At 47.6% G+C, this 60,964-nt stretch overlaps 3 protein-coding genes and 1 long non-coding RNA gene across 4 annotated transcripts; 2 read left to right on the top strand and 2 right to left on the bottom strand.

Annotated features, from left to right (window-relative positions):
* Positions 1 to 22,944: 22,944 nt before the first annotated feature.
* On the bottom strand, positions 22,945 to 25,431 carry LOC102095068 (Golgi-associated RAB2 interactor protein 5A-like). The gene is made up of 3 exons (XM_065038573.1): positions 25,130 to 25,431; positions 24,575 to 24,720; positions 22,945 to 24,483 (listed from the first exon to the last, which is right to left on the bottom strand). Exons 1-3 carry the CDS (start codon positions 25,211 to 25,213, stop codon positions 24,246 to 24,248), a joined length of 468 nt encoding a protein of 155 aa, XP_064894645.1. The 5' UTR covers positions 25,214 to 25,431; the 3' UTR covers positions 22,945 to 24,245.
* Positions 25,432 to 25,752: 321 nt separating this feature from the next.
* On the top strand, positions 25,753 to 31,119 carry LOC135576024 (uncharacterized). Its single transcript, XR_010467555.1, has 2 exons — positions 25,753 to 26,283; positions 30,095 to 31,119. It is a non-coding gene; the product is annotated as an uncharacterized LOC135576024 (long non-coding RNA).
* Positions 31,120 to 47,835: 16,716 nt separating this feature from the next.
* Positions 47,836 to 48,821, bottom strand: LOC102094892 (olfactory receptor 10A2). Its single transcript, XM_021284019.2, has one exon. The coding sequence runs from the start codon at positions 48,799 to 48,801 to the stop codon at positions 47,836 to 47,838; it is 966 nt and encodes a 321-aa protein (XP_021139694.1). The 5' UTR covers positions 48,802 to 48,821.
* Positions 48,822 to 57,273: 8,452 nt separating this feature from the next.
* Positions 57,274 to 58,337, top strand: LOC135576022 (olfactory receptor 10A2-like). The gene has a single exon (XM_065038572.1). It carries the CDS (start codon positions 57,294 to 57,296, stop codon positions 58,257 to 58,259), a length of 966 nt encoding a protein of 321 aa, XP_064894644.1. The 5' UTR covers positions 57,274 to 57,293; the 3' UTR covers positions 58,260 to 58,337.
* Positions 58,338 to 60,964: the final 2,627 nt, after the last annotated feature.

Below are 60,964 nucleotides of genomic sequence, written 5' to 3'. Positions count from 1 at the left end.
CTCTGCTGGTTTTGACACTTTTCAGGCACACTCCTGAAAGCCGCGCACACTGCTGTTCATTCGCTAAATGCCATCTTCGACAACATTTCTCCGGTCGATCTACCGCTCAGCTTTCTTCTCATGTAACTGAGAAATGTCAGCGCAGGGAATCCGTCTCTGTCGAGCGCACGTCAATCCCTCTTCGGTTTTCCTTCGTTGCCTCTGCCTAGATGATTTCCCTTTTTTCAGCCACGTATGCGTGATGCAGGATGCCACCATCAACGGACGAGTTTACCCTCTAGCATGTCAGTACGTTTCATGTACGTCTTTCTGTCCGTAGATGTGAGTGGGGGTGCTTGTGGATGTGTGCATGTGTGTGGCCAGGCGTTTGCTTAAGCATCAGTGTGTGAAAAGGTAGGTGCTTTTCTCTAGGCTAAAGGGCAAGGCAAGGCAAGGCAAAAGGGCAAAGAAACGGAAGGCAAAAGGACAAAGCATGGCAAAAGGGGAAGGCAAGGCAAGACAAGGAAAAAGAGCAAAGCAAGGCAAGGCAAAGCAAACAGGCAAGACAAGACAAAAGGGCAATAGAAGACAAGGCAATGCAAAAGGTCAAGGCAAAGTAAGGCAAGGTAAATGCGAAAGGCAAGGCAAGACAAGGAAAAGGGCAAGGCAAAGCAAGGCAAAAGGGAAAAGCAAGGCAAGGCAAAAAGGAAAAGCAAGGTGATTCAAAAGGGCAAGGCAAGGCAAAAGTGGAAGGGAAGGAAAACAAGGGAAAAGAGCAAGGCAAGGCAAGGCAAGGTAAAAAGGCAAAGCAAGACAAGGGAAGAAAGAAAGCCAAGGTAAGGCAAGGCAGAGGGAAAAGTCCAAGTCAAGGAAAAAGGTCAAAGCAAGGGAAAAGGGCAAGGCAAGGCAAGGCAAAGGACAAGGCAAGGCAGGCAAAAGGGAAAAGCAAGTCAAGGCAAAAGGGCAAGGCAAAGCAGGACAAGGAAAAAGAGCAAGGGAAAAGGGCGAGGCAAGGCAAAGGACAAGGCAAGACAGGCAAAAGGGAAAAGCAAGTCAAGGCAAAAGGGCAAGGCAAAGCAGGACAAGAAAAAGAGCAAGGCAAAGCAAAAGGTCAAGACAAGATAGGAAGAGGAAAAAGGGGAAGGCAAGGCAATGCAAAACAGCACGAGAAGGCAAGGCAAAAGGGCAAGGTAAGACAAGACAAGGAAAAAGAGCAAAGCAAGGCAAGGCAAAGCAAAAGGGCAAGACAAGAAAGGGCAAGAAAATAGGGGAAGGGAAGGCAAGGCAAGGCAAAAGGGCAAGGCAAAAGGGCAAGGCAAGGGAAACAGCAATGTAAGACAAGGCAATGCAAAGGGAAAGGCTAAGCAAAACAAGGCAAAAGCAGAAGGCAAGGCAAGACAAAGGAAAAGGGCAAGGCAAGGGAAGGCAAAAGGGAAAGACAAGGCAAGGCAGAAGGGAAAAGCAAGGCAAGGCAGAAGGGAAAAGCAAGGCAAGGCAGAAGGGAAAAGAAAGGCAAGGCAAAAGCAGAAGGCAAGGCAAGACAAGGGAAAAGGGCAAGGCAAGGGAAGGCAAAAGCAGAAGGCAAGGAAAGACAAGGCAAAAGGGCAAAGCAAGACAAGGCAAGAAAAAAAGCCAAGGCAGGGCAGGGCAGGGGAAAGGGGCAGGGCAAGGGAAAAGGGCAATGCAAGGGAAGGCAAGACAAGGCAAAAGGGCAAGGCAAAGCAAGGCAAGGAAAAAGGGGAAGGCAAAAGGGCAAGGCAAGGCAAAAGGGCAAGGCAAAGCAAGGCAAGGAAAAAGGGGAAGGCAAAAGGGCAAGGCAAGGCAAAAGGGCAAAGCAAGGGAAGGCAAAAGGGCCAGGCAAGGCAAAAGGCCAAAGGAAATAGGCAAGGAAAGCAAGGCAAAAGGGCAAGGCAAGGCAAGGTAAAAGGGAAAGGCAAAGCAAGGCAGAAGGGGAAGGTAAGGCTAAACGGCCAGGCAAGGCAACGCAAAAGGGCAAGGCCAGGCAAGACAAAAGGGCAAGGTGTCATCGGGTGGGTGTTTTGGTGTAATACACTGAAAAACAGAGCAGAAATGGTGAAATATTCCCATCATATGCATGACCCCTGCACCAAACAACCATGACAGAGCCTAAGTAGATCTGCAGCTTATTTTTTTATACTGCCAGCACATTGTGGAAGTACAGTATCAAAACCATCCTTATGAAGAGATCTCTGCATTTCAGGCTTAGTCTAAGTGTCATCAAGTAGTTGGGGTTTTTGTGTGGACCTAATCTAAATGGTCTGATGGCTTTCGCCCTCGTCTGAAGATTAATGTGCTAGAGAATATAAATATCCTACAGCCTAGCCTACCTTGCCTTGCCTTGCCTTGCATATTTCCTTCTCATCCTGTTCTCTGTCCCATCCTCTCCCACTAACCCCTCGTCTGGCTGCATGTCTCTTCTTTCCTCTCTTCTTTCCTTTCCTCTCACTCTCATGCTTCCTGCCTCTTTTCTTTATATTCTTCAATTTCAGTCCTGCAGCCCGGCTCTAGCTTTTCCTCTTCCCTCCCTTTATCCTGCTCCGTTCTCTTTCTCCCTCTGTCCCATATCCTTCTTCCTGTCTTTTCTCTTGGAGACTTTGGGCCAGTTTGGACCAATCTGGGCATGTTTTGGCCAGTTTTCAGAGGCCTGGCTGGTGACAGGAGGGACAGCAGGCAGTGACAGGCCCGGGGCTGACAGGTTCCCCCTCCCCTAGGGGGCGCTCGGCTGCCACACCCAGCTGACATTGAACCTTTGTCACAATGCCCGCTACTGTGGTGGGGATGCAGTGACACTGCAGGTGACAGAGACACTGCAGGACTTGGTGTCAGCTCAGCAATTTCTCAGTTCCCCAAAGAAGCGGAATTCTGCAAATTGCTGCCTTTGCTGTTGAAATGATGTCATCAAGTGGGTGTTTTGGTGTAATACACTGAAAAACAGAGCAGAAAAGGTGAAGTATTCCCATGATATGCATGATCCCTGCTCTAAACCACCATGACTCAGCCTAACTAGATCTGCCGCTTTTTTTTTTGTACTGCCTGCAGATTGTGAAAGTACAGTAGAAAAACAATTCCTTAGTCACCTCTCTTTACAGAAAGAAGTACGTGAAACGCACTTTCCTGCCTGAGGCTAAAGACATCTGTTGATGGTTGGGATACTGCGCGGGACTGCATGAGAATACACATTTGCAGGGTACCTGCAGCTACCTACGTGTTCTTGGACGACCCTGTGCGTGGAAGCAGCTGTGCTTATAACTGCTTGTCTGTGCACATGGGCGTGCATTGATGTGGTCTCCATTCATGCTTAAGCTCAAGTGAGTGTAGGCAGCGTACTGTTTGTTGGAAAGGTTCCGCACATATCTAGTTGCACAGTCCTGCATTTCTCATGAGGACAGACACAAGGGAGCTCTGCTAGTAAAGAATCAGAGACAGACATAGGCAGAACTGAATGGTGTGCTACGGTACTATTCCTCTGCTTGCATGTGGACACGAAAGCGATATGAAGAGAAGCTGCTAACATAATGTACACTGTGATTAAGGTACAAAGGACTGTCAGTAACCAATGCCATGATAAATGCTTTCTAACCACTTGCAAAATGAAGGGATAGTTTTCAAAATTCAGATCCTCCTGCATGACAAGCTGGAGACAGAAGATGAAGTTGTATAGACGCAGGGTGCTTAGCTTAGGCTTGACTAGAAATGAATAGGTGCACGGTAAGTAAGAAACTAATCAATTACTTAAGTGTGTAGTGGTTGCGCTTCCGAGGAGAGCTGCAACGTGGAGAAACCCATCTGTGGACAAATGAATAAACCCTCAGAAGCCTCGCAGAAACAGGCTGCGTTATTGTGTAGAGAGGCTAGATGGCAGCAAAGACTGTAAGATCAATAACACCGGTCTAACCCTAATGTTTCATCCGCACTCATTCCATACTTGCAATCACAAATCACGCTGCACACAGTTCTTGAACACACATGCAGAGTTGTGATCACACAGCGTGATACACATACTATTTCCTACACATAAAGACAGAGCCACAAAATCCATTGGTTACACAGACCTGCCTGGGGTATGTATGCACACACAGAGAAGAAACCAATCCCTGTCCATACCAACTGCTATCCTCAGATCAAGAAGTGCAGGAAATAAAGCAGGCTAAGAGCCCCTGCTACGGCTCTCTTTCCTAGCCATCCTTACTCCCAGAAGAGAATGCACGGACAAGACATTCAAAGCATTCTCATCCTTTCCACACTTGAGCTGTGCTGGTCACATACGTGTGAGTACTGGAACTGCTCTACACTGGTGCGGTATTCTCTCCGATGGGACGAATAGGAGGACGCTGTGTGTGGAGTCCAAGACGTGTTGTGTGCGTGCAGAGCTCCCTCCATGCGTATCCCAGAAGTGCTGATGAGAGGGCCTGGAAGGGAGGGGAGCACTGGCACGTTGTAAGCAATTGTAAGGGAAAGGAAAATGAACAGAGTGTGGTCTAAAGCAGAAATCAAGAGGAAGTGCAGAGCATGGAAGCTTTTCCTTGCTGGCAGGAAGCGGCCCAAGTTCTTTCGGATATGATTTTTGCCTGATATCAGGCTCCGCTCTTCTTTGGCTAAATAACCCATTTGGAAACATTCTGCATCACTGTGTGAGCAGGTAGGTGCTTCTGTGTAGCTGCATGTGCATGCAGGTGGTAGTTTTTTGCGCATATTGGTGTGCTTGTGCAAACCCTTTTGCCTGTGTTTCAGTGAGGAATCCTATGTGTGCATGTGGACAAAGAAAAGGAAGAGCGGTAGGCTCCTACACTGATGAAGGCAGACGGCGAGTTTTCCTATGCAACCTCTTTCTTTTGGCATACCTGCTCCTACAAAGAAAACGGCTAAACGCTTGGTCTGCACAAGACATTTAACAAAACATGCCTTACACAGGAGAAACAGCGCAGTGTATGTTGACACGCTTACCCATGATATAGAGTGGAACGCAAACACATTCCTACTTCTGTCAGATAGAATCCGTCCATGTGAGTTCATGACGTGGCACACTGCTGCAAGTGGTTGTACATGTATACAATCCTGGAGTGCGCGGCTTTCGGAAGTGTGCCTGAATAGTTCCAAATCCAGTAGAGCTTGTCTTAAAAAGCTGGTGGTTATGTGACTGCATATATGCAAGTTCGTGTGCTTGTGAGTGTACAGACGCCTGTGTATGAATTTGTATGTTCACACAAAGGCAAAGCGGACCGCTTTTCTATGTGTGGGCACGTGCCATTTCGTTGTTGCTTATAAACAGTGACAACCTGTGTGCAATCCACCGAGTGTGGGTGTTCAGACAGCGGCATATATTCAGACGTGCCTACAGACACCCTTCTGAAAGCCTTGCACCCCAAGACCGAATGTATTTGCAGCCACTTGCACCAGTGTGCGCAATCACAAATTTAGACGGCAGTGTTAAATCTCACAGAAGCACCAACGTCTTGGTGTTCAGCCTTCGTCACAAACAAGGTTGTGAACGGCTCTGCCATTTTTTGGTCTGTGCTGCATGTCTTCTTGCCTTTCGCTTTCCGATCGCAGGCTTAGCGGTTTTCTTTGTACAACTTGGTATACCGAAAGAAAGAGATAGCGTAGGAAATGTTGCCATCTGCCTTCTTCAGTGTTGGAAACTAGTTGCTCTCCCTTCTCTCTCTCTATGTGCACACATAGGATTCCTCACCGAAAACACGCTGAAACGTTTCCACAAGTGTCCAGGTATGTGCACCCATCACCACGTGCATGCACACGCAGCTACAGAAAAGCACATAAATTTGCGCACACTGATATAGAAGCAAAGGCGTGGCCACGCACACACACACTTCTGCAAGCACGCCCTCCCACCTCTCTTTACAGAAAGATGTACGTGAAACGCACTTTCCTGCTTGAGGCTAAGGAAGTCTGTTGATGGGTGGGATACTGCGCCTGGCTTCAGACGAGGGGGAAAGCCATCAGACCTTTTAGATTAGGCCCAAACAAAAACCATCCCACCTGCATCCCTGCTGGGACGCCCACCCCCCTACAGCCACATTTAAAAGGAAACAACAAACTGCGCTCATTTGCTTTACACTGAAAAGGGGTGCAGGTGGTTACCTACAACAGAAAAAACCCTTATATCTTGCATTTCCCTTTGGCATTGCAATTGCATAGGTGTGAACTCGTAAAATTAAATCAGTGTGTCTGCCAGACACACTCTCAGAACTTGACTAGGCTGGGGTTTTGTTTATGTTACACAAACGGACTTGCACTTTTGTGAGGAAACAAATTCATTTTTAGGCATTTCCTCCTTGGGGAAAAAGACATCTTAGTGATAGAAAAAAAAATCGTGACTTGGAGCTCCCAAACATGAGGGAGTGGTGGAGAAATGAATGAAAGCGAAGACCTACAGCAGCGTGCCCATAAATTCACTGTGAACAAAGAGAAGACAAACAGCCCTAAGGAGCTTCAGCCGGCAGGTTTCTCTCCCCTGTGCCCAGGACCGAGGAGACGCCACTGCCTCCTGCTGCCACCTCACCCGTTCCCCCTCGCAGCGAGGCTGCCCTGGGAGAGCCGAGGCCCTCTTTTTTCCCGGCGGCTCGTCCGACCGCTGCCGCCCCCTCCCCCCCCCCCCCCCCCCTTTTCTGATGGGCACGACCCTGCCCGCAGCGGCAGCGCCCCTCTCGCCCCCCCAGCACGGGCAGGGGCTCTGCTTCCCAGCTGCAGTACCGGGCTGTGGCCACCAGATGGCAGCACAGAGCACGGTCACGCAGCGCCCCCCGGGTCCCGGCTCGAGAGCGCATTTTTTCTGACCCCCGGCCCTTTTTTTTGACCCGTGGGCAGCCTGGGCTGCCCTGAACGCGCTTTCCCAGAGCCGCGCAGATGGCAGTCACACAGATAAAAAATAAAAGCCTGACATTTCTAAAATTTTTTTTCCTAAAGATGCCTTCTGGCCTAATAAAATATATTGCCTCTCCCTAGGCCCCGTGTCTTGTCTGCAGCAATAACTCCACTCATCTGCACCTGTAGCAGCTCTGCTGCTCTTACAGGGTCAGTTCCAGCCCTTACCCACGGCTGAGCAGCAGCCGGGCAGGTGTTGCTGTTCTGGGCGCTTCGCATCCTTCAGGAATGGTTCTCAAACGATCCTGTGCAACGATGTCCAGAGCCAGGACAGCCCACTGCAGTGGGACAGGAGCACACGGCCAGGGGCATGTCCCGGTTCGGGGCTGTTTCCGCAGTCGCTGTGAGTTGCTCCGTGAGCTGGAACCAACCTCCTGATGCCCCGGCCCGGCCCTTTGTCCCCAGCTTTCCCAGGGCAGCTCAGCAGACTGGGTCACACAAACTGTTCTCTGCTGGCACCACCCAGCCGGGTCACCTGTGACTGTGGTTTTGAGGACACCCCATGGGCTCCCTGGAAAACGGACATCACAGCACTGAGAGGGGGCATTCAGGAGCCTCTGCGCTTTTGGGTTGGTTTGTTTGTTTTGGGTTTTTTTGCCTCTTTTGTTGTTTTGATCATTACCTTCTTGGTTTTGGTTGGTTTGTTTTTAAGCTGTCACTCTATATGGGTTTTGGTTGGTTTGTTTTTAAGCTGTTACTCTATATAGCTCATCTATGGTGCTTATAGAGTATGGATAAATCTACCCTGCTTCCTCACAGATGACAATCTTGCTTTACAACAAGTGATCGAATCTGCTGTAGAAAAGTTCAACCACCTGCTGTATAGCAAAGGATAAAAGAAAGTATGGATTTTTGTTGCATCTAATCCGTAACGCAAGTACCAATTAAAAATACATTAGCAGTGGGTTCCTTCAAATATTCACTGTAAAGGCAGTTCCTGGCACGATTATATTAGCGTTCTTACTATTTTACAGGAGAAACATAGGGCACAGCTGATTTTGCCCACGTGCAGCACAATAATCACACGAGTGTGGTGAACTGGGTAAAAGGCCCTAGAGAAGGAAAATCAGACTCCATGTGCAGAGCCAAAACGGAAATCCTTTTCAAACTATTGAATTTTTATACAATGGGTATAAAGTAGAAAAAAGAGAAATGAATGTGTATAATGACACAATTAGACGGTTTTTCAGTTCCATGATGTGCTCTTCTACTAACAGTGTCTGCTGGAGTGGATATCCTGGACACAAACAGGCAGGTTCCTGGTGTTGTGCCCATGGTGATTAATCCACTGTGGCCGTGGGTGTCAGGCCTTGATACAATACACACAAAACCTTGAGAGGGAGGTAATCACAGTAAAACACTTAAAGATAATGAGGTAGCAGATTTGATTTAATCTTTATTTAAGAATACACATGGCTGCTGTCTTTTTTCCAGTTTAGCTAGGATGGGCTTCAATATCTCTACTAATTCTAATTACAATACATGACAAAAATTAGAGGGGAAAGCTTTATTTTTACAATGGTAAATTCAGTGTAAATCGTAATTTGGGAAACAGATAAAGGGCTGTAGCAGATGAGGCACAGACTCTCTTTAAGATGTAGAGAGGCATTTAATACAAACTCAGGTTTGCATTTGAAACATCGGGTACCTCTGTCCTTGATGTACCGATCCTGTATCAATCCCTCTGTCCCTGATGATTCATGACCCACACAGTCTTTGCTGCTTGTGTTATTCCACCAGCACTTGTTCTCACACTGCGACTCTTGCAGTTTCTCACAGGCCTGATGTCACAATACTGCCACATCTCCCCCTTCTTTGTTTAACAATTGCAGCCATAGCAGCGTGTAACTGCACAGCCACTGCACCATTAAAGCTTTTTTCAATCATTCGTTGTACACAAGATAAGATACATGGTATACAAATCAATAAGAAAAAGACTTCACATATAAACATTCTAAGCAGCGGGTTAAAGAAGGGCCATGTTTCGCAATTTTTGTGGCACCCATAACTGTTACTGAATCACTACTTAATATTCCCTGCATAGTGTTTAATACAGAATAACGAGCTCCTAGTCAACCAAGAATTCTATTTCTCTGTTCTCCAAGTCAGGATCTATATTAATATATTTTTGAGCTGTCTGTTTAAGACGGTGTAAAAACTCAGTGGGAGATTGCTCACAATCCTGTTTAATCTCAAAAGGTTTTGGCATATTTACAGCTTTAGGCACAGCGTGTCTAATCCCGTATAAAATGCACTGGCGATACCAATTCAGCCTGTCCCCCGATATAAGGATATCAGGATCCCACCCTGGACTGACCGAGGGACAATTTGGATCTAATGTTCTCTGTGTATTCTACACCAATATCTGTTCTTCAACAAACCCTTTACTGGTTTCAATTTCTTTCCCTGATTATCCTTTTTCAAAACAAATGGATCTGTAGGAGATAAATACAATGCATATGTAACATTATGTACTGTGTAATATGTGTTATGTAATAGACAACATATGATTTAAAACATATATCTTATTATATATTGCGTGTAATGCATTCCTATACTACACACCTGCAAAGACGCAAATGAAGACCCAAGGCCCTGCTTTCACCACATGTCTTCTGTAGGCAGTATGCAAACCAAACCAAACAATAAAAGTGCCTTATCTCATTGATGGGGTTTTACCCACGTCCCGAGCTGGTCCGAGGATCTGTGGTCCTTTCCAGGAATTCTCCGGTGCCGGCATAAGGTCCCAGAGATCCTGGGGTCCACGGGAGGTCAGGCAGATCATCCCATCCTCGTCGCCAGAAAATGATACCAAAAAGTCGGCAAACAGACTCTTTAGCACTGTTTTGAAAGTGTTAAAGAGCAGGCACTTTTATTACAGTGCACTGGGCACTCGGGGGATCGCTCCTCTAATCGAGCGTGTGTTCCGCTTTCCTCTGGTTTTACATATCGTGGAACTCCTCAAACAGCAAAACATGTCAACCAATGTTTACAGATGTCACATGCTCTTTCACCAGCGTGTGCAGCAGCAACGAGAAATCTGGAATGAGCATCTACAGAAACAGGTACGTCTTTACCCAATTCAGAACAATGTGTTACATCAGTTGGCCGTATTTCATTGGCAGTAATCCCTCCTGGATTCACACCCTCTGTGGATGGCATGGGTGCCAACTGTTGGCAATCAGGGCAGGACATAAGAACGCTCCTGGCCTGATCCACTGTAATTTTAAATTGTTGTTTTAACGACTTTGCACTCTGGTGAAAGAATTTATATGATAATTTAGCTTGCTCCAGGGCTTTAGGCACAGTAAGCGACACAGCTTGTGCATCGGCCCTCCTATTGCCTTCCGCAAGAGGTCCTGGAAGGGCAGTGCGAGAGCGGGTGTGAATTGCATAATAACCATGATGTCTATGATTTGTTAGAAACCATAGCATTCTCAATTCAGCCATCAAAAGAGGATTATCCTCTTCCTTAAGAAAAGAAGCTTCCAGGTGGTTAAGTATGCCAGCTGCATAATATGAGTCAGTTACAACATTCAAAGGTTTGTTACAGAACACCTCAAAGCGATCCTAACAGCTGTCAGCTCAAGAACTTGTTTGACCCTTGGTCTCTTTTTTCTACCTTGTGTTTGCAGCACTGGGTATCCGAGTTTAGCCATGTCATTACAACTTTACGTGAGCGACCAGAGGCATCAGTAAATACAGCCTTGTCGCTTACTGGTCGTTGCTGACAGCAGCATTTGCTGTACAATAGTAAATTACCAATTTTAGCCCACAGTTTATGCTGAGGGTAATAAACTGATATGTTCCCTGCATATGTTGCCAATGCAAGATGGAAATTCACATCTTCAGTTAATAACCGTTGCGAATTCTCTTTTGTTGGGCAAATCCCACAAACCATCATTTGCCAAAAGCGTTCACCGTAGTGTACATGCAGAGGCTTTGTTAGCAGCCAACCCTTTCTCTGCTACTGCATCCGTGGTTAGTGCAGTTTTGTCTGATATATTCACAAGATCCCCCTCCTTCCCTGGCAAGGGAGGAGCAGAAGGTTCACAGTGCCTTCAGCTGTTGATTCTCTCATGGGCAGGAGGCTTTTCCGTTTCCTTGGTCAAGGTGTCTTTAATTCCACAACTCACATTCTGTGGCCCACAATTCATGAACCACTTCTTTTGTGACATCTCTCCCGTTCTGAGCCTTTCCTGCACTGACATGTCCCTTGCAGAGACAGTGGGTTTGTATTAGCCTTGGTGATCCTGCTGATACGTCTCTTGATCATTGTTTTCTCTTACTGCTGTATCTTGTTAACTATCTTGTGTATGCCTTCAGTCCAGGGAAGAAGAAAAGCCTTTTCCACTTGTACCTCCCATTTGGCTGTAGTCATTATCTTTTTCTCGGCCACTCTCTTCGTGTATGCCAGGCCCAGGAGGATCCATCTGTCCAAACTCAACAAAATAGTGTCTGTCTTTTATGCTGTATTCACTCCAGCACTGAACCCTCTAATCTATTGTCTGAGGAACAAGGAGGTGAAACAGATTCTGAGAAAGACCATAGGTACAAGCTGCTTTGCACACCAGTAAGTTCCTAGGTTAAGGATACGGAGGAACATGGACAGTAGTGACAAGTGTCCTTCTTGAAATGTAGTTGAGTAAACCACTACATCTTGATTCATTACTGACTCAGTCATCACTTTCTCATTGAACTGAAGTCTGGAAAGGAAGAAACTGTATAATTTCTATGTAGAAATGTCTCCTTCCCATTCATGAGTGCTTTGATGCCTGAATTACACTTGGCTTTAAAATATTCTGCTAAAATAGCAATAAAATAAGTCATACTAGGACCCTGGCTGATGGAAAATTTCCTTTTGAAAATCCTAAACCCTAGATTTATAATTTTCAAAACCATGTAGAAATGTTGGAAATCATTGAAAATCCATTGGTCCAGAGATACAGACACAGTTAAAGAGAGCTCAAACACCTGTCAAAAAATGGCTGACTTCTTTATTCTATCACAATCTTACTGTATACAGAAAATACTATTGTTACTGTATCTATACTGTTTGTATAGCCATACCTTCACACAGCTTCATGTTTGGCAAATGCTAGTGTGTAGTAAAGCTGACTTGAAGACCATTATACACTGAGGAATTAGTAATCCATGTTACATTTAACCTGAGTTAAAGGTGCTGGGACAGGAATTAGCAGGGCTCATTTGGAGAGCTTTAAACTAGATTTGAAGGGGGATGGGGTGGTACATGGGCTTGCATCAGTAGGGCATCACTCTAGAGTTCATGAGGGCTGGGAGGTCCCCCATACCCCTGAGGTGAAATCAAAGTGCTTAGCTCGCTCTCTGAAATGCCTGTACACCAATGCGTGCAGCATGGGGAATAAGCAGGAGGAGTTAGAAACCTGTGTTTAGGGCAGGAGATTATGATCTGGTGGCAATTACAGAGACACGGTGGGACAGGTCACATGGCTGGAATGTGGGCATGGATGGCTATGTCCTTTTCAGGAAAGACAGGCAAGCCAGGCGAGGTGGTGGAGTTGCTCTTTATGTGAGAGAGCAACTACAATGTATTGAGTATTGTCCAGACACAGATGAGGAGCGAGTTGAGAGTCTGTGGGTGAAAGTTAAGGGGCAGGCTGGCAAGGGTGATACTATTGTGGGCGTCTATTATAGGCCACCAGATCAGGGTGAGGAAGTTGATGAAGCCTCTACAGACAGCTGGGAGAAGCCTCACAATCACAGGCCCTGGTTGTCGTGGAGGATTTTAACGTGCCTGATGATTCTTGGAAGGACTACTCGGCTGGCCAGCCACAGTCTAGGAGGTTCCTCAAATGCCTTGGCAATAACTTTCAGATGCAAAGGGTGGAGGAGCCGACTAGGAGAGGTGCACTGCTGAACCTCATCCTCACTGACAAGGAGGGTCTGGTTGAAGTGGTAGAGGTTGAGGGCTGCCTTGGTTGCAGCGACCATGAGATGGTGGAGTTCAGGATCTCATGTGGCAGGAGCAGGATAGCAAGCAGAATTGCAACCCTGGATTTCAGCAAGGCAAACTTTGGCCTTTTCAGGCAATTGCTGGGGGAAATCTCATGGGCAAGGCTGCTTGAAGGTAAAGGGTCCCAAGATAGTTGGTTAGTGTTCAGGGACTGTTTCTACCGGGCACAAGATCAGAGCATCCCGACACATAGGAAGTCAAGGAAGAGAGCCAGGAGACCTGTGTGGTTAAACAGGGAACTGCTGGGTAAGCTCAAGTGGAATAGGAGAGTTTATAGATCATGGAAGGAGGGGCTGGCCACTTGGGGAGAATATAAGGCTGTTGTCAGAGGATGTAGGGAGGCAACTAGGAAAGCTAAGGCCTCCTTAGAATTACACCTGGCAAGAGGAGTCAAGGACAACAGAAAGAGCTTTTTCAAATGCATGGCAGATAAAACTAACACCAGAGGCAATGTAGGCCCACTGATGAACGAGGTAGGTGCCGTGGTGACAGAAGACACAGAGAAGGCAGAGTTACTGAATGCCTTCTTTGTCTCTATCTACTCTGCCAGAAGCTGTCCTGAGGAGCCCTGTACTGCTGAGGCCCCAGAGGAAGGCAGGACAATGGAGGAGTTTGCCTCGGTTGATGAGGACTGGGATAGGGAGCAGTTAGGCAATCTGGACATCCATAAATCCATGTGTCCAGATGGGATGCACCCGTGGGTGCTGAGGGAGCTGGCTGAGGTCATTGCTGGGCCGCTCTCCTTCATCCTTGCCAAGTCTTGGGAAATGGGAGAGGTGCCTGAGGACTGGAGGAAAGCAAATGTCACTCCAGTCTTCAAAAAGGGCAAGAGGGAGGACCCAGGTAACCATAGACTGGTCAGCCTCAGTTCCATTCCTGGGAAACTGATGGAACGACTTGGTGACATCTCAAGGCCTATTAGGGATAAGAGGGTCATTAGGGGCAGTCAACATGGCTTCACCAAGGGGAAGTCGTGTTTGACCAACCTCATTGACTTTTATGAGGACATAACAAGATGGATGGATAATGGCAGAGCGGTGGACGTGATCTACCTTGACTTGAGTAAGGCATTTGACACAGTCTCCCACAGCATCCTCACAGCTAAATTGAGGGAGTGCGGTCTGGATGATTGGGCAGTGAGGTGGACTGCGAACTGGCTGAAGGGAAGAAGCCAGAGAGTCGTGGTCAATGGGGCAGAGTCCAGTTGGAGGCCTGTATCTAGTGCAGTGCCTCAAGGGTCAGTACTGGGGCCTGTATTATTCAATATATTCATCAATGATTTGGACGAGGGAATTGAGTGACTATCAGCAAGTTTGCTGATGACACCAAGCTGGGAGGAGTGGTGACACTGGAAGCTGTGCTGCCATCAGAGACCTGGACAAGCTGGAGAGTTGGGCAGGGAAAAATGTAATGAAATATAACAAAGGCAAGTGTAGAGTCTTGAATCTGGGCAGGAACAACCCCAGGTTCCAACATAAGTTGGGTAATGACCTGTTAGATAGCAGCGTAGGGGAAAGGGACCTGGGGGTCCTGAGGACAGCAGGGTGACCATGAGCCAGCACTGGGCCCTTGTGGCCAGGAAGGCCAATGGCATCCTGGGGTGTATTAGAAGGGGGGTGGGTAGTAGGTTGAGAGAGGTTCTCCTGTCCCTCTACTCTGCCCTGGTGAGACCACATCTGGAATATTGTGTCCAGTTCTGGGCCCCTCAGTTCAAGAAGGACAGCGAACTGCTGGAGAGAGTCCAGTGTAAGGCAACAAAGATGATTAAAGGAGTGGAGCATCTGCCTTATGAGGAAAGCTGAGGGAGCTGGGGCTCTGGAGCGTGGAGAAGAGGAGGCTGAGGGGTGACCTCATTAATGTTTACAGATATACAAAGGGTGAGTGTCAGGAGGATGGAGCCAGGCTGTTCTCGGTGACAACCACTGATAGGACAAGGGGAAATGGGTACAAACTGGAACACAAGAGATTCCACTTAAATTTGAGAAGAAACTTCTTCTCAGTGAGGGTGACAGAACACTGGAACAGGCTGCCCAGGAGGTTGTGGAGTGTCCTACTCTGGAGGCATTCAAGACCTGCCTGGACACATTCCTGTGTAACCTCATCTGGGTGTTCCTGCTCTGGCAGGGGGATTGGACTAGATGATCTTTCGAGGTCCCTTCCAATCCCTAACATTCTGTGATTCTCTGAGTTGGCCCAGACATATGCTTTGCTGCATGTACAGCTTGGCCTTCAGGCCATTGTTGTGCTGTGCACATCCACTGGCTGCAGGATGAGCTTTGGCAGTTGAATCTAACAGTATAGCCTGCAATTAGCTACCACTTGGTACCTGTTATTACTCCCCTTGTGTGTCTTTACCTAAAAGTGCAGCATGAACTTCATATGTGAACATCCTTTCTGTTTGACAGTAAGAATCCTGGATGGAATTGTTCCCTTTTAAGAGAGCAATTGTTCCCTATAATAGCTTGAGTGACTAAAAGTGGGTAACATTTGCAGAGACAGATCTGCGCAGCATACTGATCCTTGACCAAAGATCTGTTTGATGCTGCACAACTCAGGGTTCCCAGCATCTGAAAGGATGTAAAATCATCCATACTATCCTGGTTTGTTGTTAGAGTGTTAGCTCCAATAAGTGGCATTTCAAGTGATACCTTATAGTGTGTGAGTGCCTTTCTTACTGGTATTGTGAAGAACCAGCACCTTCAGGTGCTAAACATAGGTGGCACAAGTATGATAAACAGAAATTAGCAACTCCTATCAAAAAAATGTATCAACTTCAACTTCTGGAATTTAGTTTCTGGATTAAAAAATTTTCTGGATATGTTTACCTCTCCCTGTTACACTGTGGTTCACAACACTGAATGGCAGGAAAATTCACTGTGGTCAAATTGACCCATAATTGATCAAACATGCAGTCCCTGAAAGCATATACATGCAGACCTTATCACTCATTAAGGCAAACAGATAGGACATATAATGCTGTGTATCACAACGTGAAAGGGATAAGGTGCAATTTGAGATACACTGGGATTTTCTAGTCCTCCATTTGCCACATCAAAAGAGTGTAAGTCTCCCATAGATACTGTGTTCTGTCTTCCAGACCTCTGAGACACACTAGAATATCTCAAATTATATGTAAAATATGTGTTTAAACACATGAGTGATGTTATAAGAGTAAGATTCAGCTTCAGATGTCTTAAATTTAAGTGTCTAAAATACAAAGTAAATATACTGATGAACAACTTAATTATCTAGAGATCAGTATCTAGTGCCATTTGAGATACTCCATGGTGTCTTCTCTAGCCTCCAGCTGTAACTACAGAAGGTTCTGGATACTTCTTAGGTGTTGAGTCGTATCTGTTGGCATGTGCAATGGCTTCAAATACTATAAGATACACTAGAGGACACTACCTGCTGATCTCTACCTACTGGGTCCTAAATGTCTAAACTGCCACATGGCAGATGATGGGGATCAAATCAGCGCAGTCAGCAGAGTACAATGAAATCCAGTGATCAGTAACCAGTGGTGTTCCCCAGGGGTCAATTCTAGTGAGAGTTCTGTTCAATGTATTTATCAGTGATCTAGTGCTGGAGTTGAATGCAGAGGTAGCAAATTTATTGATGATACTGAAATGGGAGCTTTAGTGTTGACTCGCTCAAGGGACAAGGCCTTGCAGAGGGATGTGGATAGATCAGAGCACTGGGGACTCGTCAGTGACATGAAATATAACAAGTCCAAGTGCTGTATTCTGCACCCAGGACGGAGTAACAAGAGGCACAAGTATAAAGTAGGAGTGTCTGGAAAGTAGCCCTGCAGAAAGGGATCTGGGGGTGCTGGTCTGCACCACTCTGCAGCCTGCAGAGGATCCCACACTAGAGCAGGTGGATGTGACCTGAAGGAAGCAATGATCCCATGGAAAGCCCACACTACAGGGTCTTCACCACAGGCTGCAGCAGAATCTCTGCTTTGGTGTCTGGAGCTCCTCCTCCCCTCCTTCTTCACTGTTGGTGTCTGCATAGTTGTTTCTCTCACATATACTCACTCCTCTCAGCTGCTGTTGCAGTTTTCACCCTTTCTTAAACACAGCAGCATAGAATCATAGAATGTCCTGAGTTGGAAGGGACCCACAAGGATTATTGATTCCAACTCCTGTCCCTGCATATGACAACCACAAAATTCACACTGTATGTCTGAGGACATTGTCCAGTCGCTTCTTGAACACTGTCAGGCTTGGGGCCATGACACCTCCCCGGGGAGCCTGTTCCAGTGCTCCACCAACCCCTGGGTGAAGAACCTTTTCCTAATGCCCAACCTAAACCTCCTCTGGCACATCTTCCTGCCATTCCCTGGGTTCTGCCATTGGTTGCCAGAGAGAAGAGTTCAGCACCTGCCCCTCCTGCTCTCCTGGTGGGGAAACTAGACTGCAATGAGGTCTCCTCCAGGCTGAACAGACCTAGTGACTTTAGCTACTCCTCACACAAATACTGCTCTAAAGCCTTCAGCTAGGTCATAGCCCTCCAGTAGTTTTATATCCTTTTTATAGCGTGGCACCCAGAACTGCACACAGTGCTCCAGGTGAGGCTGCACCAGTGCAGAGCAGAGTGGGACAATCACCTCCCTCGCCTGGCTGGAAATGCCCGGGACATGATTGGCCTTTTAGCTGCCAGGGACTCTGTTGGCTCATGTTCAACTTGCCATTGACCAGAACCCCCAGATCCCTCTCCACAGAGCTGCTCTCCAGCATCTCGTACCCCAGTCTGTCTGTACAGCCAGGGTTGCAGTGTCCCAGGTGCAAAATCCGGCACTTGCTCTGGTTAAACTTCGTGCAACTGGTGATTGCCCAGTTCTCCAGTTTGTTTAGATCCCTCTGCAGGGCCTCTCTGCCCTCAAGAGTTTCAACAGCTCCTCCCAATCTTGTATCATCAGCAAACTTATTAATTCCCTCAAGTCCTGAGTCTAAGTCATTTGTAAAGATATTGAAGAGCATTGGCTCTAAGATGGATCCCTGCAGAACCCGCAAGTGACTGGTTTCCAGCCCGACATAACCCCACTTACTAGAACCCTTTGAGTCCAGCCCATTAGCCAATTGCTCACCCACTGCACTGTATGTTTATCCGGCTGTATAGAACCATAGAATCACCACAGTTGGAAGAGACCCTCAGGATCATCAAGTCCAGCCATAACCTAACTCTAGCACTAAACCATGTCCCTAAGAACCTAATCTAACTGCCTTTTAAACACCTCCAGGGATGGTGACTCCACCACTTCCCTGGGCAGCCTATTTCTCTGCTTCACCACCATCTCCATGAAGAATTTTTTCCTAATATCCAATCTAAACCTCCCCTGACACAACTTGAGGCCATTTCCTCTTGTCATATCACTTGCTACCCGGGAGAAGAGACCAACACCCTCCATGTTATAACCTCCTTTCAGGCAGCTGTAGAGAGCAATAGGGTCTCCCCTAAGCCTCCTTTTCTCAAGGTTAAACAAACCCTGTTCCCTCAGCCGCTCCTCATAAGACTTGTGCTCCAGGCCCCTCACGAGCTTTGTTGCCTCCTCTGCACTCTCTCTAGTACCTCAATGTCTTTCTCATGATGACGGCCCCAAAACTGAACACAGTATAGTGGACATCTTACCAAGGAGGATATTGTGAGAGACAAAAGGCTTTACTGAAATCCAAAAAGATCACCTCAACAGGTTTCCCTTAGCTAGGTAGGTAACCTTGTCATAGAAAGAAATGAAGATAGTCAAGCAGGACTTTCCCCTCTGCACCTGTGCTGGTTGGGACCAATGACTGCATTGTTGTTCATATGTCTTTCAGTAACTCCCAGAACAATCTCCTCCATGATTCTGACAGGCATAGAAGTGGGGTTGACAGGTCTGTAGTTGTCAGGGTCATCCCCGTTGCCCTTCTTGAAGCTTGGAATGTTTGCCAGCTTCCGGTTAACTGAAACGTCTCTTGATTCCCAGAAGCACTGAAAAGTCACGGAGAGAAGTCTCATCACAACATCAGCCAGCTCTTTAATTACCCTTGGATGAATCCCATCAGGCCTCATGAACTTGTAAGGATCTAGCTGGAGTACCAAATGGCACACAAGAACTGGATTGATTTGGAGTTTATTGTTCATGCAGTCATGGTTCTCTAACCCAGGGCTATCAGGGCTCCCGGGTCCATTTTTGGTGTTGAAGACTGAGGTGAAGAAAACATTAAACGTCTTGGCTTTGTCTATGTCCCTCTTTGAGAGGTGACCATGTTCATCAAGTAAAGGACCAATGTTATTTCTGGCTTGCCTTTTGCTATTAACATATTTTTAAAAGCCCTTTTTATTGTCCCTCACAGTACCGGCCAGCTTCAACTATAATTGACCTTTGCCCGCATGGATTTCTTCCCTACAGTGGTGAGCAGCATCTCTGTAGTCCTCCCATGACTCCTGACTTTCTTTTCACTGACCATAAACATTCTTTTTTCGCTGTCATTTGCTGTCTTTTTGCCTTGCCTGCTTGACTTTTGACATTTTGGAATCTTCTGGTCCTGTGCTTTTAGGAAGGTGGTACTTAAAAAGTGACAAACAGTGATGGACCCCAGCACCTTCAAAAGCAGTTATCACAGCGACTCTGCCACCACTGCTGGTTGTGTCAGCTTTGGCCAGCAGTGGGTCTTGAAGCCAGCTGGAACTGCTCTGTCTGACATGGGCATAGCTTCTGGCATTTTCTCACAGAAGTCACCCTGCAGCTCGCCCCCACCACCCCACTACCAAAACCTTGCCATGTAAACCAAATATAATCATTAGCACATCCTGTATCCTTTATCCCAGGTCTTTTGTGGATCCCCATTTGGCATCTCATAGTCCTGAGATATATATCTTCCTTGTTACATTCTAAAAGCGCATGAAATATGGCAATAGTTTATTTACTTGAAGATTAACTTAATCACATCATTAAAACGTCTGTTTTCTCTGTTGAAGTGATCAGCCCAGGTGTACATTCACTGTGAAAACACGAGTGATATGAATTCCATGATTGTGTGGATGCATGCAAGGGAAAATATAATTAGATGCAGATATAAATATAGTTTAAAATATACAAGGGAGCAGAGAGATAGATTATGGATTGTACTAGTAAAATAAATTACCATGAGCACTCAGACCTTTATTTTTGTTTATTTTTCTGATTTCAGGAATGCTCCATGGAGAATCATGATGTGATGAAGACTGCGGTCAGCACAAATGAGAAGATGAAGAGGAAAGTGCAGAGAGACCTGCTCCCACGGTGAATGACCAAAACAAGAGTGTGGCCAAGGTGCCATGACCAGGGTCACTGGGAAGGGCGTGCTGCCACCATGGGGGTGGCCTGGGCATAAGGGGTGAGGGCTGCTGGACGTCAGAGTCCGGGAATCTGTCACCTTGGGGTCCCACTGCTTCCCTTCTTCCCTGCACTGGTCCCACTACTGCCTTCCTCCTTCTCCCTCCAGCAGAGGTGGATGGGGAGCTGTCAGCCCACTCTCCCCATTCAACCCTCCTCCAGCACAGCCCAGAGGAAGGGTCCCAGCATGAGCTGGGGCAGAGAATCTGGCACAGCCGTTTCCCAGACATCCTTGCCTGGGCTAGCAGGGCTCAGCAGCAGCCCGTGGCCACCCCACACCCGAGTCAGTACAGGCTTCCCAGCTGTCCCTGCAGGTGTGGGAGGCCAGGGCTGTGAGCCCCCATTGCTGTCCCCCAGGGCTGTGCCCAAGAGACCCCCAGGTGTTTGGGCCAGGGACTTCCCCAGCTCCCTGAGGGCAGGATGGCCTCTGGAACAAAGCCCTGCCCACCCAGCTGCCCCTGCATCGAGCCAGTTAACTCAGTCTGTGCAGAGGGTTGCTGCACTTACAAGGGGTGCAGAGCCAGCTTGTTCCCCAGGGAACAGAAACAGGGAGAGCGGTGGGAAGGGAGATGCTGCCAGTTTTGCTGCAGGCACTGTCGCCAGCACTGCCAGACATCTCTCACCAGGGCTGTCCAGCTAAGCAGCACTGTCAGGGCACTTGGTGTGACACAGCTTTGCTTCCTTCCTCCCTTCATCTCATAGTCCTGCGTGCCATACCTCAAACTTTCTGAGAGGACAGACATTGTCCTTGTGTTCATTGAAGTGATGAGAGACTTCTGCATCTTTGACAAGTTGGTGGCAAGAGTCTTGCTAGATGTGATCACGGAAAACCCTAAGCGCTGGTTGGTGGGTGTAAGTGACCTGTGGCTGGATTCCCCTGCCTTTTGGCCCAGTCAGGCCTTGTACCTCTCTCTGTCCCTCCTTTCCAATCCCCGGTGTCTTGGGCATCTGAAGCCAACTGAAGGCAGCAGAGAGGGCTGGAAAGGACAGCTGAGGAAATGGCTGCACTCCAGTGGCAGCACCATCCTCACCTGTGTCCCCTCCAGATGCCGAAGATCACAGCATCGTCTTAGGGAGCAAGACCCTCTGCTTTGGCTGCAGGGCTGTCCAGCCTTGTTTCTCATGCTGCCCTTACCTCCTCTCCAGCAGCTGCCTCCCAGCAGTTTCACCCTTTCCTGGAGACACTTTTCCAGTGGCACTGCCAGGCTGAGCCATGGCAGTGGCAGGTTCATAGAATCATAGAATAGTTGGGATGGGAAGGGATTTTCAAAGCTCATCTAGTCCAACCCCTGCCATGAGCAGGGACATCTTCACCAGCTCAGGTTGCTCAGAGCCCCATCCAGCCTGGCCTGGGATGTCTCCAGGGGTGGTTCATCCACCACCTCTCTGGCCAACCTGGGCCAGGCTCTCACCATGCTCAGGGGCAACGATTCCTTCCTCATGTCCAGCCTGAATCTCCCTCCTTTAATTTAAAAGCATCACCCCTTGTCCTGTCCTAACAGGCCCTGCTAAAAGATCTGCCCCATCTTTCTTATGGGCCCCTTTTAGATACTGAAAGGCCGCAATAAGGTCTCCCCAGAGCTTCTCTTCTCCAGGCTGAACATCCCAACTCTCTGCCTGTCCTCACAGCGGAGCTGTTCCAGCCTTGGATCATCTTGGGGGCCTCCTCTGGTCCCTGTCCAACAGGTGCTGTGCTGAAGGCTCCAATAGCTGGATGCAGCACTGCAGGGGGGACTGTCTGTACTTTCTGGGTGTCATGGTCACAGCATGGGGAGAGGGAAAACACACACCATCTCCCACCTTTACTTGGTTTCAGACACTCTCAGCCCCTCCCTGTCCCTGGGAGAATGCTGGTAGGGGGGCCCTGGGGGATGGGGGATTGCAGGGGACCCCCATGGGCCCCAGGAGGATGAAGTGCCAGACCCAGTGTTATCCCTAACCATAGTGCTGAAAACACGGAGGACGGCCGGGAGCTGCAGGTAGAAGGTGTGGCTAGTGACAAGACGCTGGTGATGCTGGAGGCTGTGCAGGGACAGAATGACCCAGGACAGCAGCAGCAGCCTTGGGGGGGATCTGTCCATTGTGGGGGTGATGGAGTGTTGGCGTGGAGCAGGTGCAGGGAGCTCTGGGTGCTGGGGTGCCGTGCATCTGGGGGGTCACTCCAGCAGCTGCAGCTCTTCCTCAGGTTGGGGGCTGATGGTGGCACCAGCTGTGCCAACAGCAGGAGGTTGGGGCATGGGAGGAGGGGGCTGGTGGCTGCACTGGCCACTGTCACCTGGCTGGTGGCCTCCCTGCTGCAGGTCACCTGAGGGAAAGTGAAGTGGTGAGAGGGGGGGATGGGGTGGCAGTGGCATGGGGATGGGGTGAAGAGGGGAAATGGGGGGCAGGAGTGGTCATATTTGAGAGGGTACAGGCTGAGAGGACACATGCTTGGAGGACATGGGGCTGTGTCTGAGAGGACACTGGTTGTGGGGGATGACAGGAGGATACAGGGACGTGGCTGAGGCGAGGCAGCTGGCAGCCACGGGGACGCCCCTCATCTGTGGAAGTCGCTCTCCAAGAGTGGGCAGTCCCGCAGCTGCCTGTACCCTCCTGGGGCAGGCAGCAGCACGGCCACCGGCACAGCCAGCCTGTAGCTGTGGCTGGAGATGGGACAGCAGCCCAGAAGGTGACATGGAACTGGCAGAACCAGACGCAGTGACCAGTGGTGAGGCAGGTTGGCAGGGGGGTAAGGGGGTGATTTAGGGAGCTTTGGAGGGGTTAATTGGGGAGTTAAGTTGGGATGTGTTTAACTGGGGGGCTGTGCTTTATTGGGGGGTGTATGTTTAATTTTGGGGTGTGTTTAAATCTGGGAATGTGTGTTTAGTTGTGGGGGCTGTGACTAATTTCAGGGTGGCGTTTAATTGGGGGCTGTGTTTAATTCAGGGCTTTAGGTCTAATTATGCAGTTGTATTTAACTGGGGGGGCTGTATTTAACTGAAGGTTGTATTTAATTTGCTGGGCTGTGTTAAATTGGGGAGTGTCTTTAATTGGGGTTGTGCTTTATTGGGGGGGATCAGTTGGAGTGGCTTCATTTTGGGGGTGCAGCACACCCTGTGATTTCCCCCCCCCACCCAGGGCTGGAGGAGGGGGGCAGAGGTGCCCCCTGCAATAAACAGAGCCCCCAGCTTCTGCTGCACCCACCTGCATCCATCTGTCCTTCCGGGGGGGGATCCAGGGCTGGAAGGGGGACACCCACTGGCTGTGCCCCCCTCCCTGTGTCCGTCTGTCCTTCCTGGGGGGCTACTGATGGACTGGGGGTCAGAGCAGGGCCCCTGGGCTGGGGGAGAGGGGTGACAATGGGGTGGCCCACTGACTGGGTGGGTGTTGCCAGATGGGCCAAGAGACCATGAGACCCATGAGAAAGTTCATATTAAACAAATAATAAATGAGATGTCCAGCAGCAATTAACTTTTAATTGTAGAACAAAGCCTGTCCCGGAACTGATACGTCAGCCAGGAGCAGTCAATTGACTCCTGAGCAATTAATGACACACTTGTGGATGTGCTTAACTGAAAGACAACTTTGCTCATTATAATATCATTTGAATACAAAGCCACAGCTCCTGGTCGAAGGCTGCTCCCCCAAGGAGAAGCCCCCTCCTCCCTGAACGTGCATAGGAAGAGCAGTGTGCTGTACAGTGTGCTGAGCAGTGTGACATATCTTGTGTGCAGATGTTGTCAACATCAGCCCTGCGGGGCAGCCCTGAGGGGGTGTGGAGTGATCACATTTGGTATAAATGAGCCTGACTTTGGGATCACTGGGCTGCTGCTTCAAGCCGACATCCAGACTGGGATAACTCTTGTCAGAAAATGAACATCTGGGCTCAATGGTCGGAATCTGGCTCTTTTGCAGCACAGTGGGTCAAGAGCCCTGTTTTTGGGACACTGCCGTGTCTGTCTGTCCTTCCTGGGGGTCAAGTCTTGTCCCAGCCCTGGGGGCGGGGGGCACACCATCTCCCTTTCACCTTTATTGGGGTTCAGGCTCCCCCAGCCCTGCCCCGTCCCCGGGAGGGTCTTGGGGGAGCCTCCCCCCGGCCTCCCGGAGTAGGAAGAGGAGCCGGAGCCAGCGGCTGAAGAGGCGCGGGAGGCGCGGGGGGGGCGCCAGGAGCTGCAGGTAGAAAGTCCGGCCGGTGACTAGACGCACGCGCAGCTGGTGACGCTGGAGGCTGCGCAGGGACAGACGGACCAAGGACAGCGGCAGCAGCCTGGGGGGGATGTGTCCATCGGGGGGGGATGGGGTTTTAGGGTACAGTGGGGTCCAGGATTTTGGGGTGCAGTGGGTCTACAGGGGCTCACCCCAGCAGCTGCAGCTCCTCCTCGGGGTCGGGGGGTGACGGCGGCACCGGCCGCGCCAGCAGCAGGAGGTCGGGGCGCGGGAGGAGGGGGCTGGTGGCTGCAATGGCCACTGTCACCTGGCTGGCGGCCTCCCCGCTGCGGGTCACCTGTGGCGATGGGGAAGTGGTGAGGGGGGATGGGGCGGGGGACAGAAATCAAGCGGGGGCCTCGGGGGAGTGTGGTTCAGGGGACAGGCTGGGGGCACAGGGCGGATATGAGGGCAGATGGAGGGAGGGGGCAGGCACACAGCTGAGAGGACACAGGTGCGGGAACAGGGCTGTGCGGGCCATGGCTGAGCAGCCACAAGGCTGGGGAGGGGACAGAGCCATGACTGAGAGCACACAGATCAAGGCAGGACAGGGCAGTGTTTGAGAGGACATGTAAGGACAGGGCCAGAACTGAGGGGACAGAGGCCTCGGGGAATAAGGCCATGGCTGAAGGGACAGGTGGGGGCTACAGGCCCATGGCTGAGGGGACACAGCTAGCGTCCGCGGGGCCACCCCTCACTGCCCTCACCTGCAGGAAGTCGCTCTCGAAGAGCGGGCAGTCCCGCAGCTGCCCGTACTCTCCCCGGGCCAGGTAGCGCGACAGGCGGCCCATCCGTGGCTGGAGGCGGGGGAACAGCCCGGGGAGGACACAGCAGTCCCAGCAGGTGACACAGGGACGCCGGATCGACTCGGGGTGGCCCTGGGAGAGGCGTTGCTGCCACCGCTCAAGATGGCGCCCGCAGCGCCACGCACTGCAGGGGGGGAGGCACCTGACAGCCCCGCCCCTCCTGCCGCCCCGTGGCCGGGCGGGGACAGCGTGGGAGCTGCCCGGACAGCCTCGGGCTGTGGGTGATGGGCGGGGCGGGATGGGAGTGGTGCAGGGGGCGTTTGTACTTGTGAGGGGGCCGGTTCCTCCCGGGATGGTGGCTGGGCCCTACCCGGAGGCCGGGAGTTAATATTAATGAGGGGGGGAATCCTCCTATTGTCATTCATTAATATTAATGAGGGGGTGGATCCCACCTGACACTTGTAACAAGCAGTTCCGATAAATGTTTGTTCATTAAAGCTCCTGGAGATGTTTGTTTGAGTTCTGAGAAGTGTTTGTATGCTTACTTGCTTTGTCCTGCTTGATGTATTTACCTAATAAGGAGATGTTTGTTTGAGGTCTGAGAAGCGTTTGTATGCTTACTTGCTTTGTTCTGCTTGAGGTATTTACCTAATAACTAACCAAAGTAAGGCGATCGAAACTGGCTCCACAGCAGTCAACGGCCACCACAATACGAGCCTTCAACATGAGTGGAAAGTTACACCCGGAAGCTGTGGACCAGAGATGGACTATAAAAACCCAGTAAACTGCATTAGCTGTGTGCGTGTGCCGCAAGGGAAACTGAGGTCTCTAGGCCGCACCCAGCGCTGTCTTTGCTTATTGCTTGATTAGAAATAAAACTTTTGTTACTTACAAGACTAAGTCAAAATTCATTACAATTTGGTGCCGTTACTCGGATGAAGGATATTCGGCGGCGATCCTTTCTGAGGGAGGCGCCCCGTTTCTTTTTCTAGCGGCTCTTGGAGGATTTTGCCGCCATCCTTCACCGACGAACCTTCTAAATTGCAATAAGCAAAGTAAACGTCGGCAGCCCCTTAAACTTTGTGCACGAAGACACGAGTGAAGACGCAGAACGCGTGAGTATAGGCCGGATTTCCACTCGGGTTGGGGCTGGGATTCCTGGGGTACGACGACTGAGATGTCCAATTGCGGGCGAAGCGAGTGCGGACCCTCCAGTAGTGCAGTTCTCGTAGCCCGCGAGGGAGCGAGTCACGAACGAGGGGAGCGCGTGTGAGTGTGTGTGAGTGCAGCCTGGAAGATGGGACAGAAGAAAAGCAGGCCTTCTGGTCCCATGGGTGGGGAGCAAGCGAAACTCCCAGGACAGTCCATTAGGATTAATGATTAAATATTGGGATGATTACCCCTCTAGACGAGGTAAGAGTAAAATCAAAATGATACACTATTGCATGGAGGTTTGGGGTGGTAAGGAAATTCGTAAGGATCATTTGTTTTGGCCAGTGTTTGGGTCCTTTGAGGATTGGATTTGCCAAGCCTTGAATCTTTATGTTAACTCGAAAGAACCATTTAGTCAAGAGGAGAGTGATTATGCTCGCTTATGGATAGGGTCAGAAACTAGGATCAACTTGTATCCGTTAAAAGAAAAGGGGGGTGAGAAGCATGATAAACAAAGAAATAAGCGGCATGAGGAAGAGATTCTCGTAACTCCCCCACCTTATGTGCCGCCCCCACTACCCCTGGTGCCGGCCCCTAGCCCAAATGCTCCACCACTAGTACCGAACCTGGAGGAAGCGGACCCTACTCAACCCACAGGACCCGTCACCCATAGTAAAACTAGACAGCAGCAGTATCAGGTGACGGGACATTTATATCCGTTGCGAGAAATTGCAATGGGATATGTGGCGGTGCCCCTCAATTCTGGAGACGTTAGAGATTTTAAAAAGGAAATGGGCAGTCTTTTAGAAGACCTGCAGAGCGGGTTGACCAATTTTTAGGGCCCAACGTATACACTTGGGACGAGTTACAATCGATAATAGGAATATTGTTCATTGCAGAAGAGAGGGGAATGATCCGTAGAGCCGGTATGCGAATCTGGGATGAACAGCATCAACAGGGTCCTGCAGCCGACACTAAATGGCCACTGCAAAGGCCCGACTGGAATAACCAGGACCCATTACACAGGGGTCACATGCAAGATCTGCGGACTATATTAGTCCAGGGTATTAGAGAATTTGTACCGAGGGGGCAGAATATTGGAAAGGTGTTTAGTGAACACCAGAAAAAAGATGAAACGCCCACAGAATGGCTAGAACGGCTTAGAAAGAATTTACAGTTATACTCAGGATTAGATCCCAGCACCCCTGTAGGGGAAGCATTGTTAAAAACGCAATTTGTAGCAAAATCCTGGACAGATATTCAGAAGAAACTGGAAAAACTTGAGGATTGTCAAAATCGTGGATTAGATGAACTACTAAGGGAAGCTCAGAAAGTGTATGTCAGGAGAGAGAATGAAAAAGAGCGGAGGACTGTACGAATGATGGTTGCAGCAGTCAGAGAAGGTACAGCTCAGAAATCCAAAGATCGAAGGGCAGAGTATAAGGGGCCTAATCCTAAGATAAGACCCCTTAATAGCGAGACTACAATGGAACGGGGTGAGCTGATAGAATGTTTTTACTGTGGAAAGAAAGGGCACATTAAGTGGAACTGTAGAAAGAAAATGGTGGATGAGAGAATGTTTAAAGCGGAATAGGGGTGTCAGGGGCTCTTTTTGCTGGGGACCCAAAAAGGAGCAGAGCCCTTGATAAAATTGAAAGTGGGCCCCCAGCAGCAAGAAATTGAATTTCTTGTCGATTCCGGGGCAGAGCGATCTACTATACAAGCCTTGCCCAGGGGATGCAAAATATCCTCAGACACCATGCAAGTAATTGGGGCAAAAGGGGAGCCTTTTGTGTTCCCATTATAAAGGGGGTAATTATCAAAACCGACTCCAAAATAGGAGTGGGAAATTTGCTTTTAGTTCCAGAAGCTGAATATAATCTCTTGGGGTGGGATTTAATAATCGAATTGGGTATCAATTTAGAAGTAATAGGGAAAGAAATTCGGATAAGATTATGTCCCCTCAAAGTGGAAGACTAGAATAAAATTAATCCTGAAGTGTGGTATACGGAGGATTCAGTAGGGAAACTGAGCATAAGGCCCTTTAAAGTTAGAATCTCTAGCCCAGAAATACCCATTCGGGTAAGACAATATCCAATATCTGAAGAAGGTCAAAGGGGGTTGAAACCAGAAATAGAGAGATTGTTAGAAAAAGGCTTGCTTGAACCTTGCATGTCTCCTTTTAACACCCCCATTTTACCTGTAAGAAAAAAAGATGGGAAATGGAGGCTGGTACATGACCTGGAGGAGATAAACAAAAGGACTGTGAGTCGATTTCCTGTAGTAGCTAACCCGTATACCCTCCTGAGTCATCTAAGCCCAGATTATAAGTGGTATAGTGTAATAGACTTAAAGGATGCCTTCTGGGCTTGCCCATTGGATGAGGAAAGTCGAAATTATTTTGCCTTTGAGTGGGAGGACCCAGATACTCATAGAAAACAACAGTTATGCTGGACTGTACTTCCCCAGGGGTTTACGGAGTCACCTAACTTGTTCGGGCAAGCTTTAGAACAAATTCTGCAGGAATATGAGCGCAGTCCAGGCATAAAGAAAGAGCTGATAAGTGCCCCTGTGTTGAGCTTGCCAGATGATACGGAAACCATTTTATTTATTCACTAATATAGATGCAGGGACTGCATACGGGGTCTTGGCACAAGAATGGGCTGGACATAAGAAAACCGGTAGTTTATTTATCTAAATTGCTAGACCCCGTTAGCAGGGGTTGGCCAACATGCCTACAAGCAATAGTATCAGCTGCATTACTAGTAGAAGAAGGACAGAAAATAACATTTGGAGGAGAATTGCATGTTTTGACACCACATAATATACGAGGGGTTTTGCAACAAAAATCTGATAAATGGATAACAGATTCTAGGTTGTTAAAATACAAAAGTATTTTAATTGAATCCCCTAAATTCACCTAGAAATTACTTCCTTGCAGAACCCTGCACAGTTCTTATATGGGGAATCTAGCAAACAATTAACACATGATTGTTTGCAAACAATTGAAGAGCAAAAATAAACAACAAATAAGGAAACGAGTTCCCGGCGGAAAGGAACTCACATACCAGCCATTCTCAAGAATACAGATTGATTTTACAGAGTTACCAAAGGTCGGGCGATACCTCTATTTATTGGTGCTTGTAGACCATCTCCCACACTTTGTGGAGGCATTTCCAACAACTAGGGCCACTGCTCGTACGGTAGCAAAAATATTGTTAGAAGAAATAATTTCCCGATATGGAATAACTGAAGCTATCGATTCCGACCGGGGCCCACATTTTTCATCAAGAATTAGTACAGAAATCTTTTAGGCACTAGGTACTGACTGGCAGTATCATACTCCATGGCATCCACAGAGCTCGGGAAGGGTCGAACGAATGAATAGAGAGATAAAAAAGCAGCTTACTAAATTAATGATAGAGACTAAGATGTCATGGGTAAAATGTTTGCCGCTAGCACTGTTATATATAAGGACCCAGCCAAGAACAGACCTCGGAATATCACCCTTTGAAATGTTATATGGAATGCCATTCGATTTAGAAACGCCACAAGATCACCCAAAAGTGAGTGATTTTCAGATGAAAAATTACTTAGTGAAGTTGTTGAAACAAAGGAAATACCTTTGGGAAAAAGGGTTGGTGGTACAGCATCCACCTCTGGACATAAAAATACATATCCTAGAACCTGGAGATAAGGCACTCATAAAAACATGGAAAGAAACATCATTAATCCCTCGATGGGAGGGACCTTTTGTTGTTTTACTCACTACAGAAACAGCCATCCGAACTGCCGAAAAGGGGTGGACACACGCCAGCCGAGTTAAAGGTCCAGTCAAGACTAACGCCTGGACTGCAGAGCCCATGGACGACCCTCTGAAAGTTAAACTCCAGAAACAATAAATGGACTTGGGCTTGTTGAATCATACCGTGCAAGTACAAAAAAACAATAAACTTGTCCCATTTGTAAAAATCATAGAGTTAGATGTATTAATATAAGTTGTAATTGTTATCCTTTTATATGTTTTAGATGCACAGTGTGCCGGGAAAAACTGGTGTTTGCATTGCCTAGACGGTATTCCCCTTCGAGGGACTTGTGATCAGTGTTATTCGACTGAATGAGAAATTACTGAATTGGCATTAGAACTTAAAGCCTTACAAGGAGAAATTGAGGTCAAAGGCCCTAGCTGGGGGAACAAATACTGGAACGAATTTGTTCCCACCCTAATGAGCCGACTCCCCTGAAATGACAAGTGTGTTGCTGAACCACTGTAAAGGAAATAGCGTGCCATTCCCCCTTGGTAAAAAGCTGCAACTGGGAAGCTTACAAGCGACAGTGCAGTTGCCGGAAACATTCGGGGCCTCCTGAAGAATATTCTTGCTGCCGAGAAGATGGTTTATCCCGTGGCTCGAAGCAACTGAGTCGATGGGCGAGGCAGAGGAATAACACAAAGTGGGGGCAAAAACCCAAATGGAATTGTGCAGCAATGTTGGGAGAACTACCCCAGTGCTAGGCAGCACAACAAATTGCAAAATCAAAGCAAGCTGAACCTAGACAAATGCAACCCCACCTGGTATGCTGTATTAATATTATTACTAATGGCCAGTAATGGGGAGTCAGCACATAGACCATACAAATTGACTCTAATTCAGGTAGAAGAGAGCCGAGTGATTAAAGAGAATATTACAGTAGGATCCCCTAGTTTTTCTGTAACCCTTTGTCAGTTAGCACCTATACAACCATGCTTAGATCAAAAAGGTTATTATGTTTTGAAAAATGAAAAAAAAAAAAAAAAAGAATATGAATCTCGGCAGAGCTGGTATGAGAACTGGTTCAGACAATCACCCTGGCTTACAACCCTCCTATCCGCTATAGCAGGACCACTGATTCTTTAAATCCTAGTATTAACATTCAGACCATGTATCTTAAATAAAGTAATACCAATCATGAAAGGCAGACTAGAAGCCGCTCACTTGATGTTGATTGGGGCAAAATATGAGAAATTGCATCAAAACGACACCAAATTATTAGTATTAAGTGGTCAAGAGTTGCAATTCTTGAATGAACAAAATAAGTAAATAAATAGAAAAGGGGGAAATTGTAACAAGCAGTTCCGATAAATGTTTGTTCATTAAAGCTCCTGGAGATGTTTGTTTGAGTTCTGAGAAGTGTTTGTATGCTTACTTGCTTTGTCCTGCTTGATGTATTTACCTAATAAGGAGATGTTTGTTTGAGGTCTGAGAAGCGTTTGTATGCTTACTTGCTTTGTTCTGCTTGAGGTATTTACCTAATAACTAACCAAAGTAAGGCGATCGAAACTGGCTCCACAGCAGTCAACGGCCACCACAATACGAGCCTTCAACATGAGTGGAAAGTTACACCCGGAAGCTGTGGACCAGAGATGGACTATAAAAACCCAGTAAACTGCATTAGCTGTGTGCGTGTGCCGCAAGGGAAACTGAGGTCTCTAGGCCGCACCCAGCACTGTCTTTGCTTATTGCTTGATTAGAAATAAAACTTTTGTTACTTACAAGACTAAGTCAAAATTCATTACAACACTGGTTTGGTGGCACTGGGGGTGAGTTCCATGTAATGATCAACTGTTCATATTAATGAGGATTCCACTCTGTCTAATGTTAGTTCACTAATATTCGTGAGGGTCGATCAATACTCCCCCACACCTTATATGTATGAGGGGGCAGGCACCACCAAGAGTCTCATTAATATTACTGAGGGATGTGGGCTGCCACGTGAGATCATTAATAGTGATGAGGAAACTGTAGACCAGGGGATAGCTCATTAATATTCATGATGGGCAGGCAATGCCTCACCCATGTTTATGAGAGGGAAGGCAGTACCCACTAGAAAGTCATTAATATTAATGAGTTGGTAGCATTAGGGCTTCACAACAAGAAAACTGTATTTCATGGAGGAGAGAAAAATCCTGGTCCTGCTGCCAGACATCATGAAGACCTTGCGGGATACCAACGGTGATGTCAAGGTGAAGGCCCTGGCACTCTTCAGGAACATTATGGGTCACCTGGACAGGGAGGAGGCGAGCCACATCGCTCTGCAGCTGGCAGAGAAGCTCCTGCCCCTCTTTGATGATGTAAGGCTGCCGTGGGAGCCCCAGCCCTACAGGCGGGCACTGGCAAAAAACAGCTGCCCCTCAGCCCAGCCCCGTGGGCAGCCCTCGGGCAGGGCTCCCTTTGTGCTCCTCTTGCACGGCCTTTCAGGGCTCTGGGGCCATTCAGCGGCAGCTGCAGATCAGGCCCATGGCTCCTGTGGTCAGGATCCAACCCCTCATGCCAGCCACGCTGATGCCCTTGCTCACCGTGGGCAGGGACCAGCTGTAATTGAAGCTATGCATCCTCCTCCCTACTGAGAGTCCAGCCAGGTGCAGGAGCTCTCCATCAGCCTCCTCATTGTAAAAGAGATGATCGAACAGCTGCAGGAGATGTGTCACACTGAGCATGTGCAAAGAGCGTGTGCTCTTAATTGTGGAGAAGGTACTGCATTCAGTTATGAGATTCAGAGTCATGCGCAGCAGGAATTTGGACTTTCTGATGCTGCTGCTGAACTTCTGCAGAATCCTCACAAATTCTTTCCTGATGAGTGATTTAGGGACAAAAGCCTGCTCCTGACAATGAGACAGTCTGCACAATGCCACGTTCACAGCACTCCCACTGCAGAAACCATGTTTACAGAACTGGACTCTTTTGTGCCCTTCCATCCACCATTGCCCCTCCTCCACCTCCACGCCACCCACCAGTAATTCATATTCATGATGTGATGAAGACTGCGGTCGGCACAAATGAGAAGAAGATGAAGAGGAAAGTGCAGAGAGACCTGCTCCCACGGTGAATGACCAAAACAAGAGTGTGGCCAAGGTGCCATGACCAGGGTCACTGGGAAGGGCGTGCTGCCACCATGGGGGTGGCCTGGGCATAAGGGGTGAGGGCTGCTGGACGTCAGAGTCCGGGAATCTGTCACCTTGGGGTCCCACTGCTTCCCTTCTTCCCTGCACTGGTCCCACTACTGCCTTCCTCCTTCTCCCTCCAGCAGAGGTGGATGGGGAGCTGTCAGCCCACTCTCCCCATTCAGCCCTCCTCCAGCACAGCCCAGAGGAAGGGTCCCAGCATGAGCTGGGGCAGAGAATCTGGCACAGCCGTTTCCCAGACATCCTTGCCTGGGCTAGCAGGGCTCAGCAGCAGCTCGTGGCCACCCCACACCCGAGTCAGTACAGGCTTCCCAGCTGTCCCTGCAGGTGTGGGAGGCCAGGGCTGTGAGCCCCCATTGCTGTCCCCCAGGGCTGTGCCCAAGAGACCCCCAGGTGTTTGGGCCAGGGACTTCCCCAGCTCCCTGAGGGCAGGATGGCCTCTGGAACAAAGCCCTGCTCACCCAGCTGCCCCTGCATCGAGCCAGTTAACTCAGTCTGTGCAGAGGGTTGCTGCACTTACAAGGGGTGCAGAGCCAGCTTGTTCCCCAGGGAACAGAAACAGGGAGAGCGGTGGGAAGGGAGATGCTGCCAGTTTTGCTGCAGGCACTGTCGCCAGCACTGCCAGACATCTCTCACCAGGGCTGTCCAGCTAAGCAGCACTGTCAGGGCACTTGGTGTGACACAGCTTTGCTTCCTTCCTCCCTTCCTCCCATAGTCCTGTGTGCCATACCTCAAACTTTCTGAGCGGACAGACATTGTCCTTGTGTTCATTGAAGTGATGAGAGACTTCTGCATCTTTGACAAGTTGGTGGCAAGAGTCTTGCTAGATGTGATCACGGAAAACCCTAAGCACTGGTTGGTGGGTGTAAGTGACCTGTGGCTGGATTCCCCTGCCTTTTGGCCCTGTCAGGCCTTGTACCTCTCTCCATCCCTCCCTTCCAAACCCCGGCGTCTTGGGCATCTGAAGCCAGCTGAAGGCAGCAGAGAGGGCTGGAAAGGGCAGCTGAGGAAATGGCTGCACTCCAGTGGCAGCACCATCCTCACCTGTGTCCCCTCCAGGTGCCGAAGATCACAGCACCATCTTAGGGAGCAAGACCCTCTGCTTTGGCTGCAGGGCTGTCCAGCCTTGTTTCTCATGCTGCCCTTCCCCCCTCTCCAGCAGCTGCCTCCCAGCAGTTTCACCCTTTCCTGGAGACACTTTTCCAGTGGCACTGCCAGGCTGAGCCATGGCAGTGGCAGGTTCATATAATCATAGAATAGTCGGGATGAGAAGGGATTTTCAAAGCTCGTCTAGTTCAACCCCTGCCATGAGCAGGAACATCTTCACCAGCTCAGGTTGCTCAGAGCCCCATCCAGCCTGGCCTGGGATGTCTCCCGGGGTGGTTCATCCACCACCTCTCTGGCCAACCTGGGCCAGGCTCTCACCATGCTCAGGGGCAACGATTCCTTCCTCATGTCCAGCCTGAATCTCCCTCCTTTAATTTAAAAGCAACACCCCTTGTCCTGTCCTAACAGGCCCTGCTAAAAGATCTGCCCCATCTTTCTTATGGGCCCCTTTTAGATACTGAAAGGCCGCAATAAGGTCTCCCCAGAGCTTCTCTTCTCCAGGCTGAACATCCCAACTCTCTGCCTGTCCTCACAGCAGAGCTGTTCCAGCCTTGGATCATCTTGGTGGCCTCCTCTGATCCCTGTACAACAGGACCTGTGCTGAAGGCTCCAAGAGCTGGATGCAGCACTGCAGGGGGGACTACATTAATAAATAATAATAATAATGTTATATTATACTACATTGTCATCCACAGGAAATTCTCCTGCTTAATCACTGACAGCACGAGTGCTTCTAGGAACAGTCAATTTCCCACACAACACAGCACCAACACAGCTATGGGAACTACCCCTGTGAAAGGCTGTGAAAACAAACCTTTCTGAAGACATCTTCATCTGGTCTACTACCTCAAAAATTAGGATGTCTTACGAATTTTTAAATACTTCATAGAACGGTAGAACCATTCTTGTTCTCCTTCTATTTCTACATGGGATATAAGGTAAACATGTATCTCCCAGCAAAAAAATATTTTAAAATGTTCTTCAATAAATCCTGCAGTCACCCTCATCAGAAGGTGTCGTTGTGTCCTGTCGCTCTGACAGTGCAGTGGGTAAACCCTGCTCTGGAGCATGTTCTTCTTCTCTGCAACAGAGATACTGTGAGAGAAACCTGACAGATCCTGTAAACTGTGGGATGCACCAGCTTTAGGAGATCCCTCCAGAAACCACATCTGCATTGTCCTACAGCCAGAGACTTACCATGTTAACACTGTGAACATTTGTCTCTCAGTGAGCTGTCAGCATCCTCCCACTCCACGTTGCCTCTAACCTCTCTCTGCCTGTCTCCTCTGCCCTCGGTGCTGCAGGCAGAGCCCTCAGCCCTGCTGCATTTGCAGAGGAGCTGCTGCTGGGCAGAGCTGTCTCTGCAGTGCTGCCACTTGCCATGAGCTGTGACATGGATGGAATAAACTGCCATGGCAGTGTGACAGAAGTTACTTCATCTCATCTTCAAGGACAGCAGCCTCCAAGCACAGCAACAGTCCAGATTGAAACTCAGTCTAAACCTGTAATGCAATTCAAGGGCACAATAAGGAGCTGTTATTACATCAGGAAGAGTTAAAGAAGGAACAAAGACACTGTGGTCAGTGCTGAATTTAGTAAGTGATAGAGGTGAGAATCTGTGTCCTCTTGTCGTTCCTCTTCAACAGCAAGGTCTCCCAGGCCTCCGTGACTTGAGGAAGGAATCTGGAGGAGAACAACCAGCAGTGGATGGGGATCAAGTCAGGGGTCACTTGAACTAACACAATCCTTTCCAGTCTATGGGACAGGAGGAGAAGCATCCCACAGAGCTCAGAGACAGCAGGACGATGTCACAGTGAGGCCACTCTCCACCATCTTTGAAAGCTCATGGAGACTGGGGCAACTCCATGACTACTGTCAGCACTCACACGTTGCATGCATTTTTCAAAAATGGCCAATGAATGTGCAGGGGAACTAAGGGCTGTGTCCCAGAGCATGTCCACCGGGACCCCATTTCTGGGTGTCTGGAAGAGAAGGTGAAGGGGTTTACCCAGGGCAGGTTGTGCCTGTCCATCCTCTTTGCTTTCTGTGAGGAAAGAACAGGGTTGTGGATGTGGGCAGAGCAGTGGTGGTCTGTTACCTGGAAGACAGGAAGGCACTCAGTGTCATTCCCCACAACATTCTTGTGTCCAAGGGAGGATATTATGGTCTGTATCGATGTCTAAGTAATGGTTAAAAAACAAGCAGGATAGTTTGGGTTAGAAGAATACCAGATAAAGGGAGAAACTTTTCAATCATGAGCATAGTCGGGTACTGGGAGCTGTTTCCCATGGAGTGTGCACCCACTCTATCCCAGAAAGTGACTAAGATGTGCTTGGATAAAGCCCTGAGTAATCTGGTCTGACCCTGCTTTGAGCAGGAGATTGGTCAAGACACCTCCCAAGGCCTCTTTGAGTCTGAATGATGCTGTCCTTCCTTCCCCTTCATGTTTTCAAATTAGGGAGAGCTCTCAGGTTCTCCCTGACTACAGAAATAATTTGCATCAAATACAGGACCGCTTTACAAGTACCTCCAAACCGTCCTGACCACATGTTTTCCATCCCTTTTCATTTCCCCCGCCCCAAGTTCTTTTTTGCTATGCTAATACTATTCCAAAAAGAACAGCCCACCTTGTTCATCCTGTCAGAGCAGGTTGCTCAGTAGATGTCAGCATCCATGTACAAAGTCTGCACATCAGCGAGGCATCAAAGCCACCATTACAGAAATGGAGACAAGCCTCTTGACCAGCTCCTTGAACCCAGGAATCAGCACACCTTGTCTCCTGAGATTGCCGGGAACACCTAAACTCTAAGTGCAGAGCAGAGTGAGTCCTCGTTGGGTATCCTGGCTTGTCTCCTGACACATGTGGTGCTTCAGGCTGTGAAGAGAATCAAAACCAACTTTTTGACTGGAGTAGTTTTGTTTTACATTGCTGTCCCACAGGGCACCTGAAAGGAGCACAGAACTCCAGACTCTGCTGCACTGTTGGGACTTCAGAGACTGGAAATGCAGGTAACAGTGTTTGTCAGCGTGCATCACGTAAATATTCTGGCTTCCTTTGTGCCTTTGCACCAACCTGGGATCTGTTCTATGGCATTATTTGGCTAAAAGAAAAACAACAACTCCCCTATGCCACACCCCTCTCAAGCCAGGGGAAAAAACAAAAAAACAAAAAAAAGCCCAACCAAACAAACAAACAAGAAAACCCACCACACACACACACGCAAAAAAAACAGAAACCAAAGAAACAAACAAACAAAAAAACCGAAAACAACAACAACAACAAAAACACCCAATGACAAGAAAACACACACACAAAAAAACAAGCACAAATAAAACCCAAAAAAAACTGAGAAAAGGTATAGAATAGGCATGATTTTGGGGGTAATTCTGTCCAAGAAGTGAAGAGGTGTACTCTAAATGACAAAAAAAGGTAGAAAATGCACTATTCTAAGAACTTCATGCAAGAGGCTAGTTACTGACATGTAGTAGCTGATTTGAAAAGCAAGAATGACTGTTGGGAATGAAATAAAAGATCCTTAGTTCATCGTCATCATAATCACGGAGAATAAGGAGTTCCCTGTTACTGTTATGAGTGATAGAAACCCTTTTCAAACACATTCTTTCAAAGTGACTCTATTTTTCAATGGCTCCAAAGCTCAGCCTGCCTAGATTTTGAAAGGACAGCTTCAGACCTCTGCAGGGCAAATCTCTACAACTACCTCTCATCAAAGGTCTTTCACTCCAGGAAGGGGAAAGCTTCCAATGCAGGCACCAAACCTTTGTTCAACCTGCCTGGAGAGCCAGGACAGTTGTTCCACACAACAGCAGCCTCCTAGGGAAGCTAGAGGTAGTGTGAATTAAAACAATCTTTACTCAAATCGTGGAATCGTAGAATCACAGAATCAATTAGGTTGGAAAAAACCCTTCTGATCATCAAGTCCAACCACAAACCTAACTGCCAAGTCCACCATGAAACCATATCCGTAAGTGCAGCATCTACATGTCTTTTAAATAACCCCAGGGATGGAAGCTCAAATCCTAGGCTGGTGGGACAACAATGGTTGCAGTTAGACATGAGACGCTTCTCATGTCTGTGATTTCAGACCTTGTTGGCTCAATTTCTCACACCCCTCACTGACAGGATGTTGCAGAGACGGGAGCACGCTTTAATTTCCCAAATCTGAGGACGGTGCCCAAACCATCCTTCCTGTGGTTTCTGGCATCTCATCTCTTGAGATGAAAAGCTGGTGGGCCTTCTGTGGATAATCATGTTAAAATGTATCTATAGTCCCTAAAGTCTTTGGATAATTTCTCTAAGAGTATCAGTGTGTGGGAAAAAAAAAAAAAAGAAAAAAGAAAAAAAGGAGGTTTAATATGCTCATGTATAAATGCCTGAAACATAGCACTCTGCATCTGTGGTAGCCTTTCTGGCAATGACAATTAAATAGGTATTTGCACTATAAGTCATGATACTTCATCCACAAGTACATATCTAAGTGGTTCAGATGAAGTGTGGTCTTGCAAATGTTACCGTTTTTCTCCCCAGGTGCATGGACACTGCTGGTTCTCCTCTCTAGAGAGTGACAAAGGCTGGTTCCCCTTCTATGAACAGACTCCTTGCCAGAAAGACACAGACACAGGGGTAACTCATCAGGTCTTTATGGCATTTCACTTGGCATCAGTTCTGATATATTTGGTGCTTTTCTGTGACTACTCTTTCTGCACAGACTATCATAAAAAGACAACCATTTCATAAGAGATGTTCATAAAGCCCTATTATGGACAAGGAAACTCACCATGAGCTCTGGAGGGAGTGAGGAAGTTAATAAGTGTGGAATGAGGAATGAGTGAGGAATATAATAAGGATCAGGAAGAACCAAGAAGTTCAAGGCCTCTTCTGAAGAGCAAGAGGCCCTGAGCAGCAGTGACTGGCCATGTGTAGATGTGAGAGAGAGGGTGAGTGGATATCAGGGAGAAAAAAGGTTGTGGCTGATGGCTTTAGCAAATCCTCACAACCATGTCTGAACCAAGAAATGGAACGCAGTTGATGTCTGCAGGTGGAGGAGGAATAGAAGTTTTCCCTTGGAATATGGAAGGAAGGCCCTTGGCTTAGTGACACATGACAGTGCCATTCCCAACTTGTGGGCATGGCTGTGCCTGGGAGATGGGGAATGGCTGCTGCTGGGGGTGGCTGTGCTCAGTCATGTCCCATGAGCTGACCTTGCACGCTATCACTTTTTTCACTCTCTGCACTTGGGTGGACCCCAGGAAAGATGAGGTATGGATGGAAACTGAAGAATCAAGCAAGTTTGGGACTGGGACATCGTAGGTGACTGAAGACCATTGCTGGACACATTGGGAGGAGCTCACAGGCATTGCCAGCTCCTCAGAAAACCACAGCCTTGTGGTTTAAGCAACAGCAATTGGCACCAAACCCATCCCCAAGACACAAATACACTCACACTGACCACAGACAGAGCCTTGAGAAACACTTGAGATAAAGGGTCTCCTTTGCCAAGCCCAGAGGGTCAGGGCTCAGTCATTCTGGTGATAAAGAAACATCAAGGTCCTACACTTGGCCCCATCAGGGCCACCTCCACATTGCCTTTACTGCCTTTAACCAGTGTCTCCAAGCTTTTGCTTCACCAGACTCCAGGGACAAGGAACTCAACTGGTTGTTTCCTTCAAAACTTTGTCAGTGATGGCCCTTCATGGGGTCCCAAACAACCCCCAAAACTTGGGTTTTTCTTCTGCCTTTCACTTCATTTAGAGGTTTGTTCATTCCTTCAGCACCTGCAGTTCAGGAAGAAGGCAGCAGAGGGCTCATTAACATCTAAAATGCCCTTAGAAGCCAAGCATCTGTGCATCATTTTCCTAAAGGTTTCAAGTCTGGTGTGGATGACTAGAGAGATTTCAGGACTGCAGCCAAACAGAAAGCATTTCCATAACAAATAACAATTAAGCAGTATTTCTTCCATTCCTTTTCTTCCCCTGCCCCCTCCCCCATTTCCAGAGCAGGTGGTATCAGCAATCTCCAATTCATATAGATTTGGAGCATCTCCCGATAAAGACTAAATATGTCGGAAAAGTGGGTACCTAAAGCACCATGTGAGTGAGGAGATAGGCCAGGACACCTCAAGAGGAATCACACTCCTCGGGACCAAAAGTGGATTTTCCTGGGAATCTCAGGTGCCACAGCACAGCGATATTGATGTTCAGGGAGCTGGTAAAACGACCCGTCTCCGTTTCTGTAGTGGTGTCTGAGTTTGCTTAGGTAATCCCTGATATGAGCCACATCCACTCCTGGTTGTTCTCCAGGCTCCTGCCTTCAGGAACAAAGGCCCAGGAGAACTTGCTGGTGAAGATGGAGACAAAGAAGCCAGTACCTCAGTCCTGTCTGCTTCTACTCTTATGAAGCTCAGCAGCAGGCCCACATTCACCCTGGCTATTCTTTTACTGTAAGAAAGCAGTCTCAGCTCAACTTGCTGCCCTTACCCTCCCCTGCAGGTATCAAGTCCAGGGGAGCTTTGGCACCATCTCTACATCCATGGACAAGTTCTCTATGTAAAAGTCTTCTCCTCTGGAGCCCACCAGCCTGTGCTCTGCTGCTGGCCTTCCTCCTTCCCCTCTGGTGTCTGGGACCCCACTATTTCCTGGCCACAACAGCCAAGGTGGACACTGATGAGCACATCAATGACCAGCTTTTTCCTCCTTGCCAGTACCAGATCCAGGTGAACATCACCCTCGTTGGCCCACCAGGCAGCCATGTTAAGAAGCTGACCCAAGATCCTCTAGACTGCTGGCATCTGCTGCTTTGCCTGCTCAGTTAATGCCAGGGAAACTACAGTTCCCCATAAGAAAATTGCTCACTGACTTGAGACTTCCTCAGGTTGCTGACAGAGAGCTTTTCTATTTCTTCTCCCTGATCAAGGAGTTTGTAATGTCCAATACCATGTCACCCTGCATTGGGTTTACATGGCAAAGTTTTGGAACTGGGGCTGGGAGTGGGTGTGCCACAGTGGTGGCTTCTGTGAGAAGACACCAGGATTTGGCCCCATGTCAGACAGAGCCAGTTTCAGCTGGCTCTGAGATGGAACCACCGCTTGCCTAATCTGAGCCACTCAGGGATGTTGGCAGCACCTCTGTGATAATGTAAGGGTAAAGTGTAAAGGGTAAAAAAACACTGCACAGCACCTGGTGGGAGAGAGGAGGGAGGAAATGTGAAACAACTCTGATCACACCAAGGTTAGTGAAGAAGGAGGAGGAGGAGGTCCAGGTGCCAGAGCAGAGATTCGTGCAGCCCGTTTTGAAGACCATGGTGAGGCAGTTTGGCCCCTGCAGCACATGGAGGTCCACAGTGGAGCACTTACCAACACTGCAACCCGTGGAAGACCCCCCACTGGATGAGGTGGATGTGCCCTGAAGGAAGTTTTAAAACATGATGTCCTCATCTAGAGCCATGAGCATGTTGTCATATTGTCTCCCTTACTCTGATGAGGAGGGGGAGCGATAGAGCAGCTTGGCAGGCACTTGGTGGCCAGCCAAGGTCAACCAACCACACACCCTTGCTAGATCCTCTAATCCGAAATGACAAAGTCAATCCTACCCATGGTCAATCCCATAGAGGAGCTCTTTATATCTGACCTGCCCCTTGGCAAAGGGGATATCCTCCTCTCCTCACCTGCCCTGCCACTCTTTCTGGCAGAGTCTGTCTTCCTCCATTGCAGCACCCAGGTGAGCAAGCTGTCCCAAGCCGTCCCAAGAGCCGAAGTATGGAAGGGCTTTGCTTCAGGGCACAGACATGCCGGAGTGTTTGGTAGATGACAAGGTAATCATTGATGAATATATTGAATAATTTAGGCCCCAGTACTGACCCCTGAGACACTCCACTAGATACAGGCCTCCAAATGGACTCTGCCCCATTGACCACGACTCTCTGGCTTCTTCCCTTCAGCCAGTTCGCAGTCCACCTCACTGCCCGATTGTCCAGATCGCACTCCCTCAGTTTAGCTGTGAGGATGCTGCGGGAGACTGTGCCAAATGCCTCAAGTCAAGGTAGACCACGTCCACCGCTCGGCCATTATCCATCCATCTTGTTATGTCCTCATAAAAGTCAATGAGGTTGGTCAAGCACGACTTCCCCTTGGTGAAGCCATGTTGACTGCCCCTAATGACCCATTTATCCCTAATACGCCTTGAGATGGCACCAAGGATAAGTCGTTCCATCAGTTTACCAGGGATGGAGGTGAGGATGACTGGTCTATAGTTACCTGGGTCCTCCCTCTTGCCCTTTTTGAAGACTGGAGTGACATTTGCTTTCCTCCAGTCCTCAGGCACCTCTCCCATTTCCCAAGACTTGGCAAAGATGATAGACAGCGGCCCAGCAATGACCTCAGCCAGCTCCCTCAGCACCCGCGGGTGCATCCCATCTGGACCCATGGATTTATGGATGTCCAGATTGCCTAACTGCTCCCTAACCCAGTCCTCATCAACCGAGGCAAACTCCTCCATTTTCCTGCCTTCCTCTGGGGCCTCAGCGGTACGGGGCTCCTCAGGACAGCTTCTGGCAGAGTAGACAAAGAAGGCGTTCAGTAACTCTGCCTTCTCTGTGTCTTCTGTCACCACGGCACCCACCTTGTTCATCAGTGGGCCTACATTGCCTCCGTGTTAGTTTTATCTACCATGCATTTGAAAAAGCTCTTTCTGTTGTCCTTGACCCCTCTCGCCAGGTGTAATTCTAAGGAGGCCTTAGCTTTCCTAGTTGCCTCCCTACATCCTCTGACAGTGGCCTTATATTCTCCCCAAGTGGCCAGCCCTTCCTTCCATGATCTATAAACTCTCCTCTTCCACTTGAGCTTACCCATCAGTTCCCTGTTTAACCACGCAGGTCTCCTGGCTCTCTTCCTTGACTTCCTACATGTTTGGATGCTCTGATCTTGAGCTTGGAAGAAGCAGTCCCTGAACACTAACCAACTGTCTTGGGCCTCTTTACCTTCAAATACCTTTACCCATGGTATTTCTCCCAGCAATTGCTTGAAAAGGCCTAAGTTTGCCCAGCTGAAGTCCAGGGTTGCAATTCTGCTTGCTATTCTGTTCCTGCCACATGAGATGCTGAACTCCACCATTTCGTGGTTGCTGCAACCAAGGCAGCCCTCAACCTTTACTGCTTCAAACAGACCCTCCTTGTTAGTGAGGATGAGATCCATCAGTGGGTCATGATGTGGGTCTCTCCTGTGACAATCCTCCATTTGGTCAGCTCAACAGCTCTGCATGCTCCAGGAGATATTTGATAAAGGTACATCAGTGGTCGGTATCATTGTGGGTGGTAAAGGTTGTCCCCCTTCCATCTCTGGCCTTCAGCTGATCACAGAATGGTTGGGGTTGGAAGGGACCTCCTGAGATCATCCAGTCCGACCCACCTGCTAAAGCAGCGTCGCCAGTGCAGATCACACAGGAATGCATCTCTGCAGTGTTGCTTTCCAGCAGGTCCACCTCTCACCTGTAGTGCTACCTGGGGTTATTCCTCCCCAGGTGCTGGACCCTACAAAGCAAAGGCGGCATTCAGTAACTTTGACTTCTCTGTATCTTCTGTCACCAGGGCACCCACCTCATTTAGCAGTGGACCTACATTTTCCCTAACCTTCTTTTTGCTGCTGATGTACTTGGAGAAGCCCTTCTTGTTGTCCATGACATCCCTGGCCACATTTGCTTCCAAGTAGCGTTTGGCCTTCCTCACCTGCCTCTTTTTTCACATTACATAAACATCCTTCTTCCATTTGAGTTTTGACATGAGCTTCTTACTCATCCATGCTGGCCTCTTACTCCCTTTACTTGATATCATGCTCATAGGGATGCATTGGTCTTGAGCTTGGAGGAAGTAATGCTCTAATATTAACCAGCTCTCCTGGACTCCCCTACCCTCTAGAGCCCTATCCCATGGGTTTCTTCCAAGTAGGACTTTGAAGAGGCCAGAGTTCACCCTGCTGAAGTCTATGGTTGTTATTATTGTTGCCCTGCTTCCTCCTTGCCAGATCCTGAACTTCACCATCCCGTGGTCACTGCAACCAAGGCTGCCCCCCACCTTTACATCTCCAAACACTCTTCTTGGTTTGTTAGGACAAGGTCCTTCATTTTCAAAAGCATATTATAGCGTTGCCTGGGATCCTGGACAGGTTAATGAGGGTTAACAGTAGTCAATACAGGAAACAGTAGTCAATATAGGAAGGGGAGGAAAAAAAGGTTTACAATTGTTTGGAAAGAGGCAGAACAGACAGTTAGAAACAACAGGTGAACCCTCAGGTATCTGACCTCTTATGATAATTTGGGTAAGAATTGCCAGTTTCTGTACCCAGTGGCACATGTGGTAGCAACTTAGCTAGCATCACAGTCATCTCCATTTGGTTCCCAAACCAAATAGGCCTACCTTAAGTTACTTATTGCACAAGCCCGCTTAAAAGACTCCCTGGTTCCTCCTTTTGCAAACAGTTTCCTATAAGGATGTGCCTACTGCATGGAAAGAATGCCGCCTACTTTGGCATCAGAATCTGGAAACCACTGTGGTTGTATTTCACAACTGGGGGAGCAGTGATGTGGCTGTGCATGGTGAAAAGGTCAGTGTGGTCTTGTGGCTGGGTAGTGAATGCTGGCGGGGGGCAGTCTCATGAAGGGGTGTTGCAAATTTGATGGTGGGTGGAACTGGGCTAAGGTTTGGGGAAAAGTCGTGAAACTGGAGATGGAAGGCATGAAGCTGGAGGCTGTCTAGAGGGAGTTTATGAAATTGGAATGGCCTGAGGTGTGGTGGAGGATGGTGCTGAAACACCCCGTGAATTTGCATGCAAGGGGAGTTGACGTGACTCATGACATCAGAATGGGCATCATGTATTCAAGGCAGCACTTCGAGAACGTGGCTGCTGAGGTGTGGTAAAGCTATGAGTTTGAGTGGATCCTCCTTCAGGAAAGCTTATGTGAAGCAGTAGGGACAAAGTAAGGTAGCAGCTTGTGTTGGGAGAGACTGTGGGTCAGAACAGGACGCTCTTTGGTGATGAGTGTTTTAAGACAGGTTTGGCACAGGCAGCAGGCCCTTGGGGAGTGAGAAGTTGTGCTGAGGGAGAGTGTGAAATCAGGAGGAGTTGTTGCGGAAGTGGACTGCCAATTTTTCAACCTATGAATCTTAAGCAGCAACAAGGCATCATCTGCAAGGACTGTGAAACTAGCGCACCTCAGGGAATCAGGTGGGAAAAGAAGCAGTGGTGCAAGTCGCAAGTGGCATTTTGCGCAGACAGCTTTTGTTTTCTTTATCTTATGAGACTGGTTGAGGAAGTGACAATAGTAAAAAAGCATTTCCTGAGCCATGACAATGACAGGTTCTGTACAGAGAGGGAAGGGGAAAGTGATTCAAATTTGAGTGACCACACACAATAAACTGGATATTTTTCCAGACATTATGCTAAAGACATCATGGCTTTTTACACAGTGTTTAAGTAGCCCAGCACTACAGTCTGACACAAGGTTTTATCTGGACTGTATATCACAGAATTGCATCACAGGAGAAGATCGGGTTTAAGACCACCTGAGGAACCTGAAAATACCTAAGTCCATGGCACCCAACATGATACAACCCAGGGTCCTGAAGGAAATGGCTGATGTAGTTGCCGAGTCACTCTCCATCATATTTAAAAAGTCATTGCAGTCAGGTGAAGTCCCCAGTGACAGGAAAAAAATGCACCTTTTTTTTTTTTTTTTTTTTTAATTGTAAAAGGAAGTATCTGGGAACTAGCATCGCTACCCATGACTGTGAAGATCATGGGACAGATGTTCCTAGAAGATATGTCAAAACGTATGGAAGTCAGGGAGCTTGTTAGAGACAGCCAACATGGCTTCACCAAGGTCCAATCAGGGGAGACTATTGACGAAGCCTTCTTATTCCAGCTACAGGAGGCATCACACTTGCGGAGCCTCATCCTGCTGGGGGACTACAACCCCCTTGACTTCTGCTGAGAAAGCAGCACAGTGAGATCCAGGCAATCCGAGAGACTCCTGGAATGCACTGAGGAGAACTTCCTCAGTCAGGTAATAGCCCTGCCAGGAGAGGATGCAATCCTGGACCTGACGGTCACCAATGCAAGTGAACTAATTGAGACTGGAGGCAGCCTGGGCTGCAGAGATCATACACTTGTAGAGGCTGGAGTCCTGAGAGATGCGTGATGGGTAAAGAGTAAAGTCAGGATCCTGAATTTTAGTAAAGCCAACTTCCAGCTCTTCAAGGAGTTAGTCAGTAGTGACCCCTGGGAAACTGCCCTCAGGGACACACCACACAATGGAACCTGCAGTAACCAAGTGGCTGGGGAAGACACACGGGAATGTGCCCCAAGTCAGCCAGTGTCTGGGTGGCAAGGTGTGCGGGAGAATTTGGACGGGTGTCTAGAATAGTTTTCATTTCCAATGGCCTGGGAAGTGATGACCAAATAGACGTGTAATCTTGCTGAAATGGCAGATCATGTGAAAGAAGGGCTCCTTTTTTATACCCAAAAGTGATGGTGAATTCTAATGCTGAAAGGTAGAAGTCCTCTTCCTTCTGAAAACTCGTTTCACCACAAAACAAAGCAAGGTCAAAGACTGCACAAAAGATCCAGATTTGCGTAATAAAACGGCAAAATGGGTATTGTCACATCCCAATAGATGTGCTCAATAAGATAACAATCATGTCCGCACCGGCTAGCAAAAAAGAAACACAAGGTTTCCTGGGCATTTTGAGTTTCAAGAGAAAGTATATTTCCTCTCGCAATGTGAGTCCTCTTAACTGAGTGACCTGAAAGACCAACTCTTTCAACTGGGACCCTGAGCTGCAATGAGACTTTCAACAGACCACACGAGATAATTCCCGCAGCAGCCCAATCATGCCAAGTGCTGAGGAAATCAAATGCATAAACAAATCAAACTGCATTTACACTTACAGAGAAGAAGATAAATTGTCCCTTAAGTTCTCCCCTTAATGAAAGTAAAAATATACAGTTAATTTTTTTTTTTTCTGTCTTTTCTGCACTGCAACTCAGCTTTAGCACGATGCCTAGAGAACAACAGTCTCATCTCCCACCTATACGCTGCACAATGACAGTAAGAGAACTATAGGTTTCAATCCCCTCAGCTTGAAAATTTTGAGAACTCGTCTCTCACTTTGTTACAGTCTTGAGTGTCTCCCAAATGCTACTTAAATAAGCTAGAGCTGATTTCCTCCCCCTTTCCAAATGACAGAAGATAAATGACTCCAAGGTCCTGGATGAGTTTATCTGCAAGTGTTTGTACAAGGATCTCAGGCACTTCTCCAAACAAATTTATTCATGACATAAAGAACTAGTAACAGAAAATCTCTTAATTTGAGATATATCCGTCTTCCAAGTGTTCCAAGTTATAAGAGTGTTTAAAAAAGAAACAAAAAAATCAAGTATACAGAGAAGAAGAAAGATTCCTTTCAAGCAGAATAAGTTTGTATCTTCCTCAGCTCAGCTATAATTTTGATAAGTGCTCCCTTCACTTCTTTATTTCTAAGGCTGTAAATCAGTGGGTTTAATGTGGGAATTATGATTGTGTATATGAGAGCTAGGACTTTGTTAGTGTCTTGTGAATTACTAGATTTTGGCCTTAAGTAAATCAAGGTCCCACTTGCACAATACAGTGTTACAGCTATAAGGTGTGAGGAACAAGTGGAGAAGGTCTTGTGTCTGCCCTCTGCAGAGGAAATCTTCAGGATGCCGGAGATGATGCAGGCATAGGATATCAGGATGAGACAAAATGGTGTAAAGATGACCAGCACTGTGGCTGCAATTATCTGCTTTTCATATGAAGAGGTGTCCGTGCAGGAGAGCATAATGAGTGGGGGAATATCACAAAAGAAGTAGTTAATCTTCTTGGACCCGCAAAACGGCAATGTGAACACCCAAGCAGTCTGCACCACAGACACAATATTACCACTGCAGCATGACAGTAGGACTAAGGAATGACACACTCTGCTGTTCATGATGACTGCATATCTAAGGGGGTTGCATATGGCCACGTAACGGTCATAGGCCATGGCTGCCAAAAGGTACCATTCAGTGGCTCCTAAGAAAATCACAAAGTAGAGCTGTGTGGCACAACCAGTGTAGGAAATGCTCCTGTCCTCTGACAAGAAGTTTGCCAGCATCTTGGGAACAACAGTTGATGCTGTGGAAATATCCAGGAAGGACAGGACTCGGAGGAAGAAGTACATGGGCTTGCAGAGGATGGGGTGCACTGTGACCATGAAGATGATAAGGTTCCCAATGATGGTGGTGGTGTAAATTAAGCAGAATGTGAAGAACAGTAGGGGCTGCGGTTCTGAGTGGCTGGAGAATCCAGAGAGGACAAATTCAGTCATTAGGGTGTGGTTTCCTGGTTCTGGTCCCTCTGTTGACTTCATCTGGGAGGAATCAAATGGACAGACTGTCAGAGGGCTAGATCACAGTGCTACATGCAGTTGAAGTGAGGAGTCTCGCAGGAATCCCTGGAGAGACACTGGACTGAAGGGTGGACCTCTAGAGCTGGCTTAGCTGAACGCAGTAAGAAGGCAATGGCTGGGCGTGCTGAAGGTGTATGATGTTAGTACTCTCCGAATTTCATAGTTTGGGATAGTGACCAAGCATACAACTATGAGGAGTCGACATTTAAGGGTTGGCTCCTTTATAGGTGTGGGGTTAAATGTGTTTCCTGCAAATCTCAGGTCTGTTGTCCCAACTTGTTCCACAGGTACTGTCTGCACTGCGGGGAAACTCCAGCTGACAAAACATAAAACACCCACAATCTAAAGAAAACAAAACAAAAAAAGCAAAACCAAATACCTTTTGTCTATAGACAAGCAAAAGAAGAAGGAATAATTATAGGGAAAGATATCCATGGAGAATGCTAAGAAAGTGTAGAACGTGAAGTTCAGTACCATCTACTTCATTAGTCACACTGCCTCATTACCCTGATGAGTGCCACTGTGTGTATGATGTAGATGGGCTACTCCGCTACTAAGCGCCCTGCCAGCCATGGTAGTTTTGTCTTTTCTTACTGCCCAGAATGAGAAACTGGTGCACAGAAAGACAGAAGAAACTAGCCTGCCACAGAGGAGAAAATGGTCATTAATGCTGCTGTCTTCAGATCAGTCACTGGAATACACAAATAAATCTCAAGGCACCTTTTGGCCCCAGAAATGTATCCATATATGGAAGACAGAAGGGTGAAGCACCATTTCCACTGTATACACATGGACCTGGTCAAGAGATCACATCATATAGAGAAGGACACATCTTAAAGGAAGAGCAGTGCACAGAACCCTATCACAATTCAGTCACTCCTCATACTGACTCCATTTAATTTCTCTTTCTGATATAACTTCGCTCACACAAGGTGCCTTTTGTCGGTGGGTTTTCTAACGTGAACACGAAAGTGAAAGCTCTGGAACTGGAAGCCACAGGCAATTTTAGCTGACAAGCACAATAAAGAAGCTCCCAACAATCCCAGGCATTAAAAGGTCTGATGTGTTTGAAAGGAATCTTCCTGGCTTTGACTGTTTCCATTAACACAGAAATGAGTGAACACTGTGTTATTTGAGGCTCCAGATTTTGAGAGGTACCTCAATATAACCTGTGCAAAACAGAATAGAGAATGACATTAAAAATTCCCTGCAGTTTGTAATGCCACACATTCACACTAGTTTTCTTGACTTGTGAGATCCATGTAGCTGAAACAGAATCTACCTAATTTTACTCCTTGATCTCTTTTGAAAGTTTTCTACTATTGTTTTGGTTACTAGCTGTTAATTAAAGTTGCTAAATCCCACAGAACTCATTGTTTTACTGATAGATTAGTGTTTTATTCCCTAATGCAGAACACCTCTCAGAAACAAACTCTCACTTTGTGTAATTCTTGTTTGGTAGCTAGGAGCACCTTTAGGTTTTGGTTTTAGTTCTTCCTTGGATTTGCTTTTTGTAGTCACAATAGGAATTTTGAAGTAAGTGTCCTAACCTCAGTACTTCTGCCATCCAGTGCCTCCAAAATGGATCAAGTGAATTTCACTAGAAGAATTTCCTTTGTTTTCTCACATTAGGGACAGCGTTGGGCTGATGGCTCCTACAGTCAACTTTCATTGCAGATTTTAAATTGTATTTTAAATGCAGATGCTCTCTTTCAACAGCTTGAATAATCTGTTACATTAGTACATGGTATATTCCATGGAACATCAGGCATTTTTTTTCTCTGATGCACCATAAATGGAATTTACCTGCCTGTCACACAGATATCATAATGCCAACTGCCAAAGACTAGCTTCACAGAGAATAAAGAAAAAGTGAATTTGTTAAAGTTGTTTCAATTCAGTTGAAATAATAGAAGAATCAGGGAGTTTCATGGAACAGGGACAAAGAAACGCCATCATGCACAGGTATTGTGACTTGCAAATACACGAGAACCTAGATGAGCATCTGCATTCTAGTTCAGTCTTGAGATTCCTTCTGCACCAAATTATGTAGTCCCTCTTAAAGACAGTCACAGGAGCAAAAAAGAAAATTGTTCTCTACGTAAGTTATTCTAGTCACTGAGGATGTAGAGAGCTGAAAACTGGGCTTTAGTGCTATCCCAATGCCTTGGACTCTTAAACACCTCTAGCATGATTAAAGAATGTTAAAAGCCGCTGCAGGCTCCAGCAGCCTTGGTGCAGGACCCTCCTGCCCAAGCCACTGGAGCCCAGCCTGGTGCTTAGGACACTCGGGATCTCAGGGACATAGCTGCTGCTACCCCGTTTGCAGGTTCAACCAGTAGTAAAGTTAAGCACATACCCCTGAGAGTCACAAGAAACAGACACAAAGACACACACAGACCTGCAAAGGATGTTGACATGGTCAGCCACAGAGACTATCACAGACAATAAATACAAGATTCACATCACACACGAGCACAGACAGGTATATCCCCTGCTCCTCTGGGGCTGGCAGAGGGAGGAGGTCACTAGCGCAGGAACACACGTAACATCCCCAGGATTCACAAGCGCGTACATGTTGGTGGGTCCCCTCTGCCTGTCCCACACCCCTGCCCAGATCTTGGCCTTTCTGACCCAGCCCACGGATCCCCCACTCACCAGTTGGTCCAGCTTGATGCACCAAGCATGCAACACTCACACACTCATCCCTCTGGCACCACACACTTGCACGTTCTCCCTGGGCACCAGCAGAGGCTCTCTGCCCACCTGATGCCCTTGCCCAGATCTACTACTCACTGGCTGGTCCAGCCTTAATTTTGCACACCCCGCACACACTTAATTTGGGGGAGATCTATCCCCCAGCAACCAGCACAAGGCACAAGAGCTGTGACATATGGTCCTGCTCCAGCTGCCGGTGCTGAGTCCCTCGCTCACACCAATCCTCTCAGTAACTGGTTATGGGGACAGATGCTGTGGGGTGAGAAGGTGAGAACCCATTAGCTCTAGTAGCTGCACTGGGACCCCACTGGCTCCCATAGCTCACATCACAGGCCAAGGGTGCCCGCACCCCAGGTCTGACTTCAGTAGCTGGCACCCCTCAGTAGAATCATAGAATTGTTTTGGTTGGAACAGACCTCTAAGATCACTGAGTCCAATCATTAACCTAGCGCTGCCAAGTCCACCTCTAAACCATGTCCTAAGAACCTTACCTACACAACTTTTAAACACCTCCAGGTATAGTGACTCAACAGCTTCCCTGGGCAGCCTGTTCCAATGCTTGACAACATTTTCAGAGAAGAGTTTTTTTCCTAATATCCAATCTAAACTTCCCCTGGCACAACTTGAGGCCATTTCCTTTCATACCATCACTTGCTACAGGGGAGAAGAGACCAACCCCCCCAGCCACTACAGCCTTTTTTTGGTTAGTTGTACGGAGTGAGAAGGTCTCCTCTGAGCCTCCTGTTCTCCAGCTGAACCCCCTAGGTCCCTCAGCCGCCCCCATCACACTTGTGCTCCAGCCCCTCACCAGCTCCGTTCCCTTCTCTCAACTCATTCGAGCACCTCAAGGTCTTTCTCATTGTGAGGAGCCCAAAACTGACCACAGGATTCGAGGTGCAGCCCCACCAGTGCCCAGTCCAGGGGAATGGTCACTGCTGTGGTCCTGCTGGCCACACTAGTACTGTTACAAGCCAGGATGCTGTTTGCTTTCTTGGCCACATGGGCACACTGCCATAGCAGTAGCTAGTGCTTGCAGATAGCTAGTGCCCTTGCAGCACATGTACACTGGAAAGAGCAAGAATACACAGAAAAAGAGTTACGAAAAGATTTAATAAGACAGGACAGACTGCAGTGATCAGGCGCAGAGCTCAGCCAGCCCAGCAGTGACCAGCCCCAGCTTACACTCAAACAGCCCCTTTTCTGTCTGTCCACTTCTTTGTTCCTCCTGGCTCCCCTTGACCTGAACATCCTCTCATCAGCTGGCATGGTCCCACTGACCCTCTCCAACATCCTCAACACTCAGGTTTGCATCCTTACTAGTTGCAAATTCCCAGTCACCTGTAGTTTCTTGAGAGCTCATCAGCTGACAATATTTATCCCTGGTTTCTGTCTCTGCTACTGCTAATTGGTGAGATTTTATGCCTCTGGGTTTTTGATGCCCTCCCTTTCATTATCATACCAACTTGACAAGGTCAAAAAATAAACATTCTCACACTCCACATGGATATCAAACAGCTCTCTTATGATAATGAAAGGGAGGGCATCAAAAACCCAGAGGCATAAAATCTCACCAATTAGCAGTAGCAGAGACAGAAACCAGGGATAAATATTGTCAGCTGATGAGCTCTCAAGAAACTACAGGTGACTGGGAATTTGCAACTAGTAAGGATGCAAACCTGAGTGTTGAGGATGTTGGAGAGGGTCAGTGGGACCATGCCAGCTGATGAGAGGATGTTCAGGTCAAGGGGAGCCAGGAGGAACAAAGAAGTGGACAGACAGAAAAGGGGCTGTTTGAGTGTAAGCTGGGGCTGGTCACTGCTGGGCTGGCTGAGCTCTGCGCCTGATCACTGCAGTCTGTCCTGTCTTATTAAATCTTTTCGTAACTCTTTTTCTGTGTATTCTTGCTCTTTCCAGTGTACATGTGCTGCAAGGGCACTAGCTATCTGCAAGCACTAGCTACTGCTATGGCAGTGTGCCCATGTGGCCAAGAAAGCAAACAGCATCCTGGCTTGTAACAGTACTAGTGTGGCCAGCAGGACCACAGCAGTGACCATTCCCCTGGACTGGGCACTGGTGGGGCTGCACCTCGAATCCTGTGGTCAGTTTTGGGCTCCTCACAATGAGAAAGACCTTGAGGTGCTCGAATGAGTTGAGAGAAGGGAACGGAGCTGGTGAGGGGCTGGAGCACAAGTGTGATGGGGGCGGCTGAGGGACCTGGGGGTTCAGCTGGAGAACAGGAGGCTCAGAGGAGACCTTCTCACTCCGTACAACTAACCAAAAAAAGGCTGTAGTGGCTGGGGGGGTTGGTCTCTTCTCCCCTGTAGCAAGTGATGGTATGAAAGGAAATGGCCTCAAGTTGTGCCAGGGGAAGTTTAGATTGGATATTAGGAAAAAAACTCTTCTCTGAAAATGTTGTCAAGCATTGGAACAGGCTGCCCAGGGAAGCTGTTGAGTCACTATACCTGGAGGTGTTTAAAAGTTGTGTAGGTAAGGTTCTTAGGACATGGTTTAGAGGTGGACTTGGCAGCGCTAGGTTAATGATTGGACTCAGTGATCTTAGAGGTCTGTTCCAACCAAAACAATTCTATGATTCTACTGAGGGGTGCCAGCTACTGAAGTCAGACCTGGGGTGCGGGCACCCTTGGCCTGTGATGTGAGCTATGGGAGCCAGTGGGGTCCCAGTGCAGCTACTAGAGCTAATGGGTTCTCACCTTCTCACCCCACAGCATCTGTCCCCATAACCAGTTACTGAGAGGATTGGTGTGAGCGAGGGACTCAGCACCGGCAGCTGGAGCAGGACCATATGTCACAGCTCTTGTGCCTTGTGCTGGTTGCTGGGGGATAGATCTCCCCCAAATTAAGTGTGTGCGGGGTGTGCAAAATTAAGGCTGGACCAGCCAGTGAGTAGTAGATCTGGGCAAGGGCATCAGGTGGGCAGAGAGCCTCTGCTGGTGCCCAGGGAGAACGTGCAAGTGTGTGGTGCCAGAGGGATGAGTGTGTGAGTGTTGCATGCTTGGTGCATCAAGCTGGACCAACTGGTGAGTGGGGGATCCGTGGGCTGGGTCAGAAAGGCCAAGATCTGGGCAGGGGTGTGGGACAGGCAGAGGGGACCCACCAACATGTACGCGCTTGTGAATCCTGGGGATGTTACGTGTGTTCCTGCGCTAGTGACCTCCTCCCTCTGCCAGCCCCAGAGGAGCAGGGGATATACCTGTCTGTGCTCGTGTGTGATGTGAATCTTGTATTTATTGTCTGTGATAGTCTCTGTGGCTGACCATGTCAACATCCTTTGCAGGTCTGTGTGTGTCTTTGTGTCTGTTTCTTGTGACTCTCAGGGGTATGTGCTTAACTTTACTACTGGTTGAACCTGCAAACGGGGTAGCAGCAGCTATGTCCCTGAGATCCCGAGTGTCCTAAGCACCAGGCTGGGCTCCAGTGGCTTGGGCAGGAGGGTCCTGCACCAAGGCTGCTGGAGCCTGCAGCGGCTTTTAACATCCTTTAATCATGCTAGAGGTGTTTAAGAGTCCAAGGCATTGGGATAGCACTAAAGCCCAGTTTTCAGCTCTCTACATCCTCAGTGACTAGAATAACTTACGTAGAGAACAATTTTCTTTTTTGCTCCTGTGACTGTCTTTAGGAGGGACTACATAATTTGGTGCAGAAGGAATCTCAAGACTGAACTAGAATGCAGATGCTCGTCTAGGTTCTCGTGTATTTGCAAGTCACAATACCTGTGCATGATGGCGTTTCTTTGTCCCTGTTCCATGAAACTCCCTGATTCTTCTATTATTTCAACTGAATTGAAACAACTTTAACAAATTCACTTTTTCTTTATTCTCTGTGAAGCTAGTCTTTGGCAGTTGGCATTATGATATCTGTGTGACAGGCAGGTAAATTCCATTTATGGTGCATCAGAGAAAAAAAATGCCTGATGTTCCATGGAATATACCATGTACTAATGTAACAGATTATTCAAGCTGTTGAAAGAGAGCATCTGCATTTAAAATACAATTTAAAATCTGCAATGAAAGTTGACTGTAGGAGCCATCAGCCCAACGCTGTCCCTAATGTGAGAAAACAAAGGAAATTCTTCTAGTGAAATTCACTTGATCCATTTTGGAGGCACTGGATGGCAGAAGTACTGAGGTTAGGACACTTACTTCAAAATTCCTATTGTGACTACAAAAAGCAAATCCAAGGAAGAACTAAAACCAAAACCTAAAGGTGCTCCTAGCTACCAAACAAGAATTACACAAAGTGAGAGTTTGTTTCTGAGAGGTGTTCTGCATTAGGGAATAAAACACTAATCTATCAGTAAAACAATGAGTTCTGTGGGATTTAGCAACTTTAATTAACAGCTAGTAACCAAAACAATAGTAGAAAACTTTCAAAAGAGATCAAGGAGTAAAATTAGGTAGATTCTGTTTCAGCTACATGGATCTCACAAGTCAAGAAAACTAGTGTGAATGTGTGGCATTACAAACTGCAGGGAATTTTTAATGTCATTCTCTATTCTGTTTTGCACAGGTTATATTGAGGTACCTCTCAAAATCTGGAGCCTCAAATAACATAGTGTTCACTCATTTCTGTGTTAATGGAAACAGTCAAAGCCAGGAAGATTCCTTTCAAACACATCAGACCTTTTAATGCCTGGGATTGTTGGGAGCTTCTTTATTGTGCTTGTCAGCTAAAATTGCCTGTGGCTTCCAGTTCCAGAGCTTTCACTTTCGTGTTCACGTTAGAAAACCCACCGACAAAAGGCACCTTGTGTGAGCGAAGTTATATCAGAAAGAGAAATTAGATGGAGTCAGTATGAGGAGTGACTGAATTGTGATAGGGTTCTGTGCACTGCTCTTCCTTTAAGATGTGTCCTTATCTATATGATGTGATCTCTTGACCAGGTCCATGTGTATACAGTGGAAATGGTGCTTCACCCTTCTGTCTTCCATATATGGATACATTTCTGGGGCCAAAAGGTGCCTTGAGATTTATTTGTGTATTCCAGTGACTGATCTGAAGACAGCAGCATTAATGACCATTTTCTCCTCTGTGGCAGGCTAGTTTCTTCTGTCTTTCTGTGCACCAGTTTCTCATTCTGGGCAGTAAGAAAAGACAAAACTACCATGGCTGGCAGAGCGCTTAGTAGCGGAGTAGCCCATCTACATCATACACACAGTGGCACTCATCAGGGTAATGAGGCAATGTGACTAATGAAGTAGATGGTACTGAACTTCACGTTCTACACTTTCTTAGCATTCTCCATGGATATCTTTCCCTATAATTATTCCTTCTTCTTTTGCTTGTCTATAGACAAAAGGTATTTGGTTTTGCTTTTTTTGTTTTGTTTTCTTTAGATTGTGGGTGTTTTATGTTTTGTCAGCTGGGGTTTCCCCTCAGTGCAGACAGTACCTGTGGAACAAGTTGGGACAACAGACCTGAGATTTGCAGGAAACACATTTAACCCCACACCTATAAAGGAGCCAACCCTTAAATGTCGACTCCTCATAGTTGTATGCTTGGTCACTATCCCAAACTATGAAATTCGGAGAGTACTAACATCATACACCTTCAGCACGCCCAGCCATTGCCTTCTTACTGCGTTCAGCTAAGCCAGCTCTAGAGGTCCACCCTTCAATCCAGTGTCTCTCCAGGGATTCCTGCGAGACTCCTCACTTCAACTGCATGTAGCACTGTGATCTAGCCCTCTGACAGTCTGTCCATTTGATTCCTCCCAGATGAAGTCAACAGAGGGACCAGAACCAGGAAACCACACCCTAATGACTGAATTTGTCCTCTCTGGATTCTCCAGCCACTCAGAACCGCAGCCCCTACTGTTCTTCACATTCTGCTTAATTTACACCACCACCATCATTGGGAACCTTATCATCTTCATGGTCACAGTGCACCCCATCCTCTGCAAGCCCATGTACTTCTTCCTCCGAGTCCTGTCCTTCCTGGATATTTCCACAGCATCAACTGTTGTTCCCAAGATGCTGGCAAACTTCTTGTCAGAGGACAGGAGCATTTCCTACACTGGTTGTGCCACACAGCTCTACTTTGTGATTTTCTTAGGAGCCACTGAATGGTACCTTTTGGCAGCCATGGCCTATGACCGTTACGTGGCCATATGCAACCCCCTTAGATATGCAGTCATCATGAACAGCAGAGTTTGTCATTCCTTGGTCCTACTGTCATGCTGCAGTGGTAATATTGTGTCTGTGGTGCAGACTGCTTGGGTGTTCACATTGCCGTTTTGCGGGTCCAAGAAGATTAACTACTTCTTTTGTGATATTCCCCCACTCATTATGCTCTCCTGCACGGACACCTCTTCATATGAAAAGCAGATAATTGCAGCCACAGTGCTGGTCATCTTTACACCATTTTGTCTCATCCTGATATCCTATGCCTGCATCATCTCCGGCATCCTGAAGATTTCCTCTGCAGAGGGCAGACACAAGACCTTCTCCACTTGTTCCTCACACCTTATAGCTGTAACACTGTATTGTGCAAGTGGGACCTTGATTTACTTAAGGCCAAAATCTAGTAATTCACAAGACACTAACAAAGTCCTAGCTCTCATATACACAATCATAATTCCCACATTAAACCCACTGATTTACAGCCTTAGAAATAAAGAAGTGAAGGGAGCACTTATCAAAATTATAGCTGAGCTGAGGAAGATACAAACTTATTCTGCTTGAAAGGAATCTTTCTTCTTCTCTGTATACTTGATTTTTTTGTTTCTTTTTTAAACACTCTTATAACTTGGAACACTTGGAAGACGGATATATCTCAAATTAAGAGATTTTCTGTTACTAGTTCTTTATGTCATGAATAAATTTGTTTGGAGAAGTGCCTGAGATCCTTGTACAAACACTTGCAGATAAACTCATCCAGGACCTTGGAGTCATTTATCTTCTGTCATTTGGAAAGGGGGAGGAAATCAGCTCTAGCTTTGTCTTAGAGCAGAAAACTTAATGCAGCCTCCTACAAGACCAACAAATGCTCTGGATCTATAAATGCCTGTATGAAAGTGTGGCATCAGCCTGTATGTGTCATTTCACCTGGTAATGCAGAGACCCTGGACCAGATTTCTCAGACTTCATATGTCTTATGTTTTACTGGAGCACATGGGTATCTTCCTTCTCTTCCAGCAGACTCCAGAGACCAAGACTCACTCTTTAGTCTTTCAAGAGTGAGTGGGAGCAAACTGTGTTGTTTGATGAATTTGTTTAAAGAGAAAAATGATCATAATGAGCAAGAGAAAAAACCTCTTATGGGAGTTGTATGGGAATACCGCAAGAATGGCAAGGAGGCTAACTGTATATATGCTCAAGTGACTGCAGCTGGGTTGTAGAAAAAACATACATCACACTAATTATTTTCCTGACCTCGTGTGCCTGACAAGGAGAACCTCTGTATTAGATAGCATAGGCCTGTGAGAAATTCTGAGGCACCTTATCATTATGCCTGAGATTCCTGCTTTGTCGTGAGAAAGAGCAGAGCACAGCAGAAGGCTGCATCTGCTTGAAGCCTTGAAATACAGGTGAATGCTTGGCAGCAGGCCAAGTGATCTTCTACCAGGGCTGAATTCTGCAACGCCTGTGTCCCCACTTGTGTCACCTCTGCCTGGGAGCTTAGGTGCTACTTTGGAGATCCCCCGGTACCGAGGTAACCAAAATAAATTTGCTCTTTCAATTGCATTCATGGCCTCTGGTTGTACCTGCAACCTGCCTGCATTGGCCCACACAGGCGTTGTCTCCACTGAGTTTTGCCTGTTGCCTTTTAGGGGCAAATACTAGAGACAAGCATGAGTGCGGTTCTATCAGCTGCCTTCTTTTACAGTCCAGATGGTACAACCACCATCTTACAACAATGGACTCTGTCAGTCATCTCCAGTGCAAACCTGCTGCCAGGACATCCTAAGGACCAAGAAGCTCCTCAGAACAACCAGATCTTCAACAGCCTCTGAGTGTGCCTGGGTGCACAGTTGCGTGTATGCATGTAGATGCGTAATTGTGTGTGCACGAGGTCTCTTTGCTCAGACCTTATTGAGAGCTTCTTGCATACTTGGGTACATGGCAGAGGTGCACACAGTGTGCTGAAGGTTGGTCTTGGACTGTGCTCAGTGGAAAAGGGTTGTTCCTTGCCCTTCTCAGCTGGTGCAGGGATGGCCTGCATCCTGTCACATCATCATCTGTGCCAGGAGGACTAAGCCACTTGAATCTTTGTGATCCTCCTTTTGCCCTGAGTGACATCTGTGAAAGAATGATTCCCTGTTCTCCTCATCTTTCATGCTGCCCTCGTTCAAGGCCTTCTGTACCTTTGCAATGCTCCTAATTTTAGAAAAACGCAGTAAAGACATCTGCATTTTAGCTAGCTGTGCTTTTTCTCTAGATAATGAAGAGAAACAAGCACTTCTTAAGAAAAGGTCATTTGTCCTACTTTAAATTCATAACTTAGGATCAGGGCCTAACAGAATACTGTGTCCTTTTCTCTCTGGTGATATACACTGTTTAAAAGCCTGTAGAACACTGAATCTAAACTAGGTCCATAGAACATGACAGAAACATATAAAATAGATTTACCAAAAAAAGCTACGTAAGATGCTGTTCTTAAAACACAATTAGACATTAGAAGTAGGGGTAGTTGTGACCTTATTTAAGTAGCATTTGGGAGACACTCAAGACTGTAACAAAGTGAGAGACGAGTTCTCAAAATTTTCAAGCTGAGGGGATTGAAACCTATAGTTCTCTTACTGTCATTGTGCAGCGTATAGGTGGGAGATGAGACTGTTGTTCTCTAGGCATCGTGCTAAAGCTGAGTTGCAGTGCAGAAAAGACAGAAAAAAAAAAATTAACTGTATATTTTTACTTTCATTAAGGGGAGAACTTAAGGGACAATTTATCTTCTTCTCTGTGAGTGTAAATGCAGTTTGATTTGTTTATGCATTTGATTTCCTCAGCACTTGGCATGATTGGGCTGCTGCGGGAATTATCTCGTGTGGTCTGTTGAAAGTCTCATTGCAGCTCAGGGTCCCAGTTGAAAGAGTTGGTCTTTCAGGTCACTCAGTTAAGAGGACTCACATTGCGAGAGGAAATATACTTTCTCTTGAAACTCAAAATGCCCAGGAAACCTTGTGTTTCTTTTTTGCTAGCCGGTGCGGACATGATTGTTATCTTATTGAGCACATCTATTGGGATGTGACAATACCCATTTTGCCGTTTTATTACGCAAATCTGGATCCACTCAAACTCATAGCTTTACCACACCTCAGCAGCCACGTTCTCGAAGTGCTGCCTTGAATACATGATGCCCATTCTGATGTCATGAGTCACGTCAACTCCCCTTACCTGCAAATTCAAGGGGTGTTTCAGCACCATCCTCCACCACACCTCAGGCCATT

The sequence above is a fragment of the Columba livia genome, chromosome 22 (assembly GCF_036013475.1).
Source record: "Columba livia isolate bColLiv1 breed racing homer chromosome 22, bColLiv1.pat.W.v2, whole genome shotgun sequence".
Lineage (NCBI taxonomy): Eukaryota > Metazoa > Chordata > Aves > Columbiformes > Columbidae > Columba > Columba livia.
Note: the sequence above shows the minus strand (reverse complement) of the source record. Positions and strands in the feature narration are given on the sequence as shown.

Bases quoted from the DNA above. Each gene is read 5' to 3' on its own strand.
- LOC102095068 (XM_065038573.1), bottom strand. From the start codon at position 25,213: ATGGGCCGCCTGTCGCGCTACCTGGCCCGGGGAGAGTACGGGCAGCTG. The intron at 24,721-25,129 runs GTGAGGGCAGTG...CCATCGCCACAG, and splicing joins TCGAGAGCGACTTCCTGCAG to GTGACCCGCAGCGGGGAGGC. The intron at 24,484-24,574 runs GTGAGCCCCTGT...CATCCCCCCCAG, and splicing joins GAGGAGCTGCAGCTGCTGGG to GCTGCTGCCGCTGTCCTTGG.
- LOC102094892 (XM_021284019.2), bottom strand. From the start codon at position 48,801: ATGAAGTCAACAGAGGGACCAGAACCAGGAAACCACACCCTAATGACT.
- LOC135576022 (XM_065038572.1), top strand. From the start codon at position 57,294: ATGAAGTCAACAGAGGGACCAGAACCAGGAAACCACACCCTAATGACT.